The sequence below is a fragment of the Pistacia vera genome, unplaced genomic scaffold, assembly GCF_008641045.1.
Source record: "Pistacia vera cultivar Batoury unplaced genomic scaffold, PisVer_v2 Contig200, whole genome shotgun sequence".
NCBI classification, from domain to species: Eukaryota; Viridiplantae; Streptophyta; class Magnoliopsida; order Sapindales; family Anacardiaceae; genus Pistacia; species Pistacia vera.
The window spans coordinates 1,044,591-1,116,679 of NW_022196003.1; the positions used below are offsets into that span (position 1 = coordinate 1,044,591).

Here is a 72,089-nt window from a genome sequence, read left to right on the forward strand (position 1 = left end):
AGGAAGCTGGTCAATTCGGTGGCGAGCTGGGGGTTGAGATTGCTCCCAATCCTTAACACTCTACTTGGCTCGCTCTGGTCGACCAATACTTCAGACAGATCCTCAACTGGTCCACTGAAGGAGCATTCCTGAATACGAGGATCCATATTATCCTTGGCTGGGCCAGGCTGTGGATCAATCCGACTGATCACCATTGCTTGTCAAGGAATGCCGCGCCAGATGCCTTTCCTATTGCACGCCATTTACATTGCTTTCACATAACAGTCGCGAGATGAGCGCTGAGATCTGCTGACTTCCCTATCCTTGTTGGGGTGGGGAACTTCATCTTCAGATGGTATATCGAAGTGACTGCCTTGAAGTTTCTGAGTAGAGGTCGCCCTAGGATTCCATTAAAAACGGATGGGCAATCCACTACCAAGAATTTAGTTACCTTAGTCACTTCGTCAAAGTCACCTAGTGTGACTGGAAGCGAAATTGTTTCTTTGGGGATCAGGTGGTCCCCTGTAAAACCATATAGGGGGATCGAGGCGGGCTTCAGGTCAGCCTTGTCCAATTCGAAAGCTGTTTGGAACAAGATGTTCACAACGCTTCCATTATCCACCAACATTCTGTGGACGTTATGGTGCCCTATTAGAGACGTGATTACAAGAGTGTCATTGTGGGGATGATGCAAATAAGCTGCATCATTTTCGTAGAAGGTAATTTTCTCCTCCCTGTGAACCTTTTGTGGTCGCTGCGTCGTGCTCATCACACTGATAGGGTCGTGATGGGCTGCGCGAGCATATCTCTCCTAGGCACCTCGCGAGTTCCCCGTGAGGTGCGCCCCCCCGAAGATCAAATTGACGCTACATATACCTTAGAGATCACGTCTCTTCTTTCCTGGTTCCCCTTGATTTTTCTCTTGCGCGGGAGTGGAATCATCAATATATTCCTTGAAATGCCCCTACTTGATGAGGTCTTCGATTGCCTGTTTGAGAGCTCGACACTCATCGGTGTAATGCCTATTATCCCGATGAAAGCGATAGCATTTCTTACTATTTCTGGCTGATAAGGGATTTTTCATGGGCTCGGGCTCTCCGAGTAGGCTGGCTTCTTATGACTTGTCAAGAATAGCAGATACAGAAGCATTCAAAGGCGTATACTAATTTTTGTTGCGATCGTGACGAGGAACGAGAGCATAAGACTTTTTGGGCTCATAGCGCGGTTTCTTTCCTTTTCGCTGATCGTCAGTAGCCCACCTAAGATCATCTTTCCTATTCTCCCCTCGGCCAAGCGCACTACCTGAAGCACCGGGGTCGCGGCGGTTGAGCGCCGCCACGGAGGTTTCAATACGAAGGTACTTCTCCGCAAGGTTATAGAAGCGGGTGAGGAAAACATCATCCTCAACCTGTAACTCTTTCCACAGGTCAGTCTGTGGATGAACTCCTGCTATGATGAGAGTCCGAACAGACTCCTCAGGAGTGTGAGCTACTTTATTTAGTTCTTTATGGAATCGGTCGATGTAGGACTGAAGGGATTCATCCCTCTCCTGCCTTATATTGCTGAGGTACCTCAATGGCATTGAGAACTTCCGGTTTGCTTGGAAGTGCCTTAGGAACGTCGTGCTCATCTGAGACCACAAGCTGATCGATCCCGCTGGGAGCAACCTGAACCATCGTTTGGCATGAGAGGTTAGAGTTACTGCCAAACAAAGACACTTTTTATTCTGACTGGCTACGGGCCTACCTAAGCTCTGACTTTTTATGCTGACTGAGTCTTGCGTCAGCCCTATATTTTCAGGCATAACAAATTCTGATATGATATTAGGTTAGAGAAATGATACTCAACCGAAGATATACCTAAGTTTCATCTTAATCTTTGGTGTAAATTGTCATCTTCATCTTTAGTGATTTAGCATGACTGATGAGTTGTTATATTGTTATGTAGCTGAGACATCTTTGTTCCGATAGGTGCCTATTGATGTATTCAAAAGAACCACTGATGAAGATGGTGCTAAAGGTTGTAGATTTTGTAGCACCCAAGGCTGCTGATAGAAATGATGCTATTGAACTAGTGAAAGAAATTGTGTTAACTCTTTTGTGAGGGTACATTAATGGAAGTGAGCATAAACTTAATGGTATGGTGAATAGTGCTGGATTAGCAATGGTACAATTTTCTAACGTGGGCAGGTAATGATTCAATATTCTGTTTTTACTGCTTGTATTGTGTTACTATTCTGCTCTGTCAATGATTTTGAGTAAGCGGGCTGGTCTGACCATCCAGTAGTAATGTGCTTTTTTTTTTTTTTTGGGTGTGTCATCTGGGATTCATTTTTATTCACAAATTATGTTGAAGAGGTAGCTGAGGCATTTATTATTAACTTCCATTGAGAAAATCTAAGCAATTTTGGTAAACATATTTGGAGGAATAATGTGATGTAATTGCAAGCAGAATTGTCAAGACTGCTAAACAGGAGAGCAGTGCATTAAATTATTTTGGATTTTATATAAACCAATTCTTACAATATGTACTTTCCGTCATTTACTCATCTTCTATAATGTTGCTTCCAATTTTCACCTTTTTATTGCAAACGTTTTCAGTGAATGCTAACTTTGGAATAAGTGGAAGGATGGCCTATTTTCTCAACTAATGTGAAAACAGAAAGAACAACAGAAAATTGTTGGTGATGGGCAGCGTTGAATATTTCAATTGTCTCCAGGAGTTATACTAATAGCACTATTTTTATTTGTACACAAGGTCGCCCTAAAAAATACCAAAGGGAGTTCGACTTGAAGGCACTAATGTTGAATCAATTGAATATTTGCTGATGATAAAGCAGGATGGGTAAAACCTTCTTCTGCTGCCTTTTAAAATTGACTGTTTTGTGGTTAATTGAATTGTTGTGTTTCTAATAGGAACCCACGCCAACAACGGAAACAATTGGGCGAGGTCATAGATCTTTCATGGATTTGGGTAAAACTTTTCTTGGAAAACCGGCTTGCCAAAGGGAAGTGTCCAAGCGCTTTATAACCCACATGCCCACAATTTTCTCTTCTAATGTGGGATTCTAACATTCCACCATACTTCCGCAACCAATGTCCACGTCAACCTCTTTACCTTTTAGGTGACTACGCAGATCCTTTTTCCCTCGGGTCTCCATGCCCTTTCTCGAGGTCGTAGCCTGGGCCCAAGGTCAACCTGTCACGTAGGTAATGTCCTGTGGGTGCAGGATCATGCTTTGATACTAATCGATAGGAACCCAACCTAACAATTCAAACAATTGGGCTAGCCCATGGGTATTTCATGGGCTTGGATAGAACTCTCTTTGGAAAACCGGTTTGCCAAGCCCTTTTATAACTCACATGCTCACACTTTTCCCTTCCAATGTGGGATCCTAACAATTTCTTTAAAATATTTTATACTGTTACCAAAATTCTTCAATCTTCAATCTTCAATCTTCGGGCCTTCGGCATCTTTAATCTTCGGCTTCTTCTTCTTCAATGTTCAATGTTCAATCTTTGGCGTCGGCATCTTCAATCTTCAGCTTCGGCATCTCCAATCTTCGACAACACCAGAGTCAAGCATCCGACGAGGTTTGTGTTTCAACTGTCATCTTCACTTCACTTCATTTTACTGTTATTGTTATTGTTAATTTCATCTCACTTCCTTAATTTCTTGCTCAAAGTCAGGCACCGGCAAAACAGAACTTCACTCACTGTCCTCAACCAAGCTGCAACACCAGTGACTACTGCTGATAGGGCCATTGGAGGTGAAAAGATGTCATATTTGATAGGGCCATTAGATAAGTTGATGGTCCATTTATTTATTTATTTATTTTTTTGTTAAAGCTCGCAATATATTGCTGCTTTTGTATTTTTCTAAGTGGCCCATTTAAGCATTTTATGAACTGAATGTTTGTCATCTTGATGATTTATTTCTTCACACCTTGTGGGATTGGTATGGATTTATAAGAGGAATGTTTGATATTCAAATTGGGAAGTAACAAATTCATTTTGTTTTGTATAGTGTTTTATGCAATTGATTCCATGTGTTACGAGAAGTCTTATGGTTGCAATGATGGATTGGATTTTTTGTGAATCTACTTGTGGCAATGCTATTGTTGTGGGACGTCCGGATGAGTGCTAAACTGATTTTCTTTTTAAAAGGGAAAATGTTGGATAGTCTTTGCTGTTGAGATTTCTCTTGCTTAGTTTGAAATCCTTGCTTTGAGAATAGGGGTTTGAGATTTTTTTTGTGGGATTCTTTGCACACTGCAGTGTGCCAAATTCTCCATGTTCATTTCATTTCAGATTTGGATGAATTTGTTACAAGAATTTATTAATTATCATTGTTAATAATCTGGATTTTTTTAAATTTTTTATTTGTCTCTTGATCTCATGCTGTATGCTGACATCATGGTCCAACTCGCCTATTGGACCAGTTTGCCTGGCCAACCCGGGACCTGGTGACCTGACCGTGTTAGTCCCTGAGTCGGGTTTTAAAACCTTGGTGGCAGACTCCCAAATTTGCTTAAGGAGTTTGCCATGAAGAGGCCCAATGCTTTTGGATTTGAGTCTCTTGAGTCCATGTAGTATGCGGAAGGAGAGAGCCTCATGCTGACTTTTTTGGGCCCAATTTTGTTTGCAATGGCTTCAACTATTTCGAGAGCAAATCGGCAATGGTTCTCTAGGGATCCGCCATATTGTTCTGTCTAGTCGTTCACTTGATCTTTTAGAAATTGATCGATTAGATAACAACTTGTCAAAACCTATAAGTGTATGGACCAAAATTGTAATACCTTGAAGAGTTTTTTATAATGTTGACTGTATTTGGAATTCGTAATATTGAATGAGAGATCTTTTAAACTCTAGGACAAATTAGATCAAAAGATGATCTAAATTCTTAATACTTTATTTTATCTATTTACTTTTTTTACTTATTCTTCTCTCTCTCTCTCTCTCTCTCTCTCTCTCTCTCTCTTTTACGTTAATACGATCAGAAGATGATCTAAATTCTGAATGTAACACTAATTATTTATGTTAATCAAATATCAAATTGGTATCATAAGAGATCCGGAAAATCAAATGTGATAACCTAAGAGAAAACTTACCAGCCTAATAGCATTCCTTGCAGCAATTCTGAAATCATTTACAATTTGAGAGATTTCATTAGTCCTCAACCTCCTTGGAGGCGTAAATTCAACATTAAACCCACTACTTCTGAGTCCAGAAGACGTCAATGGCTCGTCCGTACTAGATATTGGAGCTTCCCCATTTGGCTGAAAATTTGTGAAAAACCAACCTTAGTTTTCGATAATATTTGATATTATTATTTTTTTTTTTTATAATTTATCAAAATATCATTAAATTGAAGTTATAAATTTTGAATTTAAACATAAATTGAATGGTGGTATGTATGGAAATATATTAAAATAAGTTGAAGAATAATTAATGAATGAGAGGTTGTATTTCTGTTAAAAAAATAATAATTAATTTTTTAACATATTAATGTGCTTTTGAAGTTAATAATAATTTTTTGTATGGATACTCAAAAAAGGCTTTATCCCAATTTGGATTTCTACAGGTTGCACAATTGGAAGATAAGGCCCAAACAATAGATGCAGCCCAAAAAGACATACAATAGGCAAAACGGCGTGAGATAAAAAAAAAATAAAATAAAATAAAAAAAGCTCGCCAGTCTCTCTATCAGAGCCAGGTTTCGATCCTGGGACCTGTGGGTTATGGGCCCACCACGCTTCCGCTGCGCCACTCTGATTGTTGAGAACTACAGCTACAAATATTTATATTTATATTTTAATTTGTAAATCCTACTCAAACATCAACATATATACTAAATAAAGTATTGATTTATCTTAAATCGAAGCTTTAAGTTAAATCGAAGCTTTAAGTGAAGTGATAAGTTAAATCAAAAGCCTTACAAATCATATATATATATATATATATATATATATGAAGAATGAGATGATGTCTTACAGAAATAATGGACTAATATTATAAAAGATAAGGTCCCTACAATAATATCAAACCATCTTAATTCTCTAAAAATTTTATAACACCGATATTCTTCATATTATCTCTTCACCGAAAAAGTACTTTAATTTACAATTTGATTAAACAGAGAAATAATATTTAATATGTAGATCCATAATAAGTAAATGCCAAACTCTCTTTTGTGTTATATAATACATTAATTGGTAATTTTTGTCCTACAAGATACATTTCCATTGCCCAATTTGAATACCCTTAATATATTAAAAAAAAAATTAGTTTTCAGTAAGAAAATTAAAAGAAGATGAAGAAGAATTAATGAATGAGAGGTTGTATTTATTCTTTAAAAAAAAAAGAATTAAATGAATTATAGCATATAAATGTGGTTCTGAAATTAAAAATTGCACAAAAGACAAAATTTTTACTATTCAATATTTAAAATTTCTAATACATTAATGTAGACGTAAGAATCTACCTGTACGGAAAGGGAGGTCTGATCCTGTGAAGTTAAGGCCACTAGCGATCTGCTGTACCTGCACACGTAGAGAAACACACGCGTGAAGCGAACGGGAAACACCAGGGTGGTGTTTGCCGTAGGCACTCCGACGCTCAAGTCAGCAAGGCTAAAAGGCTAATATAGTAAGGGCTAGGGAATAAAAGGTTACTGGAAGTCTAGTCGGGGACTGTGACTACGGCGGTGAAGCGAAACTCTCAAGCAAGAGCTTAGGGTGTGATGGTGTAATGTCGATCTCCTTTGTGAGAGGGCTGGCCTCTGCTTATATAGTGGTCGTCTGGTCTCCCAATCCTGGTGGGAGTAGGAGTCCTAGTATGACTCTGATGCCAACCCTAGAAGAATCAGGGCCGTAATCAGCTGTCTTATCAGTGTCCGGATAGGAAGTTAATTCTGATTAGGAGAATAACTCCCAAGTGGGAAAGTCATCAGGAAAGGGGAAGGCGACCTTCAATAGGGGGTTGATCAAGAATGGGAAAATATTGAAGGGGCTATGGGCTCTGGACTCGCCCATAGACCCAGGAAGTGGACTGGGATTAAGAGGCTCGCGCCCATGTGGTTTGGGCCGGCTATACCTCGTATCAAATAGGACCAATCCGAATGGGGCCTCTGCAAGACTGGGCCTCTGCAAGACTGGGCCTGGCCATTCTTCACTAGTGGTCCTGTTTCCCTATTTGGGCCAAGGACGATTTTTGGCCCTAACAGTTTGTCCCCCACTCTCTGAGTTGAGAGTATCTTAAGTCAGAGAGTAGGTTGCGCTCAAGGCGAGCTCGGTCTTTCCTCATGGACGAGCGATCATTGGAGAATGATCTGACCGCCGCAGGTGATACTTGATTGGACCTCGTTCGGTATCCACTCCCGACCCAAAGTATTCTATCATTGTGAGGTGTTTGATCGGTTCGGCGAGCTGAAGAGTAGAGAGCCAGATGTGATCGTTCGGTACATCCGCACGACTAACAAGGGGACTGTTAAGAGTCACTCATTCGTCATGTCGGGTCGGATAGGTTCAGGAAGTTTACTAAAAAGCTTCATTCGGTCGGGATGCTGGGACGACTAAGTGGGTGAGGCATCTCGATTACATGTTGTCCACTCGTTCTCCACGGACGGATGATTGGGCGAGATTCTCAATTTTGTTCTGAAGATGGCTCGACCTGGACCATTCCCAACTCATGCATCGGTCGACCAGGCCTTCTAGGCCGGCTGAGCATGGGATGCTTGGGAGGGCTCCCGAACTGAAGAGTCGGTCGGGTGGATCGAGTGGCCAAGTGAATTTGTTGGCGCGTGACGATTGGACGCGTGTCGGATTCATTCCGGGCGGTACAAACTGAGTCAGTCGGAAGGAACGGGCGATCGAGACGCAGCTTCCCTACGGAACAACGGTTTCCCAGGTGATTCGAATCACTGCCACGTGTATGGTGGCGATCGGTCCGTCGTTTCGAGAGCGGGAAAACGAAGAGACTCCTGACAACTGACCAATCACAGCCTGCCACGTGTTTACATTTTCTTTACAAAATTGGGGAGCAGACTGTTCATCTTCCATTCGCGTTGGTTTTGTGTTTTCATTCACACCCGAAAATTTCTCTCCCTTTTTTCTTCGTTTTTGTCCCAGTTTCTTAGCGAAGGGGTCTTTTCTACAATCCCCAGGTAATTTTTCTTTTTAGGCCGTTTTGTTGTTCTGTAGGTAATTTCTTTTTTGTTGAAATTTTTGGGAGGTAGGATAAAGGTATTTTGAACTTTTGAGCGGGTTTAAACTGGGTTTCCAAGTGTTTTGGTGTTAGGATTTTGGAGATAGCGGTAGGTTTGAATTTTCCGATGGATATCCGGGAAGAATCCGGCAGTTTCGAATATTTTCTGGTTTTTTGGATTGGGCCTGGAAACAAGTCGACTTAGGCGTTGTTTGGCTCGGTCGGTACGTTTGACCGAGTGGTAGGAGGCGTGTGATGTGGACTAGGCGATCGTCATCCAGGGCGAGTGTGAGTCTTTAGTTTTGAGGATTGGTGATCGGTGTGAGTAGGTAACTGGGTTGAAATTGGAGGTGGATCGGTCGCTCTGGGCGGGCGAGTTGTGCTCTACTGATTTTGCTTAGGGTCGTTAGGTTGGAGGGATCGACCCAGGGCAGGGGCTCTCGTTGTCGGGCAGGTCGACTAGTAGCGAGCTTTTTCTTTCGGTCGGTCGGTTAGATGGGACGACTGACTATCTAGAATTCCACCTCTCGGTAGGACGGGTCAACTGAGATTGAAGAGGCCGTTTTTGAGCGAATCTGCGGTGTTGAAGGGCGACCGTTGGCTAGGTTGATACTTGAGTGGTTCAGTTTGAGTTTTCATAAGGAACGAGTCGGTCGGTCGTTGGGACGGGCGAGTGATCTGATGTCAGACGATACGTCAGCAGTTCGAGTCAAGATGTGGTGGATGTTGGGGACAGTATGAGCGTGCCCCAACTATGGTGATGATGCTTAGGGGAGCGTTCCGGTCGGCGTGCCGACCGCAGTTAGTGTTGCTACTCCAGGGTCGAATGGAGCTGGGCCGAGTGGCTCGGGTCGTATGGTAGAGTGGGGAAGACTCCGAGGGGCTGGCAGTCCCTCTTCATCCGGTAGTAGCTCTGAGAAGGATTGAGCCAGCAGGGCAGCGGGATTCTGACCAGGGATTATCCACCCGTGCTGAAGGATAGTGACGTGTGGCGTATCCGTACACTGTATCATATCCCTGGTTCTGTCAAAGTCCGGACCCCGTCTCAAGACGGGTTTATTGGGAAGCTGAAGTTGGGTCTGTGTGGTACGAAAATAGTTTCATGATGGGTTGAGGTTGCCTGTGCCTCGCCTCGTCTGGGAGGTGCTAATCACTTCATTATCGCCCCTTCCCAACTTATGCCGAACGCCTAGATTGCTGATGGCCCCAGAGTCTGTGTGTTCGACACCAAATTGTGTTCGGGTTGCACGAGCTGCTGTACTCGTACTTCCTAAAGAATGATAAGGAGAAGGCCGATATCTGCTAAACTTGAGGCACGACCGGTCTTATCTGGTGACCGACCTGCGGTCTAGTGATAAAAACTGGAAAGCCCACTACTTTTTCTTAAAGGGTGAGGCCGTTTTCGAGACAGGGGCCGGCCGAGATCCCGATCGGCTGGCGAGCCACTGGAGAACTTCGTCGTTTCTTTCATACTTTTGATTACTAAATCTTGATTGTGTTTTTTGTTTGCAGAGCTCGATTTCAATCGTGCTGGGCAAGCGGGGACAACTTGGACGTAGCTACCCAGAGGTGTTAGCCATCCCGTTGGAGCAGAGGGATTGGCGAGTGGTGCTAGCAGAGTCTAATCTAAGAGTAGTATTCTTTGGGCCGGAGTAGAGGCTATTCAGAGAGGTACTCCCTTCCCCTCGCTAAACAGACTTGGGATGTGCTCTTGAGTCGATACTGCAACCATATCATTTTTGGTGAGTCCGGCTGAACCCACTAACCGTTGGAGAGTTTGCACTTGCAAGTCGCTGATGAAGAAGTTGACTGTCCCGAGCGCAAGCGAATCCATCGCCAGGCGTCAAGAAAGAAGAGGGAGTCGTTGGTTGGGCAGATGCGAGGGTTGATGATGTATTGGCGACGCCGCCCAGTCGGCAGCCACCGAGTCAGCAGCCTTCGGCGGGAGCCGGGTCGTCCCAGGCTGCCGTTGTGGATGAGGAGCCGGGACTATTACCATCACGATTCCGCTACTGCGTCGACTTATTCTGACGATACGTCTATGAGTAAGTGGCCGCCTCCTTCTTATTCCCGACAGACAGGTGCACCTAAACCAGATGGGTTCGGTTGCTGCTGCTGATTGGGGTGTATCCCGCGCCGTTCAGGTATGGCAGTATTGTTTCATTTTTCTTGTTTTCGACTCTGTTCTCATTGCTCAGTTTGTTGTGCAGGTACTCACTAGCAGTCTCCATCTAAGAAGTCTTCGTGGTGGCGCAGGAAAGCAGATCAGGATGTATCCAAGGCCAACGCTGGTTTGCGCCAGAAGAGGCAGCATCCCGGAAGGCTGAACAGGAGATCTCAGCATGCCTCAGGGATAGTGAGGCCGAGGTCGAGAGGCTACGACGCGAGTTAGCGGAGAGGACCACGGAGGTCGAGTCCCTCAGGGAGCAGTGCATCCTCCATTGCTGATGACGCCATCATTAAGGCTCGAGGCAAGCTCATGCTGGAGTTTAGGAAGGACGGACCTCTCATTGGGATCCGGATGAAGACATTCTGCTCATGCAGAGTTGTTGGAAGAAACTGGTCATCCGTGGGACGGACGAGGAGCAGGCTCCTGAGCTTAGTCAGTCGGGTATTGGGGATGTAGCGACCTGCTGCGAGGCCACACTCATGGTGCTTGTGTGGCGACTGATTTGGTGTTGAGGATGAGACTCGCGCTGAGGATGCTTAGTGCTCTCCCCCTTTTCCTTTTTTGTATTTTGGGGCTTGCAATGCCCTTTAGTCTGGCGTCTGTGTCGTTTTTTGTATTCTGAACTGGGGCGTTTGACGCCATATATATTACCTTTGATTGTTCTGGTTTCTCATGTTGTCTCCTTGGATGAATGAACTGTTCTTTTATTTCTCTCTCTCCTTATTTTTGTGCGTGTTATCTCAGCGTGGCCTAATGGCTAAGGCATGTAGCCTTATGTTGGCTGGGTTGGTGTTTTGCTTGACACGGTATAGGTCATTCATTCGGTCGGGTCGACCGAGTGTGTAGTCCCCTGGATGAATGGCGGTGCATCTTCAGTTCAGTTTTTGGGTTGGATTGGGCCGGTCCCAAGGTGCCAAGTCTTGGATCGGGCATGGCCGATCTTACGGTGTTCTCCGGGAGTCGAGCGGGGTCGATTCAAGAGTGTGAGTAATTCATCGACCGGGTCGACTTGAAGGTGTCCATCCGTTTTATCGGGCATGGCCGATTTGAAGGTGTCCGTATGTTCATCGGTAGGGCCGATTTGAAGGTGTCCGTACGTATATCTGGCAGGGCCGATTTGAAGGTGTCCGTACGTATATCGGGCAGGGCCGATTTGAAGGTGTCCGTACGTACATTGGGCAGGATCGATTTGAAGGTGTCCGTACATATATCGGCATGGCCGATTTGAAGGTGTCCGTACGATATCGGCAGGGCTGATTTGAAGGTGTCCGTACATTCTTTAGGTAGGGCCGATTTGAAGGTGTCCGTACGTATATCGGGCATGGCCGATTTGAAGGTGTCCGTACATATTTTGTCAGGGCCGATTTGAAGGTGTCCGTATGTATATCGCGGGGCCGATTTGAAGGTAAGTAATTGTTGACCGACGTCGATTTGAAGATGAACTACTGAATAATATTTCATTAAATATCTGGCCATGAGGCCGACTGTCTAAGAGGAGGTGGATAGGCCCACTCATCCTTTTTATTAACAATGAAAAAATGAAAAAACAAATTCCCAACAAGGACAAGGTTCACCTACGAGTAGTAACTTTGAGGTGAACGGCATTCCAACTGTTGTTTGATGTCTTTGCCCTCGGGGTCTGGAGTTTGTAGGCGCCCTTCCCTGCTTCTTTGATTATCTTGTAAGGGCCTTCCCAGTGTGGGGCTGAGTTTGCCAGAGTTACTCCTTGGTGTTTTGGAAGACCTTACGAAGGACCCAGTTGCCTATCTGAAAGTGCGGATCCTCACGCTGCGGTTATAATGTCGGGCGGCCTGTTGCTGGTAGACTGCGTTACGGATGCTCGCTTGTTCCCGTAGCTCGTCCACAATGTCTAGGTTCTGGCAAAGGTTTTGGCTATTTGATTCTCGTCCGCCACTGGAGCCTGGTGGAGGGAACTGATACTTCGGCTGGAATGACTACTTCTAACCTATGTTAGGAGAAAGGTGTTTTCACCAGTTGATGATCGAGCCGTGTTCGTTGACCAGAGGACTCCGGGTAGCTCGCCCCCCCATGCGCCCTTAGCTTTCTTGTAATCGCTTCTTCAGTGTCTGCATGATTGTTTTGTTTGACGACTCGGCCTAGCCTTTAAACTGGGGGTTACGGGGTTGAGAAGCTTAACTTTATTCCCCACATGTCACAGAAATCCCTGAAGCCTGAACTAATGAACTGGGACCCATTATCAGTGACAATCTCCTTTGGTATTCCGAACCTGCAGATCACGTTCTTCCAGATGAAAGCTTTTACCTCTCGTCTCTGACTTGAGCGAAGGCTTCGACTTCGATCCACTTGGTGAAGTAGTCTGTCACACCAACATGAAGACTCGTTGCCCCCGTGCAGTAGGTACTTTCCCACGATGTCCCATTCCCAACTTCATGAATGGCCACGGTGTGAAGAATGGAATGAGTCGTTCTGGTGGGAGGTGTGAGACGTAGTAAACCTCTGACAACTGTCGCATTTCTTGCGTAAGCGCTCGAGTCGGTGCGGATAGTTCGGCCAGTAGTACCCGCGGTGATCACCCGGTGAGCAAGACTCCGCCCCCCTGCATGGTTGCCGCATTCGCCTTCATGGAGTTCGGCTAGAACACTTTGGGCCTCTTCTAGGCTTATGCATTTGAGTAGGGGCCCAGAACGCCTTTCTGAGGAGTTAGCCCTCAGTAGGGTGAATCTGGCGGTTTTTGCTTTCAATCGGCGTGCTTCGTTCTTGCCAGCCGGAGCTCATCGTCTTCCAGGTACTTTACTATCGGGTTCATCACACAGTCAGCTTGTTCAACGCCCATGGCTTCTACAGAGACTTGTTAGGTGGCGGTTCCTTCAAGTTGGCTGGCCACTGCATGAATAAGAGGGGGATGGATGACTGGGAGAAACATTGGTGCTGGCCAAGGTTGGCGAGGGCGTCGGCATGGTTGTTCTCACCTCTGGGGATCTATACTATTGAGAACTCTTCGAATTCGCCTGCAGCTCTTTGACCATGCTCAGATAGACGTCATTTTTGAATCACGTGCTTGGTACGTACCTTGTATTTGATTGACCACGAGTTGGGAGTCCGACTTCCACTTCTAGTCTCTTGGCGCCAATTTCTCTGGCCAGGTAAGTCCAGCTAGGAGGGCTTCGTATTCGGCCTCGTTATTCGTGCACTTGAACCCACATCGACTGCTCGCTGATGATTTCTCCCTCTGGCGCGATCAGTACTATTCTGATCCGCTTCCATTGACATTACTTGATCCGTCTACTAGGAGGGTCCACTTTGAGGTGGTGCGCCGTTCATGCATAGTAATTCTCTTTCCGTGCCTGGGTGGTGGCGCTTGTGTGAAGTCGGCAATGAAGTCTGCCAGTGCCTGGGACTTGACGGCGGTGCGTGGTTGGTAGGATACTCGTACTCGCTGAGCTCTACCGTCCATTGCATGAGTCGGCCTGATAGTTCTGGTTTGTGCAATATTTTCTTGAGCGGAAGGAGGTGATCACAACTACAGGGTGGCACTGGAAATACGGTCTAAGCTTCCTGGATGCATGGATGAGGGCGAGGCGAGGCAAGCTTTTCAGTTGGCTGTATCGAGTTTCTGCGTCGAGGACGACTTGCTAATGTAGTAGACCGGTGACTGCTTGTTTCTTCTTCCCGAACTAGCACAGCTGATATGGCCGTCTTTGAGACCGCTAGGTAAGTGTAAGAGCTTCTCCCCGTCCATGGTTTGGAAAGCAGCGGGGGGTGGTCAAATACCTCTTCAGCTGTTGTAGGGCTTTCTTCGCATGAGGGATCCATCGAACTTGTTGGATTTTTTGAGGGCATGGAAGAAGAGATGGCACTTGTCAGTGACCTGGAGATGAAGCAGCTCAGGGCGCCACTCGTCCTGCAGGCGCTGGACATCTCTGATGCAAGTCGGGGATGTATGCTGAGGACCGCTCTGATCTGGTCGGGGTTGCTTTTATCCCTCGCTGAGTAACCATATAGCCTAAGAATTTACCTGATGAGACGCCGAATTGAGCATTTTTCTGGGTTCAGTTTCATGTTGTACTTCCGGAGAACGGCGAATGCCTGGCTAGGTGGTCAAGGTGTTGTTCGGCGATCAGGGATTTGACGAGCATGCATCGATGTACACTTCCATGGTCTTCCCTAAGTGGTCAGAAACATTTTGTTGACCAAGCGTTGGTAGCTGGCTCCGCGTTCTTCAATCCAAACGGCATCACTTTGTAACAGTAGTTTCCCCTCTCTGTGATGAAGGCTGTCTTCTCCTGATCGTCCGCATGCATCAGAATCTGGTTGTATCCCGATAAGGCTCCATGAAACTAAGGAGTTCGTGCCCTGCGGTCGCGTCTACCATCATGTCGATATGTGGAAGGGAAAGAATCCTTGGGGCAGCTTTGTTCAAGTCAGTGAAGTCATGCAGACTCTCCACTTCCCTTCTTTTTCTTTACGACTACAACGTTTGCCAGCCATTCGGGGTAGTGGACCTCTCTGATCATGCCGTTGTTTAGGAGCTTTTCATTCTCTTCATTGACGATCTGGTTTCGCTCAATGCGAATTCTCCTCTCTTCTGCTTGACTGGCGGGTGATCCGGATCTGCCTTGAGCTAGTGGACCTTGCGTCTAGATTGATTCCATCATGTCGGCATGGGACCAGCCGAAACAGTCTTCGTTCCGTTTTAGAAATTCTATCAGCTTTTCTCTTGTCTCGGGTCGAGCGGAGCCTATGTGTGTCTTTCTCTCCGAGTCATCTGGATGTATCTGCACTTCATCCAACTCCTCAATGTTGGTTGGTCAGCTCTGTTCGAGGGGTTGGATGAGACTATAATTGCTATGAAGAGTTTTCTCTTGCCTTTGAAGGCGTTTTTGTAGCAGTCCTTGGAAGCTTTAGGTTACCCTGACTCCCGTCACTCCCCACTTGGTTGGAAACCTGATTGTCTGGTAGAAAGTAGATGGACTGCCCGCATGTTGTGGATCCAGGGCGGCCCCAAAATGACTTTGGTGGGATGGGGGCATCGATCACCAAAGACTGTCTATTTGTTTACTCCGCCGCAGATGATGAGGGATCTCCCTGATAGTGTATTTTGCTCCTAGCTGAATCCAACTAGCAGTGTCGGTCGCCTGTTGATATTTTTCTTCTTCCAGCCCCATTGCTTTGACTGCTTCGAGGAATAGATATTTGCTGATGACCCTCCATCTACGAATACTTTTTTCACTGATGTTGGCTATTTGTAGAGGGACTAAAGCATCGTGGTAGGAGCGGCTAGGGTGACCGGTTCGTTATCCTCGAACTGAATTACTTGATGGAGTATGACCTCGAGACGGTGGATGGACTGGACTTCATGATGGTTAGTTCTAGCATGCCGCTTCACTGATGAGTAACTTTCCCCACTGATTTCTGATCCTCCGAGATTAGCGACAGAAACCTTTTGGTGTGGGTTCTCACGGAGGGGGCGACTTTGTTTTGGAGCTTTTCTGGCTAATGGTGTTCTTCCCCTTGTCAGTGAGTAGATCACGGAGATGTCCCCTCTTCAGAATGGTGGCAACCTCGAGCCGCAAGGCGATGCAGTCTCGGTGTTGTGCCCGTGATCGTTGTGGAACTCGTACCACTTGGTTTGTGTCTCTCCTTGCCTCGGATGAGCTTACCAGGCCACTTGACTGCGGATCCCATTCCTTTCATTATCGCTACGACCTGGGTTTGTTCGACGTTGAGACTGTACTCTGGTATTGAACTGTTTCGATCCCGAATGCTTGTTATCATTTCCAAGGGTTGGCGATCATATTGGTCTTCTGGTTCTGCCCATATTGCGTGCGGGGGGTTGGTAGCGGTGTTTCTACCGTCTAGGCTCGGCTTCCTGTCGTTCCGCCTTGTTCGTACTGGAATGGGCAGCTCGGTTCATCTCTTCTTCCTCCCACCTTATCTGGATAACGCTCGGGCCAGAGCGTCTTCTATGGTGGGTGCAGCCCAGCTTTGTAAGCTCTTTGATAGTTTCTCCATCTGGGAGGAGCCTTTTCTGAAAGCATCCACAGCAGTCTCTGGGGTTACAAGAGGAATAGAGATCTTCTCTTTTGAATCTGCTAACATACTCTCTAATGGTTCCCCTCTTCGTTGTATACTCGGTACAAGTCGCCGACAACTTCTCTAGCTTCTTGCTGCTGGCGAATTGTTCCACAAAGGTGTCTTTAAGCTGAGCGAATGAATCGGATGGATCCGTTCGGGAGTTCGTGTACCATTGGAGCGCCGGGCCACAAACTAGAACCGAAACTTTTGCACATGCAGCTTCTCTAAGCCGTCGGAGTATGGAAACAGTGAACATCCGCTGCTTGTATGAGGCTATGTGGTCATCCGGGTCAGTGGTAACCGTGCATATGGTTTCATGTTGGGGATAGTGAATTTCTGGGCATTGTCAGCCAGGCGATCTCATCCGCAAAGGGTGAATCGGCGTAGCAATTCGGTCTGCTCTTCTTGGTTGGGATTGGCATTCCTGGGAGGCGCCTCATTATTGCCTCACGTCGGCCAGTCTCTTGGCCAGTACTGTTCCACAGGGGAAGGGGATACTATCGGGTCATCCCATCTTACCGGGTCTGGTCCGTTCCTGGGGTCATCCCTTGGGGGTAGTCTAATATCAGTCCGTCATGCGCTCTTTGGTAGCATGTGTCTTCGTTCATCCCTTCTGGTTGGATGACCCCCATTGTCACTGTTTTCGTGTCTTCTCTACATGAACGGTCAGGGAGTTGTCTGGTATCGTTCGGTATTTCGGGATGGACGGGCTCAAGAGTTGGAGTTGGTTTGGTTTGGCCGTTCAACCCGCGCGGATGGGGTTTGTGTTTGGGTTGACTGGGGTGAAGTGGTATGGTGGGGTGGTTGATCCTTCGGGTTTTCTATTGCTGGATCGTTTTGATCATGAGGCTGGGATGGCGACTGGACCGCACACTGTTGTCTTTTGATCTCCGTTAGTCAGAACGGAGTAGTCAGCACCAGTGCGTTAAGCTGACGCGACCCTTTACCAGAATCTGAGGGTCGATGCTCTGGTGTGGAAGGGGTTGCATGGATGGGATAGTGGTGCAGAACCGATTGGGGGGTGCTTGGTCGAGCAGAAACTCGAGTTCATAGAATCGGCTTACTTTCTCTTTTAGCGACTGGTTCTCGACCCTGATGGATGTGTTTTCGGCTTCCAGTGCGGCCACCTTGTCCAAGTTTTGTTGCATGAGAGCGGTCAAAGCCTCCAGTCTGGCCTCGAGGCCTGAGTTAACGTCGTCTGGATTGTCAGCCATGGAATATTCCTCCACGTAGCAAGTTCGTCACGCCGAATGATTGCTATAGGCCCCACGGTGGCGCCAACTGTAGACGTAAAAATCTACCTGTACAAAGGAGGGTCTGATCCCGTGAAGTTAAGGCCACTAGCGATTCGCTGTACCTTACACGTAGAGAAACACACGCGTGAAGCAACGGGAAACACCAGGGTGGTGTTTGCCGTAGGCACTCCGACGCTCAAGTCAGCAAGGCTAAAAGGCTATATAGTAAGGCTAGGGAATAAAGGTTACTGGAAGTCTAGTCGGGACTGTGACTACGGCGTGAAGCGAAACTCTCAAGCAAGAGCTTAGGGTGTGATGGTGTAATGTCGATCTCCTTTGTGAGGGCTGGCCTCTGCTATATAGTGGGTCGTCTGGTCTCCCAATCCTGGTGGGAGTAGGAGTCCTAGTAGACTCTGATGCCACCCTAGAAAATCAGGGCCGTAATCAGCTGTCTTATCAGTGTCCGGATAGGAAGTTAATTCTGATTAGGAGAATAACTCCCCAAGTGGGAAAGTCATCAGGAAAGGGAAGGCGACCTTCAATAGGGGTTGATCAAAAGGGAAAATATTGAAGGGGCTATGGGCTCTGGACTCGCCCAAGACCCAGGAAGTGGACTGGGATTAAGAGGCTCGCGCCCATGTGGTTTGGGCCGGCTATACCTCGTATCAAATAGGACCAATCCGAATTGGCGTCTCTGCAAGACTGGGCCTGTCCATTCTTCACTAGTGGTCCTGTTTCCCTATTTGGGCCAAGGACGATTTTTGGCTCTAACATTAACATAGAATTATTTTAGAATTATCAAGAAATTTTAGAACTAAAAAATAACGACCATAATTAATGATAATTAAACCCAAAAATTTCACAATAATATATTATGATATATAAGCCTTAGAACATGGATATTTATTGAAAATTCCAAAGTAATTACAATCAATAATAGATTAAATCATAACTCATCACGTATTACTAACTAAAATCATAAATCTTCAAACCCTATAATAATACTAAATATTCAAAATCTTCAAAACCATAAATAATATAACCCCCACTTAAATTACTAGTTAACCTACAACAAAAAATACTAAATATTCAAAATCTTCAAAACCATAATAATATAGCCCCAAGTTAAATCACTAGTCAGTCTACACAAACAAATATAACCAATTATGCTCTTCTACTATCTAAGTAGTTTCTGGATGCCGAGTACAACGGCGTTGACTTCACACATGACGATTGTTTCTTCCTATCACCATCTGTCATTCACACATCGACGATGACACCAACGATGACTTTGATCATTGACTGATGTGTTGACCAATGGTTGACTATTTTGGAATTTTAATTTTAATAAAAAGAAAATAATATAGGGTTATTAAATAATATACGATATATTATTTTTATTTATAAATTTATTTTTCATTTAAATATTTACGGAAATAATTTAAATTATGAAGCTATTTTGTCTAATTAATTTTTAATAGATTTAATTATATGTTACATTGTAATAATAATAATTTAAATTTGAGGGTAATTTTTGTCCAAAAAGCATAAATATTATTTTATTTTATCACTATTCATTGTTACAAGTAAATATTAATTGCATTCCATTCCTTCACATATTCCTAGTTATGCATCGACAAAATAATAGCCACCTTTGTACTAATCTCACAAATTTTAAGTTCAACATCTTTCCTTTTAAGATAAGTAAATAAAGATAAAATATGTTTCGTTTAAACTCATGCAATACCAAATCCATTATAGATCATCACACCATCTATCAATAACAAATACATGCATACTCATATCCCATTACCATCAACAGATTATTTGAGTAAAATGGGAAAATTTCTTGGATACTACAGCATCATTAGGGCTCACCAAAAAACATTTAATTTCCCAGGAGATGTAAGTATCATTAGGACTACCCAGCCCAGAAGGCATACATACATATATTAAAGATTGGCTGTTAACCTTTAACTAGGTATGATTTTGTTCTATTGCAACTTTCACAACGTCATATACTTTTATTAGGGTCATTTTATATTATCTGATGTTTTAATAATAAAGTATACCTCGTGTAATGAAACTCATTCTATATACAAAATAATAATAATAATAATAATAATAATAATAATAATAACAGTGATACATGCGACAAAATAAAACAAAATATAAATACAAAGCAAAAATAATAGCTTAGAGTAAACTAAGTAAACCCTTTCTATAGCATGTGCGAATATTTTCTAAGAAAAGATGGAGCTGCCTATATCCCACTATGGAAATTTGTATAAATTTGTATACAGCATTCAGTTAAAGTTTTGTGTATGTGTTTAGCTAGAAAAAGAAAGCATTAGACATTGAGTTTCAAATTAATATGTTATATATTTTCTTGGGGTGAGCGATCTGAGTAGCCTGTATTTTTCGGAGGAATCGGAACTGGAACCACACAGTGCAGGTTTCTAAAAAAAGGAATCGGAACCGGAACTTAAAATGTAGGTTCTGGTTCCTTACCTGGGTACCTTATAAAAAGTTAATTACCCCCTATTAGTTTAAAAAATGACAAAAATACCTTAAAAGTTTACAAGTACCCCTAACAAATTAAGAAAACCTATATTTAGTAGTTTTCAACTTTTGATTACTATTCATTTGTGTCCAATATGACTCATAAATCATCTAATCTATAGGCAGAACTTGAATTCAATCAATTCATCACAATTCACATAAAATTTCTCAAACAAAACCAAAACACAAACAGGTTCCAATCAGGTTCTAAGCTGAGTACCTGCTTCAGGTTCTTTTCCTAGGTTTTGATTCTGGTTCCGGTTTCAAAACCTGCAGGAACCGGAACTGGAACTGTACAGTGTCAGTTTCAATAAAATGGAACCGGAACCTATCTGCACGGTGCCGATTCTGGGTAGGTTCCGGTTCTATCCGCTACTCGTGCTCACTCCTATTTTCATATAAGAAATATTTTATTTACTAAAGTAGATTTGATTAGACATTTAAAATAAACCTTAAAAACTTGTATTCACTCAAATTAGGGGTGGGAAAACCGGTTAACCGAACCGGTTTATCCAAACCGAAAACCGGACCGGTTTCGGTTAAAAACCGAATATAAACCGAACCAAATTTTCGGTTCGGTTTCTGGTTAACCGGTTTTCAAATTACCTTTTAATCCATAAAATTCTTCAATGTTTTATTCAAGCCCCTAAATTTAAATATTTATTATTTTATATATAATTTCATATTATGTTTCTCTTTTATTTTGTATTATATTTGTATTCTTTGTATGAAAAATACATTAACATATTAAATTACTTATTTGCAGATACTGAATCCAGAATATGAAATAAAAACATAAAGAATTCAATTACACATCATTGAATAGTCAATATTCATTAATAAACTCAAATACATAACATAAAATTACANAAAAAAAAAAAAAAAAAAAAAATACAAAGCAAAAATAATAGCTTAGAGTAAACTAAGTAAACCCTTTCTATAGCATGTGCGAATATTTTATAAGAAAAGATGGAGCTGCCTATATCCCACTATGGAAATTTGCATACAGCATTCAGTTAAAGTTTTGTGTATGTGTTTAGCTAGAAAAAGAAAGCATTAGACATTGAGTTTCAAATTAATATGTTATATATTTTCTTGGGGTGAGCGATCTGAGTAGCCTGCATTTTTCAGAGGAACCGGAACTGGAACCGCACAGTGCAGGTTCTTAAAAAAAGGAATCAGAACCGGAACTTAAAATGTAGATTCTGGTTCCTTACCTGCCTACCTGGGTACCTTATAAAAAATTAATTACCCCCTATTAGTTTAAAAAATGACAAAAATACCTTAAAAGTTTACAAGTACACCCCTAACAAATTAAGAAAACCTATGTTTAGTAGTTTTCAACTTTTGATTACTATTCATCTGTGTCCAATATGACTTATAAATCATCTAATCTCTAGGCAACACTTGAATTTAATCAATTCATCACAATTCACATAAAATTTCTCAAACAAAACCAAAACACAAACAGGTTCTAATCAGGTTCCAAGCTGGGTACCCGCTTATGGTTCTTTTCCTAGGTTTCGATTCCGGTTCCGGTTTCAAAACCTGCAGGAACCGGAACTGGAACTGTACAGTGTCAGTTTCAATAAAATGGAATCGGAACCTACCTGCACGGTGCCGATTCTGGGTAGGTTCTGGTTCTACCCGCTACTCGTGCTCACTCCTATTTTCATATAAGAAATATTTTATTTACTAAAGTAGCTTTGATTAGACATTTAAAATAAACATTAAAAACTTGTATTCACTCAAATAAGCCATCAGTTTTGGTTATTTTTAAAATAAACTTATAAAATTATTGACTGGTTACAGAAATAATTGGATTACTTCAGAAAAATAAAACCGTTTTAAGTGCTTGACAAAGATTGGTGCCAAAGCTGCAACTAGCAGGCTAGGTAGAATTTCCTTTTCTTTCCTTTTACAGTTTGGAATTTTCCTTTATATATATCTTCACCCTACTTTTTCTTTGTTTATATTGGGTGAGAATGTCTGATATTTTATCAATTACTCTATGTAATTTTAATTTTTTAAAAAACAAATTCAATGGATACCCCATTCTTTTTATTTATTTTTGCCTCCTTTTTTCTTTTGAGATGTCTGATAGCATGTGCATTTCCTTGCATATATATAACAAGAAAAATGCTATTCTTACAAAGACTCATACAAAGAGGGCTACAAAGTGACATTATCCAGAAGAAAAAACAAAGAAAAAACAGAAAAAGAGAAAGAGAGAGAGAGAGAAATCATGAAAATCAAGGGTAGGGATTGTCTTTGTATGCTCCCTTTGTATGTGTCTTTGTAAAACTAGCATTGCTCATATAACAATAGTGGGACTAGACTTCCAAAATTTTCCCTTCATTTTTAAGTAAAACATGAAATAGAATTGCTCTTTTATGTTCTAACAAAAATTACAACATCTTGAGAAAATATAACGTACCAACATCTTGCTTTTATCCTGAACAAGATAGTGCATCAATCTCATTCAATTTATTGCATAAAAACATAATGATGGTTTTGTTTACACACTGAGATCTACTAAGTGTAATATAAACTTAAAAAAAAAGGGTACTTGCTCACCACTTCAAAGACCATTTAACTTCAAAATCCAAATAATTCTAGCAGTGCATAAGTACGAGGAAAGCATTTAATTAGCTCTAATTTCAATTGATATTTTCATTATTCAGCTGATATATCAAATATACATGCAAATAAGTTTCTTTCCCACTCATCAATTAATCAATAACGTCATATCAAAATATCTAAGGGAGCATGTAATGCTACATTTCATAGATTCTCTAGGTGGACAAATTAGTAAAAGAAGACTAAAATAAATAAGAATTGCAGAATATGGTAAGAATTTGAACTTGCAAAGCTGAAATTAAAGAAAAAGAAAAAAAAAAAAAATTCGCATGTCATTTTCCTAGTCAGAACAAGTCTCTTTCTCTTTCCATCTCTTTCTTATACTTCATCTCTATAAATAGGTTAGAGAGTGTGAAATGAACAGAGTCCAAGCATTTCGGTTTCTTTGGGATTCCAAATTTTCCGAAAGCTGAGAGTTGCCGGATTGTGGCCAAAACTCAGGTTTGTTAATGGTTTTTTCTTCTTCTTCTTCTTCTTATTTTATTTTACTTTTATTTTTTCATCTTTTTAAAGAAAGAATTTGGTCACACATAGATCTCATCAAATCTATATGTTATAATTATAATATATATAAACTTACCCTTATAAATTTTTTTCTAAAACCATGCATGGGCTTCATATGTATAAGATCTCTAAACTTAGATCTCTTGCAGAGAAACTGATTTTTCTTTTTCTTTTTCTTTTTCTTGTACATGAGAATATCTACAATATCCATTCTTGTTCTCAAAATTTGTATCTCATCTTCACTGATTTATTATTTTTACCTTTTTCTTTTGTGTTATACATGGGTTTTTATTTTGTTCTTTTTCCTCTTCAAAATCCTGTGTTTCATGAAAGTTAAATCATGAAACTTTGTCCCTCTGCATCAGTTTCTCTGAGATGATATGGTCTGAGTTTTTGCACAAAAATATGATAAAGTTCATCTTTTTAAGGTTTAGCCGTACACAAAGACAGAGAAGTGACTACAAAATCTTGTGCATTTTACAGTAGATTTTGATTTTCTCTTCCACAAGAAGTCATTGATTTGTTTAACTTTTTCTATGATATTAATTATTCTTCGTATCCTTCTCTTTCAGTTTGAACCCTTTGTTCTGGATCTCTTGTCAACGTTTTGCTTTTTTTTTTTTCTCCTTAAATACTGAACCAATAATTCTTATTTGCCATTACTTATACATTAGATCTTGCAAAAAAAGATGAACTTTATGAAACCCTCAAACTTTGCTAGTTTGTCTTTCATATCCGTCAAACAACTTATCCTTCTCTCTCAGTTTGAACTTTTTGTTCTGTTTGGATCTTTTCTTCTCACGCTTTGAAACAATTCTTCTCTTTTAATTCAAAGGGTACTTATTATATTTCAGATCTTCCCCATTTTTTTATCAATTATCATGATTCTATACATACTTTTTTTCCGTAACTTAATGAAACCCTCGCGCCAGTCTGAGATATTTGTCTTTCATGGGAAAATCAAACCAAAAAAACAAAAAAAAAAAAAAAAAATCGTAAAATTTTATGCAAGTACTTTAGATCTTGTACTAAGTTTATATATTTTTGTTTCAAAAGTTTTACTTCAGTTGCCTCTTTACTAATTTTATTAGATGTAACCCATCAAGATTTTTATCATTATGTATTAATTTCTCTGAGCATTCAGTATAGGAAATAGGTGGCAACAAACTTATAATTCTATTAAAAGAAAGATTTATGAATAAGTTCTCCAAGGTATATATAATAAATTATGAGTCTCTATATAATATGCTCTGTAGAGATGGGGAGAGGAAAAATCGAGATCAAGAGGATTGAGAACACAACAAACCGCCAAGTGACCTTCTGCAAGCGGAGGAATGGATTATTGAAAAAGGCCTATGAACTTTCGATTCTCTGTGAAGCTGAAGTGGCGCTCATCGTCTTCTCCAGCCGGGGCCGCCTCTACGAGTATTCAAACAGCAAGTAATCTTCTCATCTCATCTCTAATTATTGAAGCTTTCATTTTGGATCTACGTTTGTGTCACTCATATTTTTATGCATATTATCCTTCAGATGAGGTGTTTCTGAGTTAAGAACAAAAGGGAAATAAATAATTTGAAGGTTCTGATGTTAAGTCAAGCCAATATTCCTTATATAGAAATATAATTATTAGTGTGTTTGACATTTTTATGATTTAGGGTTATAGCTATTAATTTGCATATACAGTATAACAGTGTGATGACCTTAATTGAATTGATTGATACGTTAAAACTGACATTGTACTTGTCTTTAGCTTAGAGAAAAGTCTTCAAAGAAAAAGAATTTATTTCTTCGTTTTGGTTATAGTTTATATAATTGTTACCGTGCATGGAATGTTATCAGGAAAATACAGTGCTTAAGGTTCAAAGTCTTCAATCTCCATCTCTGTTACATTTCTTTTCCGAACCTCGTTGGAATGAGAAAGAATTAAATAAAAAGAAAATATATTCCATTTTGTGATATCTTTTGGGCTTCTTGTGTCAAATAGATTGCTACTTGAAGTTGTTTTGTCTTTGATTTTTAGATCCGTGGACGGCAAATCATAATTCTGTAGTTAACCTGCCATAAACTTACGAAATTTTTTTCATACGTATTGTTATTAAGAAAATATATATGAATTAATCGTCCCAAAATGTCAAAAATTTACAAATATATTGTTTGAAATCTTTGTCCTCCAACATAAAATTTTTGATGATTTACTATACGTGTTTTTTTCTATTGTTTATGATATATATAATCTAGGTAAAATTTGTATTTTATCTCTCATCTGGGCTCAAGGATTTTCAATATTACCAATGAACTCTTTCTTTTTCTTCTCTTATATAAGTTAAGAAAATAGTGAAACTGCAACCATCTAGGGTTTCTTTATTTAGTAATTGGGAATTGAATGCAAGCGCGTGGAGTTTAATGCCTTCTCTAGCTAGCCTTCTATCTAGCTCTGTTCAAAGACAAAATATCAAACTCTTAATCATAAGATTTACAGAAAAGATTATCATTTCATCATAGACGCATAGATTCACTACTTCATGTGTTTTAAAGCTAAACTTTGCAATAAATTATAAAAATGATAGAAAAATAGAAAGAACAAAATATTGGTGGAATCTTCAGAGATTTGTCTTACCGATTAAAGCATTTTGATCTTAGTGAATATAGTTTTTACATTTTTCCTTCTTAATGTCACAATGTTAAGAGAATTTAACCAATCTGCAGTCCATACTGCAGTAGTTGGATCATTTATGGATATTTTGATTTCTGTTTCTCTTTATGGGCAGTTATGATGAGTGTATTTGATTGTATATTTATATTTCTAACTTTGAAAATCTTCACCATTTTTTTTTTTTCCATCTCTTTAATGAAAGAAACTTAGCTAGTTTCTTTTATCATTATCTCTTTTATGCCTGTTTTTATGTTCAAATCATGAATGAGCTAGCTCAAAAGCTGAAACTAAATAAAATTTCCATTTGTGCTTTCATGACATAAAAAAAATATGAAAAGAAAAAGATGAAAGAGTTAGAGTTGCCTTCTCCTTGAAGGTGTTAAAGGCAGAAACATTTTCCCAGAAGACAATAAAGAAAAAGTTGCAGTGTATTATAGCTTGCATGCGGTAGTTCTGAAATTTTACTCTTTTGTTATTCATAAATCTTAAGTATTGTATTGTGTCCATTTCTAGTTTTAGCTTTCGAAAGTTTCCCATATCTCCTTCAGCACTGGAAGAAATCTAGACCATATCTCTTTTGTCAGTTCTCTTAACTCTGGAGGAACAGAAAACTTCATCCGTGTATTTGTCCCATCATCCAAAGTTTGTGGATTTCTGATGAAAAAAATGAAAAGTAAAAATTCATATCTCTTCACTCCAGAGGAACAGAAATCTAGTCCATGTTTAACTTATTTCTACCAAAACTCATCATTTATCACTCTTCTTCTCTTTCTCTCGTTGTTTAACAAAAATCTCACTTTCTCGAACTAGCGTAAAAAACTTGAGTTTCCTAATTTAAGTTTTTTTAATTATTTTCTAGAATATTGTCTATTGTGTTATTATATCGAAGTATATATGAATTGGAGAAGATCATTTGGTATCAGCAAAAGATTAGAATTTAATATTGTATATACAGAAAAAAAAACATATATATTATTTGATAGCATTTTGACACGAAATTATCATGATAATACTTTATGTTAAAAATGCATCAATAACAATTATAACATATTAAGGATAGAAAAAAAAAATATAAATGAGTAATGATATCTGAATTTTATTAATTAGTTTTGTTATTATTATTATTATTATTATTTTTGTTGTTTTTGAATTTACTTCTCCTATATCAAATTCCTTGCTACATCCATGGAAAGTGTAATAATTTGCCTCAACTAATTAACTAATAAAGAAAGTGTAAATGCGCATACTCATATGACAAACAAAAGTAGTATTCTTNTCATGAATGAACTAGATCAAAAGCTGAAACTAAAATAAGATTTCCATTTGTGCTTTCATGACGTAAAAAAAAAAATATATATATATATATATATATGAAAAGAAAAAGATGTAAGAGTTAGAGTTGCATTCTCCTTGAAGGTGTTAAAGGCAGAAACATTTTCCCAGAAGACAATGGAGAAAAAGTCGCAGTGTATTATAGCTTGCATTCAGTAGTTCTGAAATTTTCCTCTTTTGTTATTCATAAATCTTAAGTATTGTATTTGTTTTATTTCTAGTTTTAGCTTTTGAAAGTTTCCCATATCTTTCTTGTTTTCCATATCACATCTCCTTTGTCAGTTCTCTTCACTCTACAGGAACTGAAAATTCGTACTGTGTATTTGCTACATTTGTGGATTTCTGGTGAAAAAAAAAAAATTAAACAGTAAAAAGGGTGACCATTTTCATAACGTGTTTGTGTACAAATACATATAAGGGGCATTTGCCCCTCCTCGCCTTTAGGAAAGTTTCAGTAAGTAATGTTTAAAAAACTCATCATTTATAACTTCTCTTCCCTTTTTCTCGTTGTTTAGCAAAAATTTAATATTCTAATTTCTTTTTTCAATTCTCATTCCCTTCACTTTATACAAATTAGTGTACAAATTTCATTCAATTATAATATGTTGAAGTATGTATGAATCGAAGAAGATTATTTCATATACTCCAATAAGTTGATTATATATCATTTTGTTGAAAATTTAGAAGCTTTGTTGTGTTTTCGATACTGCAGCATAAGGTCAACTATTGAGAGGTACAAGAAGGCGTCCTCAGACAACTTGAATTCAGGATCTGTCATAGAGATCAATGCTCAGGTAATTAACTAAGTTGTTTCTAAATATATATAACTCCTATAATATCAAATTATATACAATTAGAAACAAATTGAGCTTAACAATTTTTTATGCTTCTTTAATGTTACCAATAAATACAGTATTACCAACAAGAATCAGCAAAGCTTCGACAGCAAATTCAGATGCTACAGAACTCCAACAGGTGCATATATATTTTATAACGAGTAGCTTTTATTGATGAAATATAGATTACATATTCTTGATGTATATATGTTAGAGGCAATGCAAAACAAAAAAAAAAAAAAAAAATCAACTTAAATTGCAACTAAATATTTCTTCAAATTAATTTTAGTTTGATCTTGAAGAATTTGACCGAATTAGAAAGAAATAGACTAATATTAAGTTCATCAATCTTAGAAGAGAAGGAAGCAGTTGAGATAGAAAATTTTGGAAATGAAACCTAACTGTAAATTTTAACTAACTCAGATCTGAATGGCTTGATTCTCTGCACCTTTAGTGTCAACAGTTCTCATATTTTCTTAGAAAATTATTAATCCGCTTCAATTGAATAATAATGGAGTTTTTATCGATCTTCCACATATACCATGATAATATTTCTAATAATAATTGCACTCTTGCTTTGAAGGCACCTAATGGGTGATTCCTTGAACACCTTAACCGTGAAGGAGCTGAAGCCTTGAGAATAGGCTTGAGCGAGGCCTCCAGAATCAGGTCCAGAAGGTAATTTTCTTCTAAGGGAATTATATACCTCGGACGAACGAGGGAAATTACAAGCCTTCCAATCTCTACACTATTAATCTTCATTATAAGCTACTATTTCCAGGATCTCTTAGTTATTGTGTTTAATTTGCTCTTATTCTTACTCGTCGTTTCAACAGCACGAGATGTTGTTAGCTGAAATTGAGTACTTCCAGAAAAGGGTTGTATTACATCTCTTATATAAAAACTTTTGTACTGTATAACGTCTTTGACGAATTGATGTTCTCACATTCACAATATTTAACAGGAGAGAGGCTGAGAATGAGAGAGCGTGTTTCTTCGTTCCAAGGTACGCAAATTTTGATAAGATTGAAACTCATAGTATTGATTTTGATAATATTAATACATATAGATAACTTCTATAGTTTTTTTTTTTTTTTTTGAACTTCAGATTGCAGAAGTGGATAGGTTTCAGCAAGCAATAACATGGGCCTGGACCGGAGCTGAAGCGATTCATGCTTTAGCTTCTCGGAATTTCTTCAATCCAACCATGATGGAGAATACTGAAACTGCATACTCTCACCCTGATAGAAAAGCTCATCTTGGGTAATACTAATTTTCACTTCTCCATGCATATGACGCATTTCTATATAAATATATACATTTTTTCCTGCCTGCAGGTAAGCGTTGAAGATGATCACCAATATTGCAAATGGTTAATGTATATATTAATTTGTGTGTTAGTTAGTCTCATTTGTGTTCATGGGAACTACCTCCATATCGTGGATAATACCTATACTCTGGTTCTGCATTCAAATTATGTTTGAAGACTATGAGGTGCATGATTGTGTGATTTAATAAAAAATATAATTTATTGGTTTGTTTGTGGATGTGAAGGATTGTTTTGGAGAATTAGCATCTGTTATAGTTATTAATATGACTGGATTAGACCTGTGAGATATACAGAGGTTATATACATATCGTTCTAGGAGTGTTAAAAAAAGGACATATCTGTGAAGGGGTTAGGGTTCACGAATAGAGGATGAAATTTAGAGAGAATTTCAGTTATCATACACCTAATTTTCGTTAAGTAAGTACAGGAAGACTCACTTTATCTACCCATGTCTTTACAAAACGACGTCAACCACCATCTACTGTCACACTTTGATGAAACACGACAGCACGCTTAGCACAAACGGACCCCAACTATACTTTTATATCTACATCCCCCCTCAAGCTAAACTGGGTTCCGCCTTTTAGCTTACACAAAAACAAAAAAAAAAAAAAAAAAAAAAAAAAAAAAAAAAAAAAAAAAAAACTTATTCATTTGACATAACATTACTGACACATAGCACTTCTGATTGCATCACAATAAAGCAGTCAACAAAGCAATCAATGTAGCAGCAATGTTGACAGAGTTTTCCAACATTCAGATTCAACACTCTCATTCCTGCACTTTTCAGCAACAGCAACCAACAATTACGCCACATTGCAGATTCAAACATGCTGCTCTTCATTATCATATTTCAATTCAATACTGCATTTTGCATATTCGAGCACTTAATTCTACCAATATCAGATTCAGCACTTCATTCTGCACTCAGCAATCAACAACCAACACTTCAGTACCCAGATTTCGATTCTGACACGACAGCAACCAACAATCAACAATTACACCACATTGCAGATTCAATACTGATGCACCTTCATATCATATTTCAGATTCAAACTGCATTTTGCATTCTGCACTTCATTCTGCAATATCAGATTCAGCACTTCATTTTGCACTTCAGCATCTAGCATACCAACCAATAACGCCACATTGCAGATTCAATACTGCTGCTCTTCATTATCATATTTCAGATTCATACTGCATTTTGCATATTCAACACTTCATTCGCACTTTTTCAGCAACCAGCAACTAACAATTACATCACATTTCAGAACCATAACAACTTCAGTAACCAGGTTTCAGATTCTGCACTGCAGCAACACAAACCAACAATTGCGCACTTTTCAGCAACCAGCAACTAACAATTACATACCATTTCAGTAACCATAACACACCTCCAGAACCAGGTTTCAGATTCTGCCACTGCGGCAATCAACAACCAACAATTGCACCACATAAATTTGCACTACAGAACCAACAAACCGACAATTACACCACATTTTCAGATGGCAAACCAACAATCTCTACATTTCAGTAACCATAACACTTCATAACATTTTCGGTAACCATAACAACTTCAGTACCCAGGTTTCAGATTCTGCACTGCAGCAGCAACAACAACCAATTGCACACCATAAGATTCGGCACTACAGCAACCCAACAAAGACGACAATTGCAATCACCTTTATTCAGTACTTTCAGATCAAACCATATCTTTGTTAGCTAGACAAATTTTTATTATTGTCATCTTTTGCATTTAGTCTGTGCTATACATTCAGTTTGCTTTTAGTGCACTAACATTGAGCTGCTACAATGCCTTGGTAGGATGTCAGCAATTGAATTTAGAAGGAACATATTGCACTTTAAGTTTCTTGGCAAGCACCTGTTCCCGTATGTAGTGAACTTATTTCGAGAGGTTTGTTGCGAGCATGAAAAACAGGATTTGCAGCCAACGGCATCAGCCTCACATTATCCACACCAAATGATAAGGAATGATCAGTGTCAGTCCTAATTCTGCAAAAAAAGACTGTAACCAGGCTCTTCAGTGGCCTATGTGGGCTAAGCATTCTATACTCTGCCTCAGTGGAGGACAAGCAATAGCTCACTTTTGCTTTTTAGAGACTCCACTGAATGAGATTAGAGACCAAGATAAAACACACAGTCACAACACTACTAGATCTTGTCTTCAGGACTGCTGGCCCATCGACGCATCATGCATAACACTCAAGATTAAGGCACGCTGTGGTCTGAATAATAATCCATGACTAAGAGTACCTTAAGATATCGGTAAAACTGCTTTACAGGCCTGCCACTTTAGAAATAGTGGGTGCTTGAAGAAACTGGCTAAGTCTATGACATAAAGCTTATATAGGCCTGGTAAGTGCTAAATATTGCAAAGCTCCTATAGACTTCGGTAGAGACTGGGACTATCAAAGGGAAGACTATCTCAGGGCCTTAGCGAGGACTTAAGTTGCTAGTGCTAGAGTGATATCAGATCACATCTGTGTGTTTAATTTGGACATGCTAAGGTTTAGTGTAAGCAGACTGAACTGCCCATTAATGGCTGGAAAATCCAGCTGAATTTCTAGTCATCAAACCCAAGAAATAATGAAACAGTATCCAATGTCTTAAAGCAAACTGTCATTGATTCTTGACCAATGATGAAGCCAATTTCACTATCATGATACGAATTCAGATATTTGCCTGGTGTATTAGAACTGGAGTAACTATGCTAGTAATCTGAAATGGAGTTAGAGGAGCCTTACAACCAAAGCTTCTTTTAGCTTATCAAACCAGGCCCAAGGGGCTTGCTTTAGACCAAAAGGGCTTTATGAGTTTACATACATAAGTGGAACTTGGTGGAATCCAGAAAACCACAGAGGTTTGAAGCATATACTGTTCGATGAAGATCACCATTGAGAAAGCATTATTTTTCGATTTGCTGAATATCCCAATTATAGTGGCAGCTAGGGTGAAAATATATAATAATAGTAGAAGGCTTGATAACAGGGCTGAAGGTTTCAAAGTAATCTAACCTAGCATATTGTTGGAAACCCCTTTGCAACTAACCTGGCTTGTTTATACTTTTTAATGTCTCCATCAGCATTAGAATGGTTCTAAAAGACCCATTTATTTCCCATACATGCATATCTGATGTGAAAGGTGACAGAGACCAAGTACATTAGCTAATGGTGCCACAATTCTAATTGAGACGAGCTTGTGTTCCACTCAGGAGAATTAGAAAGCAAGCAGAGAACGGTCAGTGGTTCAGGACAAGAGTGAGCGGCATGTGAGCTAAGAAAACTGCTTTACTTGTGGCCTAGTTGTCTGCTGATTTTGCCTAGTATAATTGGTGATGTTAGACAAAACTGACGTTCAGACACGATACGAGGATTGTGCTAGGAACAAATCAACTTCAAGAGGGCAAGTTGGAAATCGAATGGGTCGGAAGGTATAGTTTGGGAAATGCAAGAAAGATTCTGAAGTATTTTCTGTGTGGAGTAGATATTGTGAGGGGTGTTATAGGCCAGTGAACTGAGGTTTGAGAATGAGACAGAGGAAGTTGTTGAAAGAAGGATAGACTGGTTGAGAATAATGGGATACAGTCATCACTTTTGATGTGGGTAGTAGATAAGGACAATGAGAGTGAGGAGAAAAATCTAGTGTAGCATGTTTAGCACCATGTGGAGAAACAATGAGATGGTGAGACAGATTTAGACATTGTGTAGGACAAGACGACTGTAGGGAGTAGGATATTCGACTTAGACAACGTTGAGAACAAGGACTTAGCTTGAGACCGAGAAGATACATCAGAGGAGCTGTTAGCAGGCCAGGACATAAAAGGAAATTTAGTTGGAGTGTTAGAGCTAGCATAGTTGGAGAAGGTTCAAGAGACAGAAGAATTGAGAAAATTAGTGAAGAAAGGAAAGACGTACTCGTATTGAATTACACCTAGGGGTAATGATTTTTTTCCTTCAGAAGTTAACATTTAACTCCTATGAACTAAACTATAACCCACAACCACAACCATTTAAAGAATGCAAGTCAAATTTAGGTTTGTTAAAGACTCTCGATAACAAGGAAACGGCAGGCACACCCAAACACTTTTAGTGTAGTATAAACTGATTCCTATGCATAGAACATAATAGAGAGGAATAATTCAGAGGAATGGAATGAAGAGCCTGCTGCCACAAAGAAAAAGGTAGACGCAGATGTGATTCAGTGCATGCCACCAAAAAGAAAAGGACTAGATGCTACAGAGAGTCAGCAGTTTCAACTATGTGTCTTGCTTTCTTTCTACTACGGCCATTTTGTTGATGAACTAGGAACTGTGCAAATGAATGCCTTTAGTGGTTAGATAGGGTATAAGACTCTCATATTCACCTCCTTGATCAGATTGAAGACATTTTAATTTGCAATTAATTGTCGTTCAACTAAATGAGAAATTTAACAAAGATGGATTAACCTCAGCCTTGGTCCTAAGAGGAATAACCAGGTGAACCTACTGAAATCATCAGAAACTGAACATAATATTTAAATCCTTCTGATGATGCCAAGGGAGAAGGTCCCCAGATATCACTATGTACTAATTACGGGGTGCAGTTGCTCTAGAACTTGAAACAGGAAAACTGTTTTGATGCATTTTACCTAACTGACAACCTACAGAAATCAATTGTAGAAATGGGTTTAGACAAAGTTGAGTCAGTTTAATCATATGATGAAAATTTTCTTAACAAAACAGGTGGAGTGAGGGTGGCCTAACCTTTGATGCCAAAAATGGAACTATGATTATGAGTATTGGCTAAGTAAATAGATGGACATATCACAACTAGGATTGCAACTAGAGAATGTATGATCAGGTATGTAAGACAGACACAGTCAGGAGATATACAGATATGAAAAGGAGCAACCATTAGTAGTGACGGCATTAGTAACAGTACATGCAGTAGCATTGCAACCAGAAATAAGTTTACACAATTATCACAAGCACTGCACACATTAGTTTGAATAGTAGAGCATGCACATAGTAGATACGATATTCTAAGAGATGCATTGGAATGAAATGAAATTGTCTTGAGAGCAATCAGAAGTGTTATTATATACTAATACCACATACATCAGTTTGAATTTTAGATGACTAAAAAAAGCAGACTTTTGATCTTTACTATCTGAGAAACAACAGAATTCTTATTGTATCCTAGTACTACATACATCAGACTACTGAAAAAACAGTAGACATGTGATCTTGGAAGATACATTTGAAACTGAACTGTCTTAGTACACTCAGAATGATTTATTGAAGATCAGAAGGGATTGATGCAGTGTATATCCTATTCTTTGGAAGGCAGGAGATTGAAAAACAAGGAAGAGGATGTGAATTAGAGGGAAGAGCCAACTGTATAGGCCTGCATTAAGCTCTCCTTGTAGTAAAATTGCCCTGGTGACTTTGTCCTTACAACACAGCAATCAGAATTAAATTCCACTACAACATTATTGTCTTTAGTGAATTTGGATATACTAAGAAGATTTTTTGTTATTCTAGGGACACAAGAACATTTTTAAATGAAGACACTTAGTTTGCAATTGACTAGGTAACAAAGTAAACAGTATGAGTGATATGTAAAAACTCACCACTTTCGACTTGAAGTTGACTAGTTCCCTCATAATCCTGACTGGTATTCAGCTGAGACAAAATCAGATATTACATGATCCGTGGCCCCAGAGTCCATGTACCAGATAGGTCTTGTGGAGTGGAGAGGAAGTGTTAAACTGTATATTAGGACCACCAGAGGTAGATTTGAAATGGAAGGAGGTGTTTGTCCCCAATGAACCAGCATTGTTCATGTGACTAGAAAATGGTAAAACTTGAGCAGCAAAATGTGCCTGATTAAGATCACCAGAACCTGAGAAACATTCTGAGATGGTTGAACTGAAAAACCAGAACTGAGCTGAACTTGAATTGTTGATGCCCTTATAATTCTGAGGTGGTACAGTTGTCAGATTAGGACCTTGATAGCCTTGATAGCTAGGCACATGAAAACGTTATTAGATCGGATCAGCAACTTGATATTGAACCAGGAGGCCCACTGTAACTCTGAACTGGACCATTAAAACCTCCGTATTGATGTGTATTACCAGTCATTGTGAAACCCACCATTGTAGTTAGAGGTGAAACGATGATAACATTGGATGGCTATGTGTCTGTTTGTTTACAAACTTGACTATAGGCCTTCCTCGACCATTTCTCGGCCACGACCTCTTCCAAATGTGTATAGGAGACGGTCCATTAGCTCCAGAACTATAACCATATTGTTGAGTAAATGAGGGTTGTGATTGAGGGAATGGATTAAAGTGATTAGGAAAATTCATATGACTGGGTTAAAGAAAGGTACAGAAATAGGAATTATTCACTTTGTGATGACCAACTGTATCAAAAGAGTGTCTAGTGACTTGAGTCATATTATAGCATTTGTAGGAACAGTGTTTGGTTCTATTGAGGCTTTAGCTTTAACTGTGGACACAGTGTGAGCTGAACTATTGTGAAAGTCAATAGAATTGAACTTGTCAAGGCGTATTTCGTACTTTTGGAGCGAAAATGTTGCTTCTTGCAATGACACTGAATCATTGGTGATTCAATACGTGTAGTAAGATTAACAACGACAGCATCATATTCTGGCCCTAATCCATTAAAATATGGTGTAAAAATCATCCCTGAAACAATCTGACCACTAGCGAGAGGCTTTCTGCAATTCTTTCATTTTTCTATATATCACTAATGCTAAGATTCTCCTTAGTTGTGTTTTGAAGTAAATTCTTTAAATGTAAGCCCTAGCTTTTGAAGCAAATAAACCTTTTCAAGAGAAACCCAGATCTCTGTAGAGAATTGACACTTCAAATTGTTCTAAACATTCCTTCCGAAATTGAAGCAAAAGAAGCCAGCTAACTAGAAACTTGTCAGTTCTTTTCCACAAGGAATAAGCTGGATTAATTTTCTCAATTATCAAACAATCACTATGATCTGTGTTCTTATCCTTTGAATTGTTATTTTGCAAGAAATTAGAGGAGATGGGACATGGAGCAGACCTGTTAAGTGATCTTCCAAATCATGAGCGCCTACAGCGAATAACACTTGAGAACGCCAGAATCTATAGTTGTCTTTGGTGAGCTTTGGAGTGATGACCTGAAGACTTGATGAAATTACAGAAGTTGCAGATACTGGCGAGCTGGATGACTGTTGAGCAATCTTCTCAAAATCATCAGATCTTGAACTATCAGAGTTTCCTGCCATTTTTTTTTTACGTTAGTCAATGGTGCTCTGATACCATGAAAGGAGGTTAGGGTTCACGAATAGAGGATGAAATTTAGAGAGAATTTCAGTTATTCATACAGCTAATTTTCGTTAAGTTTAGTAAGTACAGAAGACTCACTTTATCTACCCATTGTCTTTACAAAACGACGTTACACCATCCTACTGTCACTTTGATGAAAACGACACCGCTTAGCAAAACAGGGACAGCCTATACTTTTATATCTAACAATCTGTTTGTCAGTTTTGATCTTTTCTTATAGTATGTTCCTCGTATAGTGTATATTTTTTCTTTCTTTTATCGTTTCTTTAAAAAAGATAAAGATCACTGTTTTCTAACTTTTGTGAAGAAAGTAGAAGAACATATTTGAATCGTTTTCTCCATTTCTTAAGTTGTAATTTTGTTTATATTTCATACTTTTAGTTTGATTTTTTTTTTAAATATTTAATATTTAAGAGTTTTAGTTAGCAAATAATATAACATTGCAAGAATATTGTCACGTCATGAAAGATTTCATATAAAGTCTTTATAAGTGTAGTATTATTCTAATGGTTATTTATATATTGCATATATATTTTCTAATTTTCTTAGAGTAATGGCAAAAAAATTTTCCTTATTATATGGTTTTAAGGAAGAAAAATATTACGGACACCGACATTTTGTACCGAATTTTTACACCGAATAACGTGTCTACTGAATCAGCGAGCCACATAGCACGTTAACAAATATTCTACAAATGAACGGTCGTCTATTGTTATTGGACAGCCATTTATTTTAAATGGACTCTCGTCCATATTATATAAACGGTCGTTCACCTATAATGGACACTCGTCCATAATTTAAACTAAAAAAATTTTGAAAACAAAAATCATGGATGCTCGTCCATATATTATGGACAAGCATCCCGACTGAATGAATGGGCGTCTTTATTAGATGAACGCCCGTCCATTGTTTAAATTAAAAAAAAAAAAAAAAAAGTATTAGACGAGTGTCCTCTTAGATGGACACCCATTCATTTCTCTATTTAATAGCACCTGTTTCTTTACTTTATTTTCATGCACCTGTTTCTTCACTTTTTTTTTTTTTTTCCATGGAAGTATTCCCAAACCTGTAAAGAGTCATTCTTGAAGAAGACTCTTTCAACAACTAAAGTTGCTCTGATATTTTCAACAGACTACACTCAAATTCAAGCCTACTTTTTCAGCTTACACAACTTTGATTGGTGCTCTTTTTGCAGTTCATGAATCTGATCTCATGCTTGTAGACGTTTTGCAAAGAAAAATGCTATTATTTAGTATGGATGGGCGTCCAAGTCAAAGAAACTGAGAGGTTTTTTTAAGCATGAACAGGCGTCCATTTTATGTGGACTCATGTCCATAGTAAATGGACTACCGTTCTTATAAAATGGACGGGCGTTCATTATTTTTCTTTTAAAATTTTTTGGACGATCGTAATAAATGAAAACTCGTCCATACAATATAAATAGGAGTCCATTAAATATGGGTGGGCGTCCATAAATGTTGGACGGACGTTCATTCAAGAAAGACTCTAGAATGGTCGCGTCTGACTGGTTTCCATGTCTTTCAGTACAAAAATTCGGTGTAAAATTTCAGTATCTGTAGCATTACTCTTTAAGGAATGATATATCAAAATTCTCGAATCTTACAACTATCTCAACTTTGATTTTATTATACAAATATTCAAAAAAATTAATGAAAATGAAGATGTATGATTTTTTTTTATCAATCATTTATTTTGAATATTTGTAAACTATAATCAAAGTTGAGATAGTTGTATTGCATTTGTATACTTGTATTTCTAATGAAGATGTAATTGCTAATATTAATTCTTAATCCTAATTTCTAATTTTGTATTTGTAATTTATAATTATAAGTAATAAAAAGTATTAAAATTCAATTGATATTTCAATGCTCGTTATTTTACTAAATTTCACAGTGATTATATTTTTTTTAATTAATACAAATACAAAATGTCACTAAATATAACATATAAAAATATTTTATAATAATTATTAATAATAAATCAAAATTACCATAATTTATAAATATTAAATATTAAAAAAAAAATTGTAGGCCAACCCACAAAGCACGCGGACAAGCCCATGACACGACATGCTATATAGCGGACTGACACGACACGACAAGACACGAATTTTTGTGGGCCTTAGCACGGCATGACCTAGGGCACAACACGTCTTGATTTTTAGGCATGGCTTACGGCTAGCCAACCTCGATCAGATCAGGTATTTTTTTCCATCTCTATTTTTAACTGATGGTAGGCGGTTCTTTCATCTTTGAAACCAAATATATTCTTAATAATTATTTTTTAAAATACATTTCTCCATTAAAACAACAATATGCGTCTACACTCATATCTATGGTACCGTGGAGAAAACATGGGCTCTAGGTGTATTGTATGCCCGAGCCAAGGCACCCTGGACCCCGATCGGGTCGGGTATTTTTTACATCTCTACTTTTAACTGATGGTAGGTGGTTCTTTCATCTTTGAAACCAAATATATTCTTAATAATTATTTTTTTAAATACATTTCTCCATTAAAACAATAAAATTTTGAATTTGAATAATTCATCTAGTAATTTTAAAATATTCCAATATACCAAAAAATAATATATTGTATTAAAACTTCATGTAATAAAAAAAAATACTAAAAATAAAAATTTTGTAAAATTATCAAAAGTAATTTCTAGAAACAAGCTTCCGTCACTTTTGACTTTTTTATTAATTATTGATCCATTATTTGTTTTATAGGATTTTAAGATGGTATTTAAACAAGGTCCTTACAAAATTTACTTAAGAATATCCTTACCAGAGAATTATTCTTGGAGATGAATAGAGTAAAAATATAATTTCTAACCATTTTATTATTGGGGTCTACTAAGAAAGTTTATTAAGAGCATTTTTAAGATACAAATATAATTTCATCGTAATAGATTTGGCTATAAACCTCTCATAAAAATTGTGTTTGACAAAAACGAAGGTTGATTAGATATATTGAGATTGTATATCAAATTTTGAAATCCATATTATAAAATTTGTTAACTGTAGGCTAACATTAATTATGTTTTGATTTAATAAAATCAAGTAAATGTATAGTCCTATGAGATATCTTGATGAGCTTACGTGACCATTTCAAAATTTACTCAATACACCTCATTTTGAATAATCTAGGTTGACGACAAGTGAAGGTTTGGATTTGTAATGGGTTATAGAGTTTGTTGGACCTTTAATGAGAGGGTCTAATATATTGATATAAATTGGTTAGATCTCCTTTCCAAAACGTGATTATACGTTGAACCTTAATTGGAAGTCTCAAGTCTATCATTATGGAGCTTTTTTTAAAGAAAGACTAGTCACTACTTTAAAAAATTCAAGAAATTTAGAAGCTATGATAGAATCAGGTTTTTCTAATTCTCAATACGTAAATTCAGTATTTTATAATAAATATGCAAACCTTGCCACTAATTGTTGGAATTGAGTGAATGAATTTCTACAATACAACCTCAGTTAATTATTTCAAGTTAATATGCTAATTTCAAATCATTTTTATTAATTGCTTAATCATAATCTCACATCCGCCACATAAAATTGGTTATCTTCTTCCTTATAAGCAACTCTAGCTCCACTGGCTGAGCGGTGTTGAGAAATTTGGTAGGGAAGGTCTCCATCACCACTGATTTGATGATAAAATTATAAATTTTGTTATCGTTTATTTTCAAACGATTGAATAGTTGATGTAATAGAACATTATATAGCTAAGTATAAATTATATCAAACTAAATATATTTTTTAATGGCACAAAATTATCACGACATATGCAAAATTGTGCTTTGAATTAATTTATTGTTTCTTGAATGATAAAATTACTCAATTGTCATCTCAACTCTTTAAATTGCCCATAACATGTGCATAATATCTTTATTTGTATAAACGTTTTTCAGAAAATGATACACAATATAATTTTAGATTTTTAAAAAAGATATTTATTTTTTTCAAGTATTTCTTAAATAAATTCAAAAAAGAAAAGTATCAAACTCTTGCTTTTAAAAGTATATTTCTGATAAATACATATAATTTATTACTTTCAAATATTAAAAATATTAAGATATAATTTAAAAATTAATGTAAGAGGATTTGTTTTATTTCTCTAACCGCAGGGGAATTTTGATTATTTAACTATACTTAAAGGGGAATTATTGTTATTAATTTATTTTATTTTTATTTTTTTGGACCTAAATCCGATATATCAAAAAGTGATTCCAATATTTTTTATTAGAGATTGAACTAAAATTTTGAGATTTAGACCAAGTTGAGGATTGAGGAAACATTTGATTTAAATACATAAAGTTAATAGGCTATTTTCTGAAAACGTTTTTTCGTAAGAATGTTTGGGGCGTTTTCAAATTAGATGAGTCCCACATTGAATGTTTAGAACTGCTTCAATTCTTATTTATAAGCAACTCTAAGTTGCCCCTCTAGATCTGTGATGAGGTCTTTCACGGAGTGAGTCTCCATGATATCTGATTTGAAGACGATAATAAAATTCCTGCGCTCATATTATTTCATTTTTTGTTTTCTTTCTTTCTTATAGAAATCTTATTTTATAAAATTTTGTGTTGTTGTTTATGACTTTATGTTACTATCAATCAGTCCATTTCCAATATATATTTCTAATAAATATTAAGGTAAATTATTTGATAATTCATTACTTCTTCATATATTATTATATTGATTTTTTAATAAAACAACAATAATTATAATAAATATAATTTTTTATTATTCTCTTGTAAACCACTATCAAAGCTCTTTTATCTGTCAAAGTTTCAATAATGTTAAAAAAATAAATAAATAAAGGGAACACCATATTTAACCTACCACTTTCATTTTTGGTAAACAAATTTTAAGAAAACAAAACAAAAGAAAAAAAAATCCCAAATGAGAAACTAAAAAAATCTGGATTTCTTCTTATCTAAATTTTAGAGGAACAAACTAAATCCTATTTTCATTTTTCCAAATCCACCGAAAAAAAAAAAAGTTCAAAAAAAAAACTTGAATTTCCCTGTAAGCCCAAAATCATTAACTCAACTCAAAATGTAAACACAAAATACAATGTTAATTAACTTAAAAGTTTGAACATATATTCCAATTTAAATAATAAGAGAACAAAATTAGGGTAAGGCAAGCGCAGGCCAAAGCTGTTTAAAACACAAAATAAAGAAAAGTTTGTGAACACAACGTTTCATCTACTTCTCTGTTCATATATAGATCACTTGAAGCACTTGGCATCTAGTAAAGCCTCTCCCTCAAAAGGTTCTTGATCTTCAATCATCTGATTTACTCGCTCCTTTTGAGCTTCGACGGTGATGTCTACCTTCTTCCACTCATACAACTCCATATCGTAACACTCATCAATTACAAACTGAGGAATTTCCTGTCCACGGAATAGCCATAGACCCTTCACCTTGAAGGGTGGTGACGAACCTATCACCAGCATCTTCCCGAAAGCATATTTACGAGCCAAGTCCATTCGTTGCAGAAAACCACCCACTTTGTTCAATGTCACAAATGAGACAGTATTCTCATCATTGTACTTGTAATCACAAAACCAAAGAGAGTAGCCCTCGGGGTCATACATGTCCCAAAATCCTACAGGGAGAAAAACAAAAGAATGATTAGAAATGCTTACTGGAAGAACACATTTATAACACTCGGGGATCATACACATCCCTAATTACTGAATCATTCCAAAAAAAGTTTTGCAAAGAATATCCTTGGTTGCAGTAACTGTTTTACCATCACGGGTAATTAAGAACGAACTATAATTAGCACTTGTTTACGTACTAAAAAGGCATCACTATTGAATACAATTTCAAAGAAAATGAACTTAAATACAATTTTCGACGACGAAAATATAAATAACTGATTAGATTAGATTATGTCTTCAAAAGATATTTGCTTGAGAGCAAAAATAAAAAACAAAACATTAAATAGTTTATGTAAATAGTGATGCAAACAGCTCATGAATAGCTAGCAAAAAAACAGTAACTGTGAAAAATTTAACTTAAATTTTAAGTCCTAAGAAGAGACCAACCAAAAAAGGATAATTAGCCAAAGAAAAATGTGCAACTATGGAAAAGAAAAAAATTAATATATATGCCTTCAGCAACAAACTAAATAACTCAATATTCAATTGGTCAAAAACTGCTAAAACACTAGATTGGAAACTTGTTTGCTTATCCATATAAGATTTGAATTCCTCAATACACAAGAGCTGGGAATCTTTTCAGAATAACACCTAAGCTAAATAAACTAAATACCAAATAACCAAAACTCGTTATCACATATCATACAAAAAAATTGCTTAATGTAGCAGAATTATTGAAATTATAGGGCTTATCCAACATACATAAAGTATTCACAGCTAAGAATATATAAATCCCTTTAACAGCAATCTCATGAAACTATTAGTCACATTTTATCCTCAAACTTTGCCCAAATCAATTCATATGATACACTAAGTTGAACCCTTACATTAAGCCACAAAAACAGTCACAGAACAAAACAAATCAAGACTTGATGTCTGTTCTACGTTAATTAATCAAAACACAAATTAAATATTCAATTTAGATGGCCAAGAAATCACGGTTGCAGTTAATTCAACTATACAAAATCCCAAAATGTGTACAGAGTTTATCAAATAAATGAGAGAGAGAACACAGGAAGACAGTGAAAACAAAAAAATGCATGAGATCAAAATTAAAACTTTACACAACTTGCACATGGAAAGCACATAAATCCACCAAATGATCAGGCAAATGAAAATCATGTAGAAGATAACACCATATGCAAACCATGACAGCTACATTGTGCAAAAGTTGAAACCATCAGTTGGCTTCTATGTAAGTAAATCCAAAAAGCCCAGACCCCTTATCTTCCTCTAGCACAACTATAGCTAAATGCATCGTCTTCTAAGTGACAGGGTAATTTTACATGTATGTTCACAGCAAGTTTTTCGGAAAGTACCTTTAATAGCAACCTCACGGAAGTTCGTTTTTGTGTTTGAGTAAAGCCTCTTCCACTCATCCAAAATCATCTTACTAGGAGGCAAAAGATCAAGTGGATTCTTTGCCTTGGGCTTGGGTGCCTCTTCTTCACCAGCCTCCTCTACTTTAGGCTTTGCTGGTTCTTTTTTAGCTTCCCTTTTAGGTTCTTGAGGCTTGGGTTTTGCAGGTTCTTTTGGCTGTGAAGGCTTCTTCGCTGACTGAACAGGAGGCACAGATTCAGCTTGCTTTATGTCTCCCAATATCTTGTGGAAATTTGGTATATTAACCATAGTCCAGAAGTATCTCTCAACATGAGGGAATTCTGAGGTAAAGCTCTTGGTCATGATCCGGCTAAATCCCAAAGTCAAGTTGCATGTCATAATGATATCAGCCAATGTTACGGAATGTCCAACCAAGAAAGTGTTGGAAGCAAGATGCACATTCAAAGCAGCTAGTGCTCTCTTCAATGATGAAATTGCAGCTTCCTCAGCCTTGGTGGAGATTAACACCAAATCATTAGAAACGTAATGAATCAAAGTTATCATGAGCTAAAGAAGAAACATTGTCGTGTTAAGAAATAAAATATACAATAGCTGAAATCGACTAACCGGAGGAAGGTACACAGCAAAACCAATTCGTGGAATGAACCAACGCAAGATATTAGCATCAATCTCCAATGATGCAAAATCAATCCATTGCTCGATATGAGCCTGCAATTATAAAGCATATGTCATAAGAGCAATCGCAACAAAAATAAGAAACTCAAAAAATAAAAACGTATTTAAAGTGGAAGACCATGACAGATTTTTTCAGCATTAAAAAAATGCATTAGGCTGCATTTAGTTGCATAAAAAATTGAGGAAAGGTTCAAATAAAATCTATTATTCAATCAAGTTTAACTGATTCATACACAAATACTCCCGAAACTACATCATAAAATCCAAAACTCAGAGTCAAGATATGTTCTTCAAAACAAGGGATAAAACGGTTGAACAGAACAACATAAAAAATATATATTGAAGTGAATCTCACAGTAATGAAAGACAGCCATCACATAACTTACATAATCAATCAATGAAGAGCCCAAGAGTGGATTTTCAGCCTTTAAGCGGGCAACTGCAGCAAGTCATAACAAATTTCAGAAACTTAAAACTCTCACAATATACAGATTTTCTAACAGAGAATCTAAGAACTTATCATCTGTCCTCACCATAACGTGCAATGGCATTACTCTCAAAAACAGTTCCATCAGGTGTTTCCAACACTGGAACCTACACATCAAGATATTTTTTCAGGAAAGTCAGCATATTAAACACAAGGCTACCTTGAAAATAAAGCCATGCAATGGTAACAAACCTTTCCAATGGGGTTCATCTTAAGAAATTCAGGGGTTTTATTTGACACACCCATCTCAAAATTCTTGACCAATTCAACTTTGACTCCAGAGTACTCTGCTGCAATAAGCGCTTTGAAAGCATTTTTATTGGTGTTTCCAGCATGCAAGACCTACAAATAAATAAAAACCATTACATTATTGAGTACATTCTCAATTACTTCGCAACAACATCAACTAACAAATTGTGCAATAATTTCAAACAATATTTAAAACTGCTGAATGTCTGTCTCGACAATGTCTTTGAACGTTAAAAATATCAAATCACATTATGTCTAGAAAATTACAACCATCCATAAGACAAAAAATTGATAGAAATTCTGACAAAAGAATATATATAATCTCGAATTCTCCAATGCATGTCACTTGAAACTCAACTCCCCATTTGACTAAATTAAAATATAATCTCGAGCGGGGCTACATGCACCCACAAAAACACTCCCCATCGACATCTATTTTACTAAGTACACACATTATTAAAATTTTAAAAGCAATTATTTTCATTACTAGTCAACAAAAAGGTCTTGGTTTTTATTAACTTTTCACTCAATTAAGCATTAATCCTTTCTTGAAATTACAAGGAAAAAAAGTTTTGAAAAGGTCAATTTTAAGATTTGCACAACATTTTTCCAAAGCTATCTATAAAGCTTCTGGGCAAAAAAAAAAAAAAAAGAAATACTCATAAAGCAAGATCGAAATCAACAAAACGTGCAAAACAAGAAGTGGGATTACCAGAGCCATAGCTTTCGAGGATTTTCTTTTCGCTTAACAGACAAAACCAAGATCTGATCACGCAAAAGAACCCCCCCAAAAAAAAACACAGTTATATTCAGATACAAAAGCATAAAACTAAGAAAGAAAACGTACGATGAAATGAGAACAAAAAAAATTACCTAGTAACTGAAGAGACCTTGGAGAGAGAGCGAGCGTGGCGTGGGGCTGTTCAGAGGTTTAAGGTTTGTGGGCGGGCGATCTAGGGTTTACTGCAAAATACTGTCGAGTCAAAGAGATGCCGGTCTCTTTAATAGTATATTCTTTTTTTTTCTTTTTTTTTTTATAAAGAGTTGCTATATGAATTTTACAAAAATGACCTGCTGTATTTTCTTAATGATATTACAACAATGCCCTGGTGTATCTTCTAAATAAATTATACAAAAAGATACTAGTGATATAGGAATATAGCATGTAGTAATTAGTATGGGTTATTATCATTTGATAAACACTAATTCTAAAGTTAGAAAAAAAATTACACAAATTTCATTTATATCGATAAATAAACAGTTTTATTAATTAACAAACACTTTTTCATCCGTAATTGACTTTTTTTACATTTTTTAGACATACTTTAAAAATTGTCTTTTGAGTAATAAAAAGATTCTGTTTATTAGTATAAATGATTTTTTTGTCTATTTTCTTCTAGTTTTTAAAATAAGTTCTAGCAATTGATAATAACCCCCTATATTAGTATGATTGTAGCACTAACCTCTCAAAGTGAAAAAATTTTTTAATTTCTTTTTATTTAGTAGAGGTGAACAATGTCGTTCAAACACATTTTTTAAAATTATTAAGGGTATTAGAGTCATTTTATAACAAATATTTAACTTTTACTAGTTTAATATAGAATCTAAATACAATTTTTGAATTTTAAAAGTAGGAGATACAAGAAATTCTACTTAAAATGAGTTTGATTAACATAGGTTTATATGTTTTTGAAAATAAGTCTTTGGATATATCATACAAGCTAGTGTAAAATAAAAAACATAAGGCCTCTAGGGCTTTGCGGCAACCCTTTGGGGCCATTAAAGGCCTCGTAACTGCCACGATGTCAATTAAGACCATATCAAGCCTTTCGATAGCCACTCATAGTCGAATCTGACCTCTAATTGACCTAAGAGGCCAGATTTGGCTTTTAGATAGCCAATAAAGGTCAGATCTAGCCTCATGACACCATTTACTAGGAGAAATTATATTAACTAACACTATTTGGAGCCTTGAATTGAGAAATAACACTTTTTTGAAATGTCTCTTGTAATAGTACAATCCTAATTCACACAATATTTTTCGGCAAAAGTGCCCCCATATATAAATAAAACTTACACGATTCACCCATCTTCTAACCTACCCCTCCCTCCATTGCGAAAATTCAAACTTTCAACCCTCAACCAATACCCACCTCCTATTTGTGCCAAAATTGAGTGGAACTACTGGTTTTGGATTTAGGGTTTTTAGTGGGATTTTAGAGTTAAGAATGGGAGATATGTTGAAGTGTTTTGTTGAGTTGTTGAGAAGGGTGCGAAAATGGCCAAATAATTTAGTTGTATGGTAGTGAAATGGCAGCTAAAATTTGCATTTTTTTTCCAATCAAGGGGTTTCGACTATTTTCAACCAATAAAAGAAGGTTTTGTTGAAGAAGATGAAATTGATTTTTGGTCGAATATCTTGGATTCAGCCAAGACAGGTTTTGTTCAAATGGCCAAATCGGTCAAATGGCATGGTTTCCGCCATTTTTAGCCACCTTAGTATCAAAAGACAAAATTGACCAAATTCGGTTGACATGTGGGTTTTTGCTAAAACTCGTCTTCAACCTCCAACCAATTTTCCATCCGAATCCTCCGAAATTGGCCAAAGCCCATATGCAGATTACGTCTAAACCCCCATTTTCAACATATCAACTGAAATATAAGTTTAAACAACTAAACAATAACAAATCATTTCAAAAATAACTTATTTAACATGTTCCTTAGAGATATATGCAACATACTTAAAATTTTAGATTTCAAACAACTTTCAAATAACAAAACTTTCATTTCAAAAACAATATATCAAGAACCATTAAAAAGGTGCTCCTCAAGATCACAAATTCAAGTCTTCACTTGAGATTTTAGAGTGGAAGAATGGTTTTTGAATTAATGGTTAGGGATTTGTCATTAGAGGCCATTTCATCTGCTAATTTTGTGCTAAATGGAAATGTGCTATTTCTTGAGACTTTTTCCAAAAAGTGTTAGTTCTCAACTCCCTCTCCCTAATTGTGTCATTTAAAACCCTGAAGGATAAAATATTTTTAACTCAGGAAAATTTTCAACAGTTTAATAGTTGCATTTTTAAACGATTGCTAATTTTCAAAACAAATCCTTCAACATTATATAATAAGTTTAACATATATAATCACTTAATTTATAGTCTTCAAATTATAACTACCTTGTCTCCTGATTTTTTGAGTAGTTCCCAAGTAACACAACTGGGATTACAATAGCATATATTACATATAAATAAAATAGAGAAACTAGAAAATGATATCTTTAGTTAGAATATACTTCATACTGAGATACCCATTTGTAGATTTTTGGTCATCTTCAACAGCTCACCTGCATACAGGAAGAAATAATTAGTTATATAAATTATGAGAACAGAAGATGTAAATTTCATATATGAAATGGAGAAATGAAATTTACCCAAGATGGAGCATTTTCTTATCAGGGTGAGAGTATGCAGTTTCAGTATTCTCAATCATGGTTGGATTGAAGAAATTCCGAGAAGCTAACGCATGAATGGCATTCAGCTCTGGTCCACTCACAATGTTGTTGGCCTTTTGAAACCTCTCAACTTCTGCAATCTAAAGTTGAAGAAAGAAAAAGAAATGTATAAATTATCTATACGTATGTGTATATCAAAATCAATACTTTGTGAGTTTTAATATCATCAAAATTTGCATACCTTGGAACGAAGAAACACGCTCTCATTCTCAAGCTCGATCTCCTGTAGAAAATAGTAAATGTGTAGAACATCAATTCGTCCATAATACATTAATTCTTTATACAAAAAGTTTTATAAAGCAAGATGTGATACCTACCCTTTTCTGGAAGTACTCAATTTCAGCTAGCAACATCTCGTGCTGTTGCAGCGACAAGTAAATATTAGGAGCAAATTAAAACAAAATTTACTAAGAAATGCAAAGTAAGTTTAAGAATAGAAGTGCCATTTTCTAGTTGAAATTTTATGTCAAGCAAAATGGTAATTAGCATCTTAATAATGAATTTATGTTTTAATGACTATATGTTGAAGATTGAAATACCTTCTTGGACCTGATTCTGGTAAGGCCTCGCTCAAGCCTATTCTCAAGCTGCTTCAGCTCTTTCACGGTTAAAGTGTTCAAGGACTCTCCCATTAGGTGCCTACAAAATAAATAGTTCAATGGATTAGGTCATGCCAATATTTTTCATGGTGTGAACCTGCCTGGAAATTGGTGAACAGTCCATGTATTTATAAGTGAAGCTGATTATTAATTTTCTAGAAAAATAATAAGAACTGTTGACAGTAAAGGTGCCGAGAATCAAGCCATTCAGAATTCTGAAGTCCGTTAAAATTTACAGCTAGGTTTCATTTCCAAAATTTTCTGATCTTCAACCTAGTTTCTTCTCTTCTAAGATTGATGAAGCTTAACTAGTCTATCTCTTTCCCAAGTCTGTTATACTCTTTCAAGAACATATAAAATTACTGTTTAAGATATATTTAGTTAAAATTTAAGTTGAATTTCTTTTGGATTTTGCATTGCCTCTAGGACATATATCATTAAGACTTTAAACCTGTTGGAGTTCTGTATCATCTGAATTTGCTGTCGAAGCTTTGCTGATTCCTGCTGGTAATACTGTAGTAATTGGTAACATGAAACAGAGGAATACAACTTTTTAAGTTCAGTTTGTTTCTGATAATTTGATATTGTAGATTTAACATATTTAGAATCAACTTAATTAATTACCTGAGCATTGATCTCTATGACAGATCCGGAATTCAAGTTGTCTGAGGACGCCTTCTTGTACCTCTCAATACTTGACCTTATGCTGCAGTGTCGAAAACACAACTAAGCTTCTAAATTTTAAACAAAATGATAAGGAAATCAAGAAACTTACCGAAGCATACGAAGTTTCAAAGTTGTAAATATATATAGTGTTGCTTAAGTTAAGAATACTACTTTTGTTTGTCATATGAGTATGCGCATTTACACTTTCTTTATTAGTTAATTAGTTGAGGCAAATTATTACACTTCCATGGATGTAGCAAGGAATTTGATATAGGAGAAGTAAATTCAAAAACAACAAAAATAATAATAATAATAATAATAACAAAACTAATTAATAAAATTCAGATATCATTACTCATTTATATTTTTTTTTTCTATCCTTAATATGTTATAATTGTTATTGATGCATTTTTAACATAAAGTATTATCATGATAATTTCGTGTCAAAATGCTATCAAATAATATATATGTTTTTTTTTCTGTATATACAATATTAAATTCTAATCTTTTGCTGATACCAAATGATCTTCTCCAATTCATATATACTTCGATATAATAACACAATAGACAATATTCTAGAAAATAATTAAAAAAACTTAAATTAGGAAACTCAAGTTTTTTACGCTAGTTCGAGAAAGTGAGATTTTTGTTAAACAACGAGAGAAAGAGAAGAAGAGTGATAAATGATGAGTTTTGGTAGAAATAAGTTAAACCTGGACTAGATTTCTGTTCCTCTGGAGTGAAGAGATGTGAATTTTTACTTTTCATTTTTTCATCAGAAATCCACAAACTTTGGATGATGGGACAAATACACGGATGAAGTTTTCTGTTCCTCCAGAGTTAAGAGAACTGACAAAAGAGATATGGTCTAGATTTCTTCCAGTGCTGAAGGAGATATGGGAAACTTTCGAAAGCTAAAACTAGAAATGGACACAATACAATACTTAAGATTTATGAATAACAAAAGAGTAAAATTTCAGAACTACCGCATGCAAGCTATAATACACTGCAACTTTTTCTTTATTGTCTTCTGGGAAAATGTTTCTGCCTTTAACACCTTCAAGGAGAAGGCAACTCTAACTCTTTCATCTTTTTCTTTTCATATTTTTTTTATGTCATGAAAGCACAAATGGAAATTTTATTTAGTTTCAGCTTTTGAGCTAGCTCATTCATGATTTGAACATAAAAACAGGCATAAAAGGGATAATGATAAAAGAAACTAGCTAAGTTTCTTTCATTAAAGAGATGGAAAAAAAAAAAATGGTGAAGATTTTCAAAGTTAGAAATATAAATATACAATCAAATACACTCATCATAACTGCCCATAAAGAGAAACAGAAATCAAAATATCCATAAATGATCCAACTACTGCAGTATGGACTGCAGATTGGTTAAATTCTCTTAACATTGTGACATTAAGAAGGAAAAATGTAAAAACTATATTCACTAAGATCAAAATGCTTTAATCGGTAAGACAAATCTCTGAAGATTCCACCAATATTTTGTTCTTTCTATTTTTCTATCATTTTTATAATTTATTGCAAAGTTTAGCTTTAAAACACATGAAGTAGTGAATCTATGCGTCTATGATGAAATGATAATCTTTTCTGTAAATCTTATGATTAAGAGTTTGATATTTTTGTCTTTGAACAGAGCTAGATAGAAGGCTAGCTAGAGAAGGCATTAAACTCCACGCGCTTGCATTCAATTCCCAATTACTAAATAAAGAAACCCTAGATGGTTGCAGTTTCACTATTTTCTTAACTTATATAAGAGAAGAAAAAGAAAGAGTTCATTGGTAATATTGAAAATCCTTGAGCCCAGATGAGAGATAAAATACAAATTTTACCTAGATTATATATATCATAAACAATAGAAAAAAACACGTATAGTAAATCATCAAAAATTTTATGTTGGAGGACAAAGATTTCAAACAATATATTTGTAAATTTTTGACATTTTGGGACGATTAATTCATATATATTTTCTTAATAACAATACGTATGAAAAAAATTTCGTAAGTTTATGGCAGGTTAACTACAGAATTATGATTTGCCGTCCACGGATCTAAAAATCAAAGACAAAACAACTTCAAGTAGCAATCTATTTGACACAAGAAGCCCAAAAGATATCACAAAATGGAATATATTTTCTTTTTATTTAATTCTTTCTCATTCCAACGAGGTTCGGAAAAGAAATGTAACAGAGATGGAGATTGAAGACTTTGAACCTTAAGCACTGTATTTTCCTGATAACATTCCATGCACGGTAACAATTATATAAACTATAACCAAAACGAAGAAATAAATTCTTTTTCTTTGAAGACTTTTCTCTAAGCTAAAGACAAGTACAATGTCAGTTTTAACGTATCAATCAATTCAATTAAGGTCATCACACTGTTATACTGTATATGCAAATTAATAGCTATAACCCTAAATCATAAAAATGTCAAACACACTAATAATTATATTTCTATATAAGGAATATTGGCTTGACTTAACATCAGAACCTTCAAATTATTTATTTCCCTTTTGTTCTTAACTCAGAAACACCTCATCTGAATGATAATATGCATAAAAATATGAGTGACACAAACGTAGATCCAAAATGAAAGCTTCAATAATTAGAGATGAGATGAGAAGATTACTTGCTGTTTGAATACTCATAGAGGCGGCCGCGGCTGGAGAAGACGATCAGCGCCACTTCAGCTTCACAGAGAATCGAAAGTTCATAGGCCTTTTTCAATAATCCATTCCTCCTCTTGCAGAAGGTCACTTGGCGGTTTGTTGTGTTCTCAATCCTCTTGATCTCGATTTTTCCTCTCCCCATCTCTACAGAGCATATTATATAGAGACTCATAATTTATTATATATACCTTGGAGAACTTATTCATAAATCTTTCTTTTAATAGAATTATAAGTTTGTTGCCACCTATTTCCTATACTGAATGCTCAGAGAAATTAATACATAATGATAAAAATCTTGATGGGTTACATCTAATAAAATTAGTAAAGAGGCAACTGAAGTAAAACATTTGAAACAAAAATATATAAAAAGTACTTGCTTAAAAATTCATGAAAAGTTGTTTTTTTTTTTTTTTGGTTTGATTTTCCCATGAAAGCAAATATCTCAGACTGGGCGAGGGTTTCATTAAGTTACGAAAAAATATATTTAGAATCATGATAATTGATAAAAAAATGGGGAAGATCTGAAATATAATAAGTACCCTTGAAAAAAAGAGAGAATGTTTCAAAGTGTGAGAAGAAAGACAAAAGAAAGATAACGTTGACAAGAGGAAGAGATCCAGAATAAAATGAGTTCAAACTGAGAGAGAAGGATAAATTGTTGACATGAGAAAATTGATGGATATGAGACAAAATCACAAAGTTTGAGGGTTTTGTAAGTTTTATCTTTTTCTGCAAGATCTCATGTATAAGTTATGGCAAATAAGAATAATTGCTTAAAAATGTAAGGAGAAAAAACAAAACATTGACAAGAGATCCAGAGAAAGAGGTTCAAACTGAAAGAGAAGGCCGAAGAATATTAATATCAAGAACATAACTTCTTGTCGGAGAGAAAATCAAAAATACAGTAAAATGCACAAGATTTTGTAGTCACTCCTCTCTTTGTGTATGGCAAACCTTAAAAATGAAAGAACTTTTTCATATATCAGAGCAAGAACTCAGATCATATCAGATTAGAGACAAAGATTCATGATTTAACTTTCATTAAATAAGGATTTTGATGAGAAAAAAGAACAAAAAAGAAAGCCATATATAAACAAAGAAAAAAAAAAAAGTAAAAGTATGATGAGATGAAAATTTTGAGAACAAGAATGGATAAGTAGATCTTCTCTTGTATTTTAAAATGAGAAAAAAAAAAAAAAAAAAATCTGCTTCTCTGCAAGAGATCTAAGTTTAGAGATCTTACAAATAGAAACCACATGATTTTAGGAAAAATATTTTTTGAGGTAAGTTATATATAGTATTAATTATACAACTATAGATTTTTTGAGAATCTATGAGAGACCAAATGCTTTCTTTAAAAGGATGAAAAAACAAAAAAGAAAAAGAAAAAAACCATTAACAAACCTGAGCTTTGGCCACAATCCGGCAACTCTCAGCCTTCGGAAAATTTGGAATCCCAAAGAAACCAAAATGCTTAGACTTTGTTCAATTCACACTCTCTAACCTATTTATAGAGATAAAGTGTAAGAATGAGTTTTAAAGAAAGAGTTGTAAAGAGATGGAGACTTATTCTGACCTAGAAAATGACATGGGAATTTTTATTTATTTATTTATTTTTTATTATTATTATTATTTTTAAACTTAATCTGATTAAACAGCTTTGCAAGATCAAATTCTCACTATATGATGCAATTCTTATTTGTTTCACTATTCTTTTACTTTATTTCTTTTAGTAATTTGCCTACCCAGAGAATCTATGAAAATGCAGCATTACATGCTCCCTTAGATATTGATATGACAGTATTGATTAATTGATGAGTGGGAAAGAAACTTATTTGCATTATTTGATATATTTTTTTTTCTTTGTTTTTGTTTTAATGATAGGAGATGTTTTGTCTAGTTTGCTCGCATCTCAACTAATCCTTCATGATCTTAGAATTATTAGTTGGATAAAAGCTCCAATAATCATTTTTATAACAATCGTGAGGACTCGAACTAGAGTGATTATGTTAGATTCTCATCTTGCTCTTTTATTATCAAGAAGACTCAAACTTGTAAAATCATGTTAGATCCTCTGTCGATGTATTAGCTGAATAATGAAAATATCAATTGAAATTAGAGCTAATTAAATGTTTTCTGCGTACTTATGCACTGCTAGAATTATTTGGATTTCGAAGTTAAATGGTCTTTGAAGCGGTGAGCAAGTACCGTTTTTAAGTTTTTATTACACTTAGTACATCTCAGTGCGCAAACAAAACCATCATTATGTTTTTAGGCAATAAATTGAACAAGATAAATGCACTATCTTGTCCAGGATAAGAGCAAGATTTTGGTACGTCATATTTTCTTAAGATTGCAAATTTCTATATGCAGCCCTCAAGTGAATCCTTATAATCCTTATAAAGGTGAAATTAATCAAAAGAAGGTTCATGAAATTTGTGTAGCAAAATCCTTGGAAGTCTAGCTAGTACCAATATTGTTATAAATAGGCAAGGAAATTCAAGTGCCATAAAAGGAGTTGCAAGAGGAATTCTATATTGTAACTGGAAAATGTATTTATTCTGAGTCAAACAAATTAATTTGATTGCCAAAGAGACTATTTATATATGTATTTATTCTGAAAAATTCAAGTTGTAAACACCACATGAGTTGCATTAGAAATCGGAACAAATGAATTCTAAAGAGACTAACAAAGATAATTTTCTCTTTAAATTAATTAATTTATTTGCTTAGTGAATACTTTATCCATAAACATCTCAAAAAAAATAAAATAAAAGGGAAAAAAAAAAAGTGGGTATCCATTGAATTTATTTATTTATTTAAAAATTACTCAGAGTAACTGATAAACTATCTGACATTCTCACCCATTATGAACAAAGAAAAAGTAGGGTGAAGATATATATAAAGGAAATTTCCAAACTGTAAAAGGAAAGAAAAGGAACTTCTACCTAGCTAGCTAGTTGCAGCTTTGGTACCAATCTTTTTCAAGAACTTAATATGGATTTGTAATCTCGTGCTTACTTTATTTCTCTGAAGTAATCTAATACTGTAACCAGTCAATAATATTATAAATTTAATTTAAAAAGAAACAAATGTTATTTTTAAGTTCTTTTCTGAAAATATAAAACTCAATTACACATGCTTAATGCTTTCTTTTTCTAGCTAAAACACATATACAAAACTTTAACTGAATGCTGTATACAAATTTACACAAATTTCAATAGTGGAACAGGCAGCTCCATCTTTTCTTAGAAAATATTCTCAGGTGCTGCAGAAAGGGTTTACTTAAATTTAATTATTCTAGGTTATTGTTGCTTTGTATTTATTTTTTGTTTTATTTTGTCTCATGTATCACTGTTATTATTATTAATTTCATGTATCACAGTCATGAAAATATCTTGAAGTTTTTAACTTGGGACCAAAGGTTAATGGCTACCCAGTAATTTTGATTTTGTATTTTATAAAACTAACAACTAATCCCTGGTATCATTAATTGGTTTTGTATATATATCTTTATATATGTGTGTGCCTTCAGGCTGGGCAGCATCCAAGAAATTTTCACATTTTAAACTCCAATAATTGATTGATGGTAATGGGATATGAGTATGCTATATATCTTGTTTTGGTAAATTATATTCATGGAAACCATATACATGGTGTGATGAAATATAATAGACTCAATAATGGATCTCGTATTGCACGGGTTAGAACAAAGCATCTTTATTTACGTATCTCAAAAGGAAAGATGCTGAACTTAAAACTTGTGATATTCGTACTAAGGTGGTTTTATTTCGTGGATTGTAGGGGAATATAATTAGGATGGGGATGAGAATGGGAATGTGTTGAGAAATAGAAATATATAATTACATGAATAATACTAGATATATATACCAACTCGTTATACAAATGCATCCATACAAACAGATATGATACAAATGAAGGGATAAATTTGTATAAATAACCAACTCATTTAATGCTAACATAATATTGATAATGATGTGACAATAAATGAATTGTGGTACATTAATTTGTATACAATAGTTTATATGCTTAGTTTGTATATGTAGCACCATTTTAACTATATTGTATACTTCTAACAATAACTAATGATAAGATAGAATAAAATTTGTGACTTTTAGACAAAATTACTCTCAAGTTTAAATTATTATATATTAACATTTTATCATACAATTAAGTACAATAAAAATTAATTAGACAAAAATAAATCCATAATTTACAATAATTTCCCATGAGCTATTCTATTGATCTTTTACTTTATGAAATATAGTGGTGTTGTAATCATGAGGTTGTTATATCATGATAAAATCTAAATGTCCCTTATTATATATTGTTTCCTATGTATTGTCCTCTTATTGAGCTTAGATTCACGTTTATTTTCTTATTACCTTTACAAGCCATAGTTGGGGTCCTTATAGTGAGAAAAAGGAGAAAGCAGAGTGAGAGAAGAGAAAGGAGTACCCAGAGAAACGGAGTAGTATTAAGCTTGAAAATGGAAGATAATATTCATATTACAGTTCACGTGATTTATACACCTTTACATAACTGATTCAGGAAGCTTCCTGATCAATTTACAAAACGTGGTGGACAAGCACAGTAGTGAGAGAGTGACAGCACAGCAAACAGAGGACCACAGAGAATATTAGTTTGTTAGACACCTGGCGTGTTTGTTAGAGACCTGGTGGATGGAGACACATGTCACCAGTGCTGTCTCCCTGGATTGTTTCCATCTGTCCAAGGTCCATCTTCTTCACATTCCCCCTCAAACTAAGGTCTCTGTGTAGGACCTTAAGTTTGTTTCTCATCCATTCGAAGTGGTTCTTAGGACTTGGTTTTGTGAATATGTCTGCTACCTGTTCTCTTGATGGAATGTAGCTGACTTCGACGTCTCCATTACTCACCATTTCTCTTATAAAATGAATGTCCACCTCAATGTGTTTGGTTTTCCCGTGTAAGATAGGATTCAAAGTGAGGGCTGCGGCACTAACATTATCACACCAGATTCTTGGTGTTGAAGGAATCCATATTCTCAGTTCTGAGAGCAAAGAAGTTAGCCAGGCTATTTCGGCTCCAGCTTGAGCAAGAGCTCTATACTCACTTTCAGTGCTTGATCTAGACACCCCTCTCTGTTTCCTTGAGCTCCATGCTACTGGATTTCCATTTAGCATAATACAGTAGCCTCCTGTAGACTTCCTGTCCTCAGTGTCACAAGCCCAATCTGCATCAGAGTAGGCTTGGATTTCACACTTTCCCCCTGGGTTGTAAAGAAGGCCATACTCCGAAGTTCCCTTTAAATACCTTAGGACCCTTTTAACTGCCTGCCAATGATCTTCAGAAGGATTTTGCATAAATTGACTCAACTTGTTCACACTGTATGCAATATCAGGTCTTGTAATTGTTGCATACTGCAGAGACCCTATTACACTTCTATATAAGGAAGGATTTGGTAGAGACTTTCCTTCGTTACTTGTGAATTTGTGCCCAGTGATCATTGGTGTAGGACATGATTTACTCAGCTCCATATGAGATTTAATAAGAAGGTCCTGGATATATTTGCATTGAGACAGGTGCATTGAGGATCCTTGTCTGTTTACTTCAATTCCTAAGAAGTAGGATAGCTCTCCCATGTCCTTTAAAGCAAACTTGTTTTTTAGGTTCTGAACCTTGATTTATCAGAAGGCTCGAACTTCCATGATGATATGTCGTCCACATACCATCAAGAATTATTAAGTCTTTTCCTCGGTGTAGTTAGAGCTGATGAGTCAGTTTTTGACCCTTGAAGTCCCAGTTTTTAAGAGCTCTGTGAGTTTGTGGAACCAGGCTCTCGGGGCCTGTTGAGTCCGTAAGTGCCTTGTTGATTTGCAAATGAAGTCTGGATGTCTTGGTCCTCAAACCCTTCTGGTGGTCCATGAAAACTCCTCGGTGAGTTCTCCATTGAGGAAGCATTGTTTGTGTCCACCTTGTCTTGTTTTCCCAGTTTAGGGTGTTGCTAAGCTAACTTGATCTATTGTGTTACATTTCACACGGGCTGAAAGTCTCAAAGTAATCTACCCCTGCAGTCTGTAAATCCCTTGGCACTAGTCTGCCTTGTATCTTGACACACTTCCATCTGCATTGTGTTTTATTTTGTAAATCCACTTGCACCCCACAGTCTTGGTGTTTGATTTCTTGGTACCAAGTCCAGGTTTGGTTTTTTTACATAGTGCAGTGAATTCATCTTTCATGGCTTCTTTCCCTTTCGGATGATTTAGAGCATCTTGAGTGCATGATGGAGTTAGGACGTGTCAGAGGTGCGCTTGGAAACACCTTAGGCTTATAAATTCCAGCCTTGGCCTGTCACCATGGTGAGTGTTTTCGGAGCTTACTCTTTGAGTGGTTTCATCAGTATCTACTAGTTCATCATTGATTACAGGATGTTGATCATGTCTGCAGGGATTGATTGAGCTTGAATGGATGGATTATCACAATTTTGAGACAGAGAATGTGTTAACTTACCTTGAGGAGTTGCTGTTGGTGACTGCTCATTTTTTGAACCATCACACTGGTGGGTTCATGCTATTGCGGTTGTTAGGAATTGGGTGGTAAAGTTGTGTTTGAAATGTTGTTCAGACTTTGGTGGTAGCGTCATGATTTTTGTGAAGGGAAGTTCATGTTCATCAAACTCACATCTCTAGAAATGTAACTCTACCAGTTCATGCAAGCACATGAACCTTGTGGTTTGTGCCGTAGCCAATGAAGATGCACTTGCTAGTGTAAATCAAACTTGTGTCTTTGTAGGCTCTCAGGTATGGATAGCAAGCACATCCGAAGCACCTAAGGAAGCGGTAATCGGGTCTACCTTGAGTAAGTTTTCATAGGGTGAAGATTCAATGACATAGAGAAGCGCTTCTGTTTATGAGGTATGCAGAATGAGGAAAGCTTCCCACCAATAATCCAAAGCATACTATCTTGGGCTAAGTAGTTAGACCAGTCCTACAAGTGCCTATGCTTCCTTTCTATTTGCCATTTTGATAGTGAGTATGTGGACAGGAGTAATCTATGGACAATTCCTTTCCTTAGAAAGTGGGAGAGGGCATGAACTCTCCTCATACTGTTTGAATGGTTTTGATGGCTTGTTGAATTGTTTTTCTGCCATGTTTTGAATTGTTTTAAAAACATCTAGTCTGGCATTTTAGAGTGATAGGATAAACCGTGTTATCTTGAATAATCATCTAGGCACTAAGTAGTACCTAGCTCCATTGGTTACAGATAGGGTGCTGACCCCCATAGGTCACATGATTAGTTCCAGAGGATGACTTGATTTTTGTTGAGAATTCGGGTAGTGAATTTCATGCATTTTCCCTAGCCTACATGCTTGGCAAATTTAGGTGAGAGGTCTTCTCGGAGTTGTGAATTTTGATGGGACATGACTTTAGGATAGGTTTAGAGTATTAGGTTTGGATGTCCAAAACGTTGTGTAGTAGGTCAGTGTGACTTTGTCATGACACAAGAATTTGAATCAGACAAATTTCATTAAGTGGTCCTTTCCAGGTTTACAATGAGCAGAGACAAGGTTTGTTTCTTTTCAGTAATAGGAGGAATTGTGTGAAAATCAACTTCTTGGAAAGCTAAAAGTGAGATAGCACTGGACCTCTTTCCTTTGAGTTTTGCAGTTTGGTTCCAGTGTGTATGTTCAGCTTGTAGAGTCCTCCGTCAGCCACTCCTTCCAGTAAGGTTTTCCCCTTCTTGTCCTTATGAAACAGAATTTCCCATGAAAAAGTACACAAAGATTATTATCAGTGGTGATTTGAGATACACTCAAGAGATTTTTGGTGATTTTATGGACAACGAGATGTTCTTTAGCAGTATGAGTAGAACAATAAGAGTTTAGGAAGCCCTTACCATAATGGGTTATGTTGAGAGCTTGGCCATTCCCACCGTTCCTTCTCTGGTCCTTGGTATTCCTTTTTTAGGCTTAAGTTGTTTAAGTCGTTGTGGTGATTGTGTTGATTCGCCACTGTCCATGTACCATCCCCTCACTTGAGTATTCGATGGTGGAAATGGTTGGCTAGAGGCTGCAGCATAAACTTGATTTGGTGCTCCTTGGTTCTGGGTTTACTGGTTTGAAGGAGCAAAGTTTCTGTCATATCGGTGATAGCAAACTTCAACTGAATGACCATATTTTAGACACAACTGACAGGTTGTCTGGTCCCAGAACCATTCCTATTTCCAGAATTTTGGATTTGCCCTGCCCTCTTCCTCTGTTGGCTTGGGTTCCTATTGTAGTATTAAACTTTGTTGGGATGAAAAACTGTCTTTGATTGTTGCTTTTGCAACATGAGCGGAAGGATTTTGTTGTACCTCAAATGTTGATTTGGTGTGAATCCTTTCCAATCTAGACTCGTGGTTGAGAACAGGTGTAAGTCTCTGCAATGAGGGAAGAGTTCTGAAGAGGTGGCAATTGAAACCACAGTTTCGAACTCAATCCCCAGCTCCACCTAAATTTGTAAGATGAGTTCCTCTTCCGGGATATGTTGGCCAGCCGATTTAGCTCATCTGCAACTATCCTTCATTTGTCAAAAATTCAGTTACTTTCAATTGGCCCTTTCCTGGTGTTTGGAGCTGGAGTTTCAGGTGAAGTACTCTAGCTTGTGATTGAGCTTCATAGATTTTTTCGAGGCTGTCCCAGACTTCTCGAGAGGGTGTTGCACCGTTGATTTTCTCAAAATACCATCTGAGATGGTGAACAGCACCAGCCGAGGAGGGTCTGGTCCTGCCTTTTCCAGATTAGATAATCTGGATTGGTAAGTTGACAGTTTCTGGTGTTCTGGACTTGGGGTGAGGAAGGGAGCTGGTTTGGTTTAGTCCATCATCAGGCCCTCAATCATTGGCTTCGGATCGGTTATTACCTGGGTCTTCGCATGAAAGATAATTTTTTAGATCAAGCTAGTGGGTACATGAAGTTGAAGTTGGAAGGTTTGGAACGTGTTTGAAAGTGGGTGTTGATGGTATTTATAGTTGTGGGGACGAGTGTGGGAATCTCTGGAGTGGAGTCTGCCACTTCTTCTTACCTGCTCTTGATACCAAGTGAGGAAAAGGAAAAGCAGAGTGAGAGAAGAGAAAGGAGTACCCAAGAAACGGAGTAGTATTAAGATTGAAAATGGCGATATATTCATATTCACGTTCACGTGATTTATACACCTTTACATAACTGATTCAGAGCTTCCTGATCAATTACAAAACGTGGTGGACAAGCACAGTAAGTGAAAGAGTGACCCACACAAACAGAGACACAGAGAATTGTTTGTTAGACACCTGGCGTGTTTGTAGAGACCTGGTGGATGGGACACATGTCACCAGTGCTGTCCCCTGGATTGTTTCCATCTGTCCAAGGTCCATCTTCTTCACACTTATCATTCTTAGTAATCTGTTGTGATTAAACCCACGCCAACGCATTTGGTGCCTATTTCTCATGTAACCTCAACTCATATTTTGCATGTAGTTAATTGCACTTATAATGCTATGATCCATGTATTGTGTCTTAAGTATTAAAATCATGTTAAAATGTTTGTTGTTATGAAAACTTCCTAATCTTTAACACACATCAAGCTAAAAAAAAAAACACCATAACAATACACCCAGATTTACCGTGGTTGAGCTTTGGAATCAGAGGCTCGCTGCATTAATCAATTAGAATCAGGAGTTTACACCACAGATCAAAGATCAATCACTAAAGATACAACCCAATCTTACCCGTAATCCTACCAAGAGATACTATCAGATTCCCTAGAAGCTTGAGGTACAACCCCTCTCACTTGAATGAAAACAAACACCCACTCACCCAAGATTACAAGTTGAATGTAAAAGAGAAAAAAACCCTTAAGAAAATTGCTCTATCAAACCAAGAGAACTGTTGCAATTTCCCAATATTTGCTCCTTTATATACTGTTGACCAAGGGTTATTTTCACCATTGAATCTGAAGTTAATAAACAACGGAATGATAGGTAGGATGAAATTTATTATGTGGTTAATGAATGGGTGCATGAATGGAATACCACAGAAGTGTATTTTATGCTTTCTTACATGGGGCTAGTCATAAAACAAGGGAAGCTTTACTAAATTTATATAGAAATTATTATATCATGTTTAGTAGGGCTAACTAGAACACCAAGATTAATCTTGGAAGCAACGGAGTTAGATTTGTGATTTGAAAAGACGTCTACAAACTGTGGGTGTGGGTTTGGGGTGGTTGGGGCGGCGCCTCGGGCTTGTTTTGAGGTTAATCTTCAACAAAGGGGTTAAGTATAAAAAATGAATGATGATAGTTTCACTACTGAGGTGGTCAAAAAGTCAAAAAGTGAATATTTAGGAGTGAAAATGTTATATTTCTATATAAATTTTAAAAATTATTGGGAGGGCGGAGAGCCCATGACTACCGCAAACCAACACATAGCTCTACCATTGATTGCACCTAATTTTGATTAGATGTGATATTATTATTATTATTATTATTATTATTATTTTGTCTTGATGGATTTCGACGAAGATAAGAATTTTGGACTGTAGGTTTTTGATGATATATTTGAGTTTTAAAAGCTTGATAAAAAAGTAGTAGCAGAGATGAAAGAAAAGGGAAGAAGCTTTGACGAAGAAACTGATGAGAAAAAAGGAAAGTAAAAGAAGTTAAAAATTCATTGCTGGTTGGAAAAACGGATGTAGCTAGAATGACATCTTTTTATCACTTTTGTAACAAAGAAACAAGCAAATAACCCTAAAAAATAAAGGAAAATGTTTGTTAAATGCATACAAAGATTCAATTTTTCTCATGAAATAAATCTTTTCTTATGCTTAATTAATTGAATCTAATATTAAGTTTAATTTGTGAGGTTGGATACAATTGTAATAGGGTTAGAACATTAAGGATGAAACTGAAAATTTAAATTCCAGGGGAGCACGTCCCCCATGTGCATAATCTAAGTCTGATTCCTTATTAATTATGTGAGGACCAGTAGATTTTCTTATCTAAGACCATCACAACATGGAGTGCCCAAACGCATATATCTTTAATTAATTATTAGAAGTAAAATGTCAAATATATCTTTAATTTCCTGGCAAGTACAATATATCTTTAAGATTGCCCAGAATTTTATATATGGGCAGATATATTATAATTAATCCCACGCTAAAATTATATATGTTAATAATGTTATGCATTTTATGGGATATATATAAGCCTTGTTAGGCTCATTTCTTTTGTTTAGATATTAAATGTATGTTTATTTATCCAACTCTCTAAACCGCGTGACATGTTACAATAGATTTTAAGAATACATTATATAGATTCTCTAAGAGGGCACATTAATAAACAAAAATATGAAAAAGAAGTGTAAATGAACAAATATTGCAAAAAAATTCACGTCATTTCTTGGTCAAAATCAGTCTCTCTCCTTTATCTCTTCACTACTCTTTCTTAAAAACTCTTTCTCAGCGGTATCTCTCTCTCACACAATAAAGTAAGCGTGTTAGAATTCTACATCGAGATCTCATATCTGGGGTACTTAAACTTATGAGCTCTCTACCTATTAAATCAGTCTTTTAGGTTCCTGAACTTGAGTTCTAACAAGAGCAAGGTTTTTCAAAATTTGGTTTCTGTGGAGAGTGTTGTCAAAATCAGGTCTATTAATGGGTTCATTTTGTTTTATCATTTTTCCATATTTTGAATAAAACATTGGTCATAGATAACTCTAACAAATTTGTACATTAACATTATATTAATTTTTTCTCCAATTTGGTATCTTATGCTCAGTTTATTAAGTTACACGAGTGTTCACATGTACAAAAGAAAGATAGTGACAGGTATTGAAATATGAAGCTAAATGATAGCTTTACCAAAAAATCTAGTAAATTTAGCCATAGATTTTGTTGTCTCCAGAGACAAAAAAGTATTAGATATGTTAGAACTCAAGCCCAAAGAGTACTTGACTCAAAAGATTAGCCTGATAGGTGTTAGAGTCCATAGGCTTAAGTACCACACTTGGTGGGTGTAAAACCCATGTGTAATTAACATTGCACCTTCCTTTCAAGAGCCGACGTCTGAAGAAACAACATGCATGAAGAGTGGTGGAAATGAAGAATGAAGCATGAAAGTTGGATTCAAAAAAAAAGTTTTCAAACAAGCTGGAAAAGGATTATACCTACTCCTTTGCTTTGGAGATGAAGATTAGACTCAAAACGATGAGACTCCACCCTTAAAACACCACTTTGACAAGAGTTAGAGAGTGGCGTGGCTAGGGAGGGAGCTTTTTTTGGTTTGCTTTGAGTGAACAATGTGTATTATGAACTAAAATGCAACCTTTTGCATTTATATATACATTGGGTAATTTTGCAATTATTTGTTTTTCACTTCCAAGCCCAATAAAAATCTTATTGAAAAGAGAGTCCAAGTATTATTATGTCACCCTTGAATATCAATATTATTTAAGGGCCATGTAAACTAAACTAGTTTACATAACAACCCATAAATTTCCCTTTTACCCTTAACTATAAAAGGTTTTTCGTTCATCTCATTAATCTTAACGCTTAAGATATAATAATTAAATATAATTAATTATTGCTTGACCATTTTAACCTTTAAAATGTTATAAACAATTTCTATGTAACTATTACTATAGAAATCCGTCATTACACTCGGAAGGTGATAGCCCTCTTCGGATAATCATTTCTCTCTCTCATCCTTCTTAATTCTCAAGGCTATTGGTTGACCATGTAGGTCCACTGTGGATTAGCTGTGAGCTGGTTTTGAATTAATCCAGAAACCTGTCGGAGGCCCAACGACTATGGTAAACATTAGCAATGTGCCATAGTCCCTAAACCCCGATGAAGAAATACTTCATCGAACCCATTTCAGTCATATGTACCATGCAGGTAAAGTCCCTCATTGATATATCTTGATCGGCACAGATTCATGGAATGTCAAAATCCTAAACTCGATCTTCTATCGAATCGTTGATCAATATGTCCGAAACTCGTCATCACAAACTTGCTTTGTATGACAATAATAGACTTTGGCCAGAGATTCTGATTTCCGACATTTATTGACGTTCGACCAGGAACCGAATCCGAATGGAGTCAACGGTACTCCTAATCCTATATTTTTGAGTCAGGATCCCTTCTTGACCATCGTTCGTTTTTGCATATGGCAACGCATGATCAAATAGGCTTTATCATACGAAACATGACTGGTCTCGTACTTATACATCGTACGAACCATACACATCCGTATTGGATCTGACCAGAATGTCTCAGGTCAAGGATTTCAGTGTGCAGATATAACCAAACGATAAATCATTGACTACATGCTTTCCAAGTGATTTGTCGTTATTCGGTCACGTTCGAAAAATAGTTCACAAACCACTAATCCATACTAAGGCCCCAGTGACATGACTATCATCGTCATCCATACTTATATCAACTCATGATATCTTTCGGAAGCATCCAGTATGCCTATATGCATATAGTTGCCCAAATATATTGCTTCGTAGGGAACTTTTTCGATAATTCATTTAGATTAAATGAACATCTGGACTATTCATTATACATACATATTTTAAATGCATCACTGAATAAAGAAGCAATTTATAATGAATTGAAGAATTCTTTCTTCTATTATTTATGATATATAGATACAAGACAAAATGCTTTGAAACGACAATACAATGGTTTTAGGGCATACACTAATATACACTAACAATGTCCACGACGATTTTCACTCTATCGACATTGAACAATGGGAGCCCTTTTTCGTTTGGGTGGCTTCACTCACCTACATTTATCGATACAGTATCCCTCCCAAAGAGAGGACACTACACCTTAACCTAGCCTATAGGTAGCCCATTTGCAGCTAACTCTCAATAAAAGCATAAATGTTAGAATTCAAATCCAAAAGAGAGTCCAACCCAAAAGATCGGCTTGATAGGGGGGAGAACCCATAGGTTTAAGTACCACACTGGTGGGTATGAGATCTCGATGGGGGATCCTAAGTTCCTAACAAGATACAATTTAGCTTGTTCTCTACAATAATCATTCTTCATATCCATAAATGTTTTGTAGTTGCTCTACAACTTTTTCTTCTCTCTTCAGTTTGAGCTCTTTGTTTTTGATGTCTTGTTGAATCTAGGATTCTTTCTTCTGATATTAAGATCTTGCAAAAGTAATTATTTTTTTCTTCAACTCTTGCATAAACTTGATGGAACCCTTGAATTTGAGACACAAATTAAAATATTTTTTATTATTTAATTTGACATTTTTTTTTTAATGATTTAGAGGTTTAGGTGTTAGCTTGAAAAGCGTTGAACAAGAAGAAAAAAAGTAGAGAAAAGACTTAACAAAATTATATCATTTTCAAGTACAATAACTAACATCAGCTTTACAATTTATATAATGAGATTTTTGACAATGATCCTTATCAAACTTATCTCTACCATTCATAATACTTCACAAACACAAAAAATATTGATCTCTGACCACTCATTTTTTCTGGAATCTTTATTTAGGTTGCAACTTGCAGAGTTTGTTAGAGAAGAAGACTCAATGTTGAAAACAGGGCCAAAAAATTCATTGTCCTGACTTGTCTTTTCTTTTTTCAATTTCTACATCAAATAACGGCTTCGTATTGCTTTTAATCACCAGCTTTATGGCACAAGAGTTGTCATTTTGTTGAGCGTAGCTGGCAATACTATCAACATCGTCCCTCAAGCTAAACACAAAAAAAAAAAAAAAAAAAAAAAAAAAAAAATCGTCCCTCAAACACAAGATCACACGAGATCAGCTATCGTAGCTATCTTTTTCCTTTCAGGATTTGGAGCTTGCATTTGATGCTGTAATCGTCCCTCAAGCTCAAATTCAGAGAGAGAAGAACCAAACACCTGAAGTTGGTCTCGAAGGATCTGAAAATGGGAACTGGATAGAGGTTTGGTTAAAATATCAGCCACTTGGAACTAGGAAGCAACATACTGAATAACCAGCCGTTTGGATTGAACCATTTCTTGGATGAAATGCACATCAATTTTGATGTGTTTCGTGCGAACGTGAAAAATTGGGTTTGAGGCTAGAGCACCTGCACTAGTGTTATCACACCAGAGCACATGGATACCAGGAACAGAGATGTGAAGGTTTGAAAAAGATTCTGAAGCCAAGCGACTTTGGTGGAGGCTTGGGCTAAAGCGTGATATTCAACTTCGGTAGAAGACAATGCCACAACTTGTTGTTTTTTGGAACTCCACTGGATCAAGTTAGAGCCAAGAAAAATACAACAGCCACTTGTGGACTTGCGACTAGAAATACTATTGACCCATTCCACATCAGCATATCTTTCAAGCTAAAAAGTAGAGCTCCTGCTGAAGGTGAGGCCATGACTCAAGGTACCTTTGATGTAGCGTAAAACATGCTTACAAGCTTGCCAGCGAGTAACGGTGGGAGCTTTGAGAAACTGGCTTAATTTATTTACCACAAAGGAGAGGTCAGGCCGAGTCATAGTGAGATATTGTAAGGCTCTAATAAGACATCTGTACGGATGCTTACAAGCTTGCCAGTGAGTAACAGTGGGATCTTTGAGAAACTGGCTTAATTTATTTACCACAAAGGAGAGGTCAGGCTGAGTCATAGTGAGATATTGTAAGGCTCCAATAAGACATTTGTACAGGGTAGGGTGATCAAAGAGTAGGCCATCATCAAAGCTTATCTTGGAACTAAGAACCATATGAGTGGCACACGGGTTACAGTTGTGCATATCAAACTTAGTGAAAATTTCTTGAGCATATTTGCTTTGATGGAGATGCAAACCGTGAGCAATGGAGACCACAGATATACCTAGGAAGTAATGGAGAGAGGCAAGAATTTTAAGGCCAAAAGTGACGTCTAAATCAGTCACTATTTTATGAATCAAGGGGGTGTCATTGCCAGTTAAGAGAATATCATCAATGTAAACAATAATGTACACCACAATATCACCTTGATGATAGTAGAATAGACTTGAATCAGAAGTGGAATTCTGGAAGTTCTAGAGTAACAAAGCTGCCTTAAGTTTGTCAAACTAGGCCCGGGGTGCCTTTTTCAAGCCATATAAGGCTTTGTGGAGTTTGCAAACGTGAGAAGGTTTAGAGGCATCAACAAAACCTTCTGGTTGAGACATGTATATAGACTTAGTGAGATCCCCATTAAGAAATGCGTTGTTAACGTCAACTTGTTGGACATCCCAGCCCTTGCAAACTGTTAGAGACAAAATGACCCGTATCATAGAGGCTTTAATAACAGGGGAAAAAGTCTCAAAATAGTCGACACCGGGTGTTTGATGGAACCCCTTAGCCACAAGACGTGCCTTGTATCTCTGTAGGCTACCATCAACATATAACTTAACCTTAAAGACTCATTTGTTAGCGACTAGAGTCATATCATCAGTATAGGGCATTAGAGTCCAAGTTTGGTTATCCTGTAAAGCTTTACACTTAGTATTCATAGCTTCTAACCAGCGTGGATGTTGAAGAGCTGGCACAACTGAAGAAGGTTCAGAGTGAGACTCCGGTACAATAGAACTAACCAAAGCAATAGCCTTGCATCTAGTGATTATTATGTGAACATTTTGAGTAGAGGTGTGGGGTGGCAATAAAGATGATGGAGGATAAGTTGGTGTGTCATATGCACGAAGATCAACTTCTAATTGCAGAGAGGAAGAAGCTGAAGTGGATGGTTGAGAAGATGAGGGAACAGAAACATGTGCAGGTGAGCTGGTGGGGACAGATAAGGGAGAACATGACATTGTAGAGTGATGTTGAGATGTGGATGTAGAAGAACAAATGCCTCTAGGAATTAGCCATGATTGAGAAGAAGTATGTGGATTGGTGTCATCAGACGCATGAGCAGTACCAAGGGAGAACTCATGAGCAAAAGGGAAGCAACTCTCATTAAATTTAACACTTTGAACTGTATAAACCTTGCTATGAGTGTTGAGACACAGGTAACCTTTATGATGAGAGCTATATCCCAAGAGAACACATTGTTCAGTGTGATAAGAAAATTTGTGGTGTTGGTATGGTCTAATGAAAGGGAAACATTGAACCAAAAAATGCGAATAGCTTTGTAATAAGGGGATCTATGAAATAGTAGTTGAAAAGGTGCTTGATGGGACAGAATAGGGGATGGTAACCTATTGATGAGGTATACTGCTGTGTGAAAAGCAAACCACCAATATTGAAGTGGCATGGATGCTTGTGCTAGTAAAGTGAGGCCAACTTCTGTCACAAGTCTATTTTTGTGCTCAATTTTCCTATTCTGCTATAGGTGTGAAGACGAGGGTGAAGGAAATGAATGCCTTGTTGTGCAAAGTACAAAGTTAGAGGTCTGAACTCACCCCCCCAGTCTGACTGAAATGCTTTTACCTTACTATCAAATTGCTGAGCAACCAGCTGTATAAAATGTTGAACAACTAAAGTGACTTCAGATTTGAGTTTGAGTGGGTAAATCCAGGAATACTAGTGTGATCATCAACTAGAAGCAAATAGTATCAAGATCCAGTGGCATAGATAATGGGAACAAGTCCCCAAACATCAGCTGAGAGGAGAAGGGAGGAAAAGATGTCTAACGAAGTTTGCCATAGTGACAGGCTTCGCAGAACTGAAGTTTATTAACAACAGTATCCTTTACAAGCAACTCAGATACAAGAGATTTAAGTACAGATAAGTGTGGCTGACCAAGTCATCTATGCCAGATATCTCCTTCATTGTCAAGTTCTGGTTGAACAAGATTATTTTCAACTGTACTAGGCACATTATAAGAAGTAAAGAGCTAGATGTAGTATGTAGAAAACCAAGATCAGACTTCAACAAGTACTGTGCTTTTGAGGGAGAAGGTGATTTTGCTACAAATAATTATAGTTGCTGAGATGCTGAAGAGGGAGACAGATCTTGTTTATTGATAGAAGGTCTAGTGGGAATGTCAAGTTGGTACAACCCATTATACACGAAGCCATTAAGAAGAACAACCTAAGTGACCTGTCCTTAACAACACATTTGTCAGCAGAAAATTCAACTAAACATTGTTATCCTGTGTAATTTTTGATATACTAAGAATATTCTTAGTTACTTGTGGAACACAAAGTATGTTTTTAAGTTGCAGAGACTTGTTTACATAAGAGGAAGGAAAAAAGGTCAAACCTGTGTGTGAGATGCCAAGACATTGGCCACTTCCAACTTGGAGTGATTCTAGTCCAGTGTACTCATTTTTTAGTGTGAGATTTTGAATGTTAGGTGTAATATGATGTGTAGTCCCCTGAGTCGATAAACCAGGTGGGATCTAATATTGTGAGTGGTGTGGCTATTTGGTTATATTGTTTGATTTCTGAGTGGTTGTGTAGTTGATTTTCTCCTAATTCCTCATGGTAATGTTGAGTGAAGTTAGGACGAGAAGGAGATTGACTTGTAGGTACTACTTTCTGGAAATGCACTTGATTGTGTAGCATAGGTGAGGAGGTATAAAAGGACTGATGTGTGTAGTAGTTAGGATGACAGATTGTGTATTAACAAGAAAAGCTTGTGCTGGAGCTAGGTTCTGTGCTTGTGCTAGAACATTGTTATGTGTATTTTGCTGAGACATGTTATATTCCAGTCCAAATCGAGGTTTTTGGTTTTGATAACCTTGGAAGGTAGTGTTGAATCGATGATAACATTGGAGAGCCATATGACCATTTTTTCCACATAACTGATAGATTAGTCTAGGCTTATAAAAGTTCCTGCCTTTACCTCTACTTCTACCAAAAGTTGGATTATAGGTCTGAAAATTTTAAGCGAACTGATAGGAGTTTTGGTGTTCATTGTGGTGTTGAGGTAATGGTTGTGTAAAGTGAGTTGTCTGTTGATATGTGGTGTTGATTATGAAGTTATTTTGTGGTAAGTTGACGGACTGTTTATTGGCTATAAAGGTAACAGCTTCATGAAATCCTATGTATGTTGAGTGTTGTTTTTCCAGTCGTATTTCATGTTTATGCAGTAAGAATTGTGCCTCTTGCAGAGATACTTCACTACTTCTAGCAGTCAGAGTTGCTACCATTGCATCATATTCTGAGCCAAGTCCATCAAGAATGTATAACAACAACTCTTCATCACTCACAGTCACACCACTTATAGTTAGAGAACTAGCAATTTCTTTCATCTTCAACACAAACTCATTTATACTAGAATTCTCTTTCCTAGTGGTCTGTAATTGATTTCATAAATGAAGAATCCTAGCCTTAGAGTCTGTAAGAAAGTGCATTTATAAAATGTGCCATATGTC

General features: G+C 36.7%; 2 protein-coding genes, 1 non-coding gene and 1 pseudogene across 3 annotated transcripts; 1 reads left to right on the plus strand and 3 right to left on the minus strand.

Moving 5' to 3' along the window:
- Positions 1–5,682: 5,682 nt before the first annotated feature.
- On the minus strand, positions 5,683–5,754 carry TRNAM-CAU. Its single transcript has one exon. It is a non-coding gene; the product is annotated as a tRNA-Met (tRNA).
- Positions 5,755–24,609: 18,855 nt separating this feature from the next.
- LOC116128563 lies at positions 24,610–29,439 on the plus strand (annotated as a pseudogene).
- Positions 29,440–41,907: 12,468 nt separating this feature from the next.
- LOC116128528 (elongation factor 1-gamma) lies at positions 41,908–46,309 on the minus strand. Its single transcript, XM_031414240.1, has 8 exons — positions 46,177–46,309; positions 46,016–46,068; positions 45,247–45,396; positions 45,101–45,161; positions 44,954–45,006; positions 44,499–44,600; positions 43,871–44,381; positions 41,908–42,493 (listed from the first exon to the last, which is right to left on the minus strand). The coding sequence occupies exons 2-8, from the start codon at positions 46,022–46,024 to the stop codon at positions 42,114–42,116; spliced, it is 1,266 nt and encodes a 421-aa protein (XP_031270100.1). The 5' UTR covers positions 46,025–46,068; positions 46,177–46,309; the 3' UTR covers positions 41,908–42,113.
- Positions 46,310–48,731: 2,422 nt separating this feature from the next.
- LOC116128529 (agamous-like MADS-box protein AGL11) lies at positions 48,732–53,999 on the minus strand. Its single transcript, XM_031414242.1, has 8 exons — positions 53,978–53,999; positions 52,729–52,912; positions 50,040–50,121; positions 49,867–49,928; positions 49,356–49,455; positions 49,134–49,175; positions 48,998–49,039; positions 48,732–48,896 (listed from the first exon to the last, which is right to left on the minus strand). Exons 2-8 carry the CDS (start codon positions 52,908–52,910, stop codon positions 48,732–48,734), a joined length of 675 nt encoding a protein of 224 aa, XP_031270102.1. The 5' UTR covers positions 52,911–52,912; positions 53,978–53,999.
- Positions 54,000–72,089: the final 18,090 nt, after the last annotated feature.

What these genes read in the sequence shown, in the direction of transcription:
- LOC116128528 (XM_031414240.1), bottom strand. An exon ending in TAATGCCATTGCACGTTATG is followed by an intron (nt 45,007 to 45,100) that starts GTGAGGACAGAT and finishes GACTTGCTGCAG; the next exon opens with TTGCCCGCTTAAAGGCTGAA. An exon ending in GCTCTTCATTGATTGATTAT is followed by an intron (nt 44,601 to 44,953) that starts GTAAGTTATGTG and finishes TTATAATTGCAG; the next exon opens with GCTCATATCGAGCAATGGAT.
- LOC116128529 (XM_031414242.1), bottom strand. Translation starts at nt 52,910, where the DNA reads ATGGGGAGAGGAAAAATCGAGATCAAGAGGATTGAGAACACAACAAAC. An exon ending in TATGAGTATTCAAACAGCAA is followed by an intron (nt 50,122 to 52,728) that starts GTAATCTTCTCA and finishes TCGACACTGCAG; the next exon opens with CATAAGGTCAAGTATTGAGA. An exon ending in TTGAGTACTTCCAGAAAAGG is followed by an intron (nt 49,040 to 49,133) that starts GTAGGTATCACA and finishes TATTTTCTACAG; the next exon opens with GAGATCGAGCTTGAGAATGA.